Source organism: Microchirus variegatus (assembly GCF_963457635.1).
Source record: "Microchirus variegatus genome assembly, chromosome: 1".
Taxonomy (NCBI): Eukaryota; Metazoa; Chordata; class Actinopteri; order Pleuronectiformes; family Soleidae; genus Microchirus; species Microchirus variegatus.
In genome coordinates, this window is record NC_139802.1 from 13,023,093 (window position 1) to 13,095,181 (window position 72,089).

Genomic DNA, 72,089 nt, shown 5'->3' on the forward strand with positions numbered 1-72,089 from the left:
ACACTCAGGGAAAAATGTGACCGTGTGTGAGTTTAAAAGCGACGTAATGTAGGATTTAAACCCTCAAATAATGTCTCCAAGATTATTTTGATGCTACATCAACTTTTAACAGGGTGAGTGTCACCTCTGTCGAACCCTGAGTAGGTCTGCATCACCTGCATTGGCACTATGTAACTTCTGGTTGCGGGTCCATGCCACAAAAAGAAGGACAAACTAAGCAAAAGGTGGTGAAACTATTCATTGAGTGGATATCACGGCAGAGGCAGCACAAAAACCGAAGAGGGTTAAGTGGAGGGATAGAATAAGACAGAGGGAGAATGTTTGATTATCACTCCACTGACAGAGGGATACTTGTGCGAGGGCAACCTTGTCCTGTCACTATTGGACTGGTAAGTGTAAACAGATTGCTTGTCAGGCCATGTTATTGCAGTCATCTCCTCCATCTCATTCATGAATCAAGTGATTCAAAAAATGTGCCGACAATGAGCAGCAGGTTAAATAAGCCAGGTTCAAAATCCAAGCTATGTAAACCAAAGCATTATCGTTTTTTTGTAATTTATTTCCAGGGGGTTAGTTTTCAGATGACAGTACAAGTTATTTTTTCATTTTCCAATTTCAAATAATTTGTGGCTGGACCATCTGGTTTTGGCTAAGACTGTTAAACATCACTCAAGATAATGTGACCGCGTCTTACTGTTTTATCGTACAGTATCAAGGGACGTATATATATGTTTCACCCGTTACAGTGCTTTGGCACATAATGATAAACTCTGAAGTTTTGAATGGGAAGAAAGAGCGGTTATAATGGTATTTAATTAAAAGTTTGAGTACAATTCATGCGTTTGGTTCCTGTCCTGGTGTTGTTCTTCATCTGTAGGATAATCTCTGATGTCTGTTTGCAGCTTGGTGTTCCATGTTTTTGACTTTTGCCTTGCTACTTACTTTTTGTCTGCACCCTCCTGTCTGAACCTGTCTAACTTAGAGTCTGTTATGCTTGAGTATATGGTATATTTGTGATTAAGGCAAAGGTCCTGCCTCATCAACTTTAGATTATATTGCTCCATTTGAAAAATTGACACAATGGTACATTTGTGCCATTTGCAAGGTATGTGGATTGATCCAACACAGAATATGTTGTACAATATGCTGTGAAGCAATAATGCAGGCATATATATATATATATATATATATATATGGGGCAATGCGAGCACATTTTCACAGCTCATTTCAAGAAAACACCAAAACAAGACAGCAGCGCACAATGACTTTGTTTAACCTCTTTCACTTTGCCTAACTTTTTGCTGTACTGCCACTTTAAAGTCCATCAAGATCCTTAGAGAACTGTATAAGAGGGATGACTAAAATCATCCTGATGTGATTATAGCCCCTTCAGTGTTGCCTATGCCACATAAACATTTGCTTTCAAATGAGAACAAAAAAACATTTGTTGAAGCCTAATGAGTCATGAAATCAAAAACTTTGTTTGACCCGAGGGTAGTTTAACAGGGAAGGCAATTGGCTCATTAAACCTGAAGGGTTTTATCCTCTTTGGAGCATATATGCATGCTCCAAAATATATAAATATAAAAATAAAAGTGATTTATCTTATGGGGCACATTATTATGCTGAGTAAATTATATGATAAGCTGCCCTTTAGAGGGATGCCTTCCGTTTGAAAGAACAGGAGGGAGGCGGAAGATCCAGCTTTTCTGGCACAGGTCTCAGACTACTTGTCTCAACTGAGGGGAGTGAGATAGTACCCTAACATCCCTTTTCAGAGGTTGTTGCTGAAATCAGTAACCCAATTTCCACTGGAAAAAAATGCCATCACCAGGAGATGATGGCATCCTGGCATCCAACAATAGCAGTATCGTCTGCATGTTTCGTCCCCATGGATTCAACAAGAACCCATAAACCTTAACTACAAACAATTAAGGCAGATTACCTGGGTTAATTAAGTAAATTAATCAATAATTATCTTGTATATTTTCTTATATGCTCACCCACTTAATTGTTTCCTCTATTATTGTCTGTCAGCTGGGAAGTCATATTGCCGAACAAGCATTTGTTCACATCGGGAGATTGGATGAGCCGACACCCTTCAGATATTCCAGTCAGAGATTGGTCTAATTACCAAAACATGTACGATTGTTAGAATGTTCGACACATTCGCTCAGGTTGGTCCCTAAATAGCCTTTTCCCTTTCTTTTCCTTTCAGCAGCAAATTGTGATGTGCGAAACTGTGAAGGTTCCTTTAAACCCTCCCTTAAATGTATTCTAGATCTTATGCAATGCATGTTTAATTTCAAATATAGAGTTAATCTTGAGCTAATGGCATGAAATATTCCGATACTAAATACTAAATATCAGAGCTTGAAGAGCTTTCCATCTGACAATGCATAGTCAATGTAATTCTGTACAACATGACTGTGAATTGATCTTAAATCCTTGTGGCCAATCCATTGGACATGCATCTTACAATCTGTGAGATTTGACCATGAGTAAGATCATAATCCTAGCAGTATGTAATGTCATGTAAAGACGCGTGTAAAGGCAAACTTGCCACACTGGCGAGTCCGTTTCATTTGCAGTGACATATGTTAATGTGACTTTGACATGCCACAGTGACGTAGGATCCAATCAGTGTTCTCTTCTGATGACCGAAGGTCTGTAGCAAAGAATCCAGTCATACACGTGCCCACATGCTGTGAAATCCATGACACATCAGCAAGCACAGACATGCACACACACCCAAGATCTCTGACACACACACACAAAGAGATTTCGGAACCTTTTTCTGGTAAAAATGACTATTTCAGGCCCCAATGGCTAAAGTGAATTAAGCTCCATTAACTCTATCCTTCTCCTTCTCTCTACACTGCTCTCCATTTTTTTCTCACCTTCTCTGTTTATTTCATTTCTTGGTTCGTTCTTTCTTCCACTCTCCCTCTTTTCTTTTTTGCCCCTGCCTTCTATCCATCTAACCCTCTCTCTCTCTCTCTCTCTCTCTCTCTCTCTCTCTCTAATATCTCCCCTGCAGCCATTTTCAGGATTCTACAGGGAGGGAAGCAATCTTAGATTTATTTTGCCTCCAATTTCCAATTTGAGAGACCCCTGCTGCTGGAGGCGAATCTTCAGTGGGCTTGATGTGAGTCGTCCTGTTAAATTAAAGTCCGTAAAAAAAAAAAAAGGCAAAATATTTCAGTGGCTGCCCATGTTTGCAGGAACAAGACTAGAACACCATACCATCATGTTCTGTACACAGAGTAATATGCATCACTTATGGTTCAGGGCTCTACAACTCTCTACAATAAATAGGGTCTATGGCTGTTGGCTTCCAGAAATGTGTTACCTTTTGTGTAACATTATTTGTTGCACATGTGTGAGACATAATACTGTGCGTCTTCAGTCACTACCCAGAAAAATAGACAGTTACAGTGGTTCACTGTACAATAAAAGCTCTTGATCTTTGGGTTCCAACTAATCTGACCTTGTGCAAAATAACTCATCCTCTACCCAAAATGTCCTTTGATTCCCTGTTACCAATGAAAGAATACAGTCTGCCTCGTGGTCTCCATATGTCCATTCTTAAATCCTTGTACAAAAGAGCCATGCACACACAGTTTCTTTATTTTTTTTTTCCTTGAGAAAACAAACCCACTCCATCCCAGAAAAAAAAAAAAAAAAAAAACTCCCACCCATACACTCACTCTCTCATTCAAACACTGTGGTCATGCATTCACACTCGCACAGCACACAGTCTTCTATTCCCAGTATAAAGCCTGAAGACAGGTGTTGGATTAGCTTTCTGGAAGAAAAGAGCTCAGCTTCTTTGATAGGAGTTGAGCTGGCCTAGAGAGCAGGGAGGCAGGTGCACCACAAGGAGAGGAGTCCAGTGTGTGTGTGTGTGTGTGTGTGTGTGTGTGTGTGTGTGTGTGTGTGAGGACGCAGCTCATTCCTAGTCATTCCATCTATTGAGAGGAAAAAAGGGGAGGCTTTTGGCAGAGCTGCCTCCTGTATTTGGAGAGCTTGGCACGACCAATAGAAAAGCGTGGTTGGCTGTTGCCACGTGGTGACAATTGCTCACCAGCCGGCCTGGCGTTGCACATGTATACACACACACACACACACACACACACACACACACACACAAATGCAGTTTTATGTGCCCAGAAGCAAAAATACTAAATCAATCAGGTATTACAGTTATTAATTACCACGCAGTGACTAATCCATTCCTCACTATTATTTATCTAAACTATGAAAAACCTCATCTCAGCAATTAAAGGAAACTTTTCATCTGGAAATTTAAGACCAGGCCATTTTTCAATCAGGATAATCAAAAAGCCTACATTAACATTACAGCCCCACATACTATACAAACAGCACAAGCTGCCAGTCTGTAACCACAGTAACAGAGAGTGCAAAGGAGGCCTCCTCCAGATGCTTTTGTTCTTAAGGACATCCCCTGGAGGTTGTCTGCCATATTGGCATGGGACTCACGCACACTCACACACATACAGACGGGCACCTCTAATCCTACTATTTGAGACTTTTTTTCATTTAAATGGACAATTACAGAGACACGGGGAGAGAGCAGAAAGGAGAGAAGAAGAGGGGTTCGAGGAGGAGGGCGACCCGAATGGCAGATGGAAATGCAAATGACAAAAAGAGCAGTACTGTAAATGGAGAGGTACCGTTGTGTGCTTCATCTATCGCTCCAGCTGGACTAAAGCTGGACCAAACTTCACCGTTTCCACTGTGAGGGGCAGGTGCAATGTGACATGGAGCAGCTTACAATCAAGGTCAAAGTTTACACACTCTTCTAGAAAAACTTCATCCAGCTTCTATATTGAGAAACGACAATGTATTCATGAAGCTTTGACACTGGGCTGTTTACACTGGTGGGTCTACATTTTCCATGGTGAAGGCAAAATAAGCCTAGAGGCCATAAAAAGTGAAAATTGGGAACGAAAGATATTGAGAAAATACTGCCTATATGTTATGGATCTTCTCAGTCTCCAACTCCTTCCAAATCCCAGCCAAACTGAACAAACATAACCAACTCTTTTCCCACTTACAGTATCTGTCAATGCTCAGCTAAAATCATAGAAAACACACAATAGGAGGACGTGTGTGTGTGTGTGTGTGAGAGAGAGAGAAAGCAAGTCTGTGGGGTATGATCGAGAATGATTAATTGTCGCTAAGTGTGTCTCTCATAAGTGATGTTGTGCCTGGAGAGCAGAGCAGAGACTATTACAGCTCAGACCCATACATCAAGCCCCATAGACCAGTGACTGATGACCACTCCACACAAATGTTTGAAATCATACAATTAAAATATGGGGGTAGCAGAGGATCACTGAAAAACAGCAGGCTGTGTGTGTGCGTGTGTGTTAAACAAATTACTCTCCGCATCTGATGTATGATTAATAAATGTACAATCACACTAACTTTCTACTGGGGCCACCATGTGATTGAAGTTAGAGGTATAAAAAATGTCCCTCATTACGGCCAAACAATACGTTTATAAGTGAATATATTCATGAATTCCTTAAACATTTTCTTAACATGATTTCTAAATTATGCCCTGCCTCCACTTTAATATCCTTTCTTAGGGGGGGAGAAATCTATTTTATTATAAAACTAACCTGAGAGAAAAGGCATAAGTTTAATTTGTATTGGAAGTGTATAATGCTGTTATTCCTTCATAATGAAGAAAAATAACAAAAATTACATTTTGCCCATACTGGCCCTACCCCTATCTTCGATTATTTACATGACTGATCTGTTTGGGAATCCACAACTGTGGCTTTGCCATCCAAACCTGGTTTGTTGTGTCGCCCTGAAGCTCCCCAGTTTGTTAATAAATGATTCCAGGAAACATAAGTGATGTCTCCTCATAAGTAGATTTGCTATGGACCAAGTTAAACAGATGGCCTTTGGCCACAGTCTTATTATATTGATATGATTAGTGGTAGGGGGAACATGTGTTAGGGTTACAATGTGATTTGCATAACAGTTATCTGTTTTCTCCTTAACACCCCCCATGTAACACATAAACATCTGGCTTCCGCACGTTCACTTCAAGTGCTCAGTATTATGAAAAAAAAGAGATCTGCCCCCTAGATTAGTCCCTGGAAAGCGCTGTGTTATAATTGTGCCATGTCAGTGCTCTCTGACATGATGTCTCCATTATTGTAAAACAGGGCACCTACCAAAAAAGAGCAATTTAAACAAATCAGACCCTCTAAGGTCATTATTATGTATCCTCATAGGAACCACAATTCTTTGAGATTGTTGATCCAGTTAAAGGGCCATACAGCGATAACTCGGACAGCTTTGTCCCACAAAGAAAGATCTTTGTGGGACAAACGGCCCTTCCAGTCAGTGGTTTATGAAATACAGCATAGCCCAACTGGAAAGTCCGAGCTTCCAGCTCTGGTGTGGCAGGATGACAGAGGAATCAATAACATGAGGAATCGACATAAACACCAAGGCTAAGGTTCCTGAGATGGATGGATCTGCTGTCCCTCCCTCTCATCCATCATACAGTATAACAGCTTGGGGGTGGGCTACAGCAACGAGACAGCCAGAATCATGTCTGGAAGTACAACATTTCTGGAACACTTTGTAACTTGGGAATAGAGTTATCAATCACTGCTCGTGATAATTATTTTTTCTTTAGTGAAGCTACTTCAGAAGCCTTTACATTTGGCATTTGGTGACTTGATTTACGTGCATATAATTCTTGACAACTTGAGGTTTGAAAGAAATGTTCTGTGGATTGACACTACGGTCTTAATTAAAACTACTGGCAAACAGTGCAGATGAAAATTTGCGAGTTACACAGGGCTGAGTGATGAATATGAGGCATAGATAACACATTGACTAATTTTGTAAAAAAAAAAAGAAATTTAAAAATGGTACAGCTTGTGTTCACTGTTGATGTAGAACCAAATATGTCCAGTAGATGTCAGACTTGTTAGCAGGAAGTCATTACTGACTCCAGGGCTGCTGTTTAAAGTGGTACACAAATAATGTGCTGTGCTGAGCTACTCAAGTGTTTTATTTACTGCATCTTATTTAGAGCTGTATCTCTGCCAGCATAATACTGTGCCTGTGTAAGATATACTGTATTATTAGATAACAATATAGGTTTAAGAGAATAAGAAGTAACCAATTTTACAAATAGATCAGGACATGTATGTTTCTGTGATGCAAAGATATCACAATAAATGATTGCACTTTAGTTTACACTGTTCACTGGGTTGCATTTTAGGTTTCATAGCCAATATAGGAGCTGGGGTACTGTGTGAAATGAAATATCTTCACAATGTGCCTGTACAGACAGATTGGTGGTTACCTTTACGCTACAACAATGTTTTGGCATGAATGCAACACACACACACTGGTGAGAAACACGTTTTCTCAGTCACTTAAAATCACAGCCAGTTGCATATCCCTGCTCGCTCACAAGTAAAAATATCTCTCTGGCAGAAAAGAAAATAGAAGAATGCCAACCATCAAAAACTGAGTGGACCCCAAGTATAGTATGTAGCAACTACAGCTGTGCAGCCAAACCCAAATGAAGGAATCTAACAAAAACTTTGAGACAGACAGGTTTTATTTTATCTCTACACCTGATTAAAATATTGAAATTTTACCTTAAAGGTCTGTTACTCTGTTTCCGTTTGTTGAATGGTCATTATTGACATGTTTTCAGTCTGATGATATTGGTTGTGCATGGTGTCCCCACCATTTACCCTATGTCAGCTGGGATTGGCACCAGTGCCCCCCGTGCAACCCCCATGTGGAGGATGAACCAGTAGAAGATGAATGAATGAATGAATGCATAGCTTGCAAGGGTATTAGATTAAAAAAAAAAACTGCATGAACAGTACACACTTACTTTCGGTAATCCAAGTTAATGGCAAACACTAAAACAAAAAGAACGACAAGCCTGGATCGAACATAAACACAGTATTTAACATGTATCCATGATTTAGCTACCAGGTTAGCTGCCTGCCTACACCACTTAAATCAGAGGGATGGTACGACTCGCATCGTAAGATATAGTCGCGTCTACGTGGCTGCTTTACTACCTCTGTTATCTACACTATATCACTTCATATAGGAATAAAGTGAGAGCCAGTCACACAGACACAACGTGTTAGTGTGGCACACCATTGGTATAAATGCTCTATTGTTTCTTTGCTCTATGACTAATAACCCCTCCCTCCCTCCCTCCCTCAACCACCCACCCACCCGCCGCAAACTCCCTCATTCTCTCTAATGAGCTGTGGTCTGTTATCAGTCATTACAGGAAGCCTGATTATCCAACTGGCATTCTGCACACGCTCACTGAGAACTTCCTGAAGGTGACCTTTTCATGTTGCCATAGAAACCACCTCTCTCCTCAGAGATGCTCTGCCCATATACACAGAGAGAGAGAGAGAGAGAGAGAGAGAGAGAGAGAGAGAGAGAGAAAGAGAGAGACAGAGAGAGAGAGACAGAGATAACTGAACATTTTCTTCCAAACAACAGTGCATTAGTATGCTGCAATGTGAAAGTGAAAGCACACTCACAAATCACTGTGTGACGCGAAACTACAGATTATTCTGTTAACAAATAATAAATAGACATGAATTTGCCTATTATTAAGCACAAGGCATCTACACGCCTCCCCTTCTAACGGCACCTAATTCATCTTAAAAAAGAGAAGAGGGCAGTAAAAGAGCATCACTTCTCTTCTGGTCTGAAGGCAGCTCTCACACGTCACTATACTGTCTGAGGTCATTCAAACACACAAGCACAAACTAATGCATCACATACATTTAGTGATTGCTTCTTAACAAACAAATAATTCTGACTACAGGCCGTAAACACATTCTCTGCAGCATATGCACAGGCACTTCTTTCCAGATTCCAGACGACACAGGAACGGATGCAACACAGTACGTGTGACGCAATCCTCAGGTAACTGAAAGCCAGTGGGTTATTCTTGGTCTAAAATAAATCCATGAAAGATACAATAACACACAAGAGGACGGCTGACAGACTAAAGACAGTAGAGGCTCTTGTCTTTAATAGGCTTATGCCGACTCACCACTCGTACAAAATTAATTTAAATTTAATGACATTTAAATCTCATGTCCGTGACATCTTCCTATTCATACAGTCCATAGCTCCAGACAGTCAGGGATACACTCCGGATGGATGGTCCTTAAAACATTCACCAGTGACCCAGTTTTGGGTGCAACATATCAGTCTTTTCAATATAGACATGATACACCTTGTTAGTAAAAAAAAAAAAAAAAGAGAGACTATTTTCAATCACCTCAGCACAAAACAGCTCAAACAATACGGCCCAAACTGCAGTTGTGTGTCATAAAAACAAAGACAATGTCTACAAGCCCAAATCTGTGAACAACAACCATTTTCACTTCAACAACTGGAGCTATAGCAAATACATGTGCTGACCCAAATTTCGGGGGCCACAACCCAGATTGTAGTATTTACCAAAATCATAGAAACATAAATAATTAATTGAAAACCTATATAGAAAAAATTGTAATATGTTGTCTTTTGTTATTCATATCTTAAATGGTATAAGCACATGGTACTGAAACTGTACTACGTCCTGTACCACCAACTTCCTCTGTTGGAAATACTGTACTCCTGTAAATACCAGGGTATCTGATCAGAGTGTGTAGAAAAATTCAACAAATAATAATGAAATAAATGACAATAAATAGAGTCTCTCTCTCCACCCTCACCTATTTCCACTATACCAGTGTGAACTATTCTGTGAGGAAGAGGAGGAGGATGATGAGAGAACAGATTCTCAAGTGGTATATAACAGTTTGAGAACCACTGGTGTAGGCTATGTCTATTTGTAAACAATGACAATCTATTGGAGGGAGTGGATGTTTGTTGTCAATGTTTGCAGATGTTGTAGAAGCCTTTAAACCTCTTAAGTTTGGAAACACGTGTAAGACCAGAGTGGTGTTGTGTACAAAGCTCACTGAACCGTCAGACCATCACACAGCCATAAACACAAAAATCGCGACTCACCTTTGCTTTTTGCGTCTGACTTAAACGTGCATCTTTATCCATCTCCGCACATCTCCTGCCGTTGATGTAATTCACTTCTCAAACGCTTCCGGACTGCTTCCGGACTATTTCCGCGCGCTTTCCGCAGGTTCCGAGGTTTAAGAGTTTCCATGGATTCAATTGGCTACAACGGTTTGGAGGAGGAGCCAATGTTCAAATTGACACACACACACACACACACAGCCTTATTGGGGGAGACTTGCAGTGTGATTTGAGTTGTTTATATCATATATAAGTGACTTTAATTCAGTAAAAGAAAATGTGTAGGTTTGTGTATAGGGCTGTTTTTGTTCTTATTGTTTTGTTTGTTTGCTTGCTTTATCCGGATTAATATTATCATTATTATTATTAGTAGTAGTACTATCATTATTATTATTATTATTATTGTTGTTGTTGTAGTTGTTATTAATAATAATAACAATGATATACGTATGTCTATATATACACATATATATACAAACACGTATGTATATAATTACGTCACGGTGTGTTTCTTTGGGTCACATGTTGGTGGTGTCTTACACTTTCTTCAGGACTGTGTGCGTCACTTTTCTAAAAATAGACTGCCTTGGAATGTGACTGGAATTCTCGAAAATGGCGCGTGCATGTGTTTGCACTGTAGTGTACCAACCTGTCGTGGATTTGGACTCAGATGACTCACGCGACGTTCTTCCACTGGAGCTTTGTTCACTGCAGCTGTTCATGTTACACACTGATCTATCTATCTATCTATCTATCTATCTATCTATCTATCTATCTATCTATCTATCTATCTATCTATCTATCTATCTATCTATCTATCTATCTATCTATCTATCTATCTATCTATCTATCCAGGCCTCTTTCTATGAATGTTGACTGATCTGATGAATGAGTGTGTGCTGTGCAGATGCATAATCCTACCAGCCCTCGTGGTTATTTATATTCGCTTCTGAAAGCATATCATATTGTAAAGGATATGACGGTTGCGCAGTAGAGAGCGTGAAAATCTGAATCATCAGAGAACACAGAGAGAGAGGCAGAGAGAGAGAGAGAGAGAGAGAGAGAGAGAGAGAGAGAGAGAGAGGTGACTGTAGAGTGATGGGACCCGGCTGAAGGAACAGCAGCGAGTGATCACTCTCTCCGCGCTGGTAATGTCAGGTAAATAATGACCTTGATGATTTTTAATCACATTTCCGACGCTGTGACTACTACAGATGATTGCTGCTTTCGTAAATAACAAAAAAAAAAACGGGACATAATATCTCATGCAAGTGTTCTTTCATCGGTGTCATCGCTGCACACGACGTCCGCTCGCATGCACATCTGGAAGTAGCTTCCATGAGGAGAAGAACAAAATGTTTCTTTTTACGTAGCGTTGCCAAATTCTGCCTTATACGATTTTTATTTGTTTCTGAGCATGCACTGTATGTTAATGACATGGAATGAAACTTAGTGCGGGGGGGGGGAATCCTCTAATACGTTCGATTGTAGATGTTTCTTAATTTCCAGGATATTTGCATGTGGTCAGGACCTCAGAAGACCTGATTTGATGCTTTATTTTGAACTCTACTGCTCTAGATTCGCCTGGAAACTATTACCTGTTTCGATTCGTGTCTCATGGGGGTTGTGGGGGACAAATAGATGCGATCTGTTTTCAGACTCGCGTCACATGTTACGTCTGTGTGTTTTCCTGCTTGGCTCAGAGCTGGAAGGGAATAATGGCGTTCAGCACCACGGCCAGCTCCCGGTTCAGCTGTTGAAAGGACACATTTACTGCTCTCTATCGGCTATGACGTCTTTTGCTCATTTGCGTGTCTATTTTCTATCTTTCAGTCACCTATTCTTATTTTATTCAGTTTGACATAGGTCGAGACAAGGTCGAGGTCTGTGTAGTGGATGTGATTCGGCAGATTCCGCGTTATTTCATTTGTTTTACCTCGAAATGAGTGGACAACAAGTGTTTGCGGGTTTCTTAAGGTCAAGGTCAGTCACATCAATTCAAAACCTGAGCTAAATTTATTATATTGGGAATGAAAACATGGAAATAAATTAGCAATTGCTAAGAAACAACACCTTTATGAACACAATTGTCGACAGGGACAAATGTTAAGGGATTAAATGCCCAATCTTAATGCAACATTTCACATATTCATATTATGTAAGCTGACTAAAAAAAAAGAAGCTAATTTTCTTTAGTGCAGTGTGTGAATCCATGTTTAGTAATTCACAATAGTGAGTCACTCTCCATCTGCTCATCTCATCATCTTTATGGAAATCCAGGGCAGCAAAGACCAAGGCTGCAGATAACCATGGCAGCATACTGTATTAAAGTCGGGCTGACCTTCAGCATGTTTTTATACTTTGTACACAATTATGCACAAAAAACAACTTTACATTTGTGTTAATTGACATGTTCAGTCCAGTGTAGTAGATTGACTGTGAGTGTTGTGGACACTGAACCTTTAACTTGCAATTCGGGGCTTTATAAACAAACCTCATGTATATATATTCGAAAGATAAATGAGACTGTAGCTCTCAGTGATAAACAAAAATAGACACGACACTGGCGATGTTGTTTGCGTAACGGATTCCCTGATTTGTTTACCGCATTGTTCCATATACAAGCCAGATAGAGTCAGATAGAGTTTAACCACTGCTTCTTTATTTAACACCAGGTCACCCTGTAGAGTAGTTCTAGTTGATTTACATACAGCACCTACCCTGACAAACTACAAAACTAATCACCTGCATGGTTTTCTTTCAACAGTAGATTTATTTTTGTAGATTTATCACCTGAGACAGGAGAGCACAGAATTGCTGCTGTGGAACCATAATATATTTTACCAGACTGCATGTCCAGGTTTTTATACTCGTGAGACATATTAACAGTGTGAAGACATATTGGCAACACTGGGATCAATGTTTTGTTTTGATCCCCAGTTCCCAGTTTTGTTGTGGTTCAACAGAAACTGCAGGCAAGATTTAGGGCTCGCTGCTATAAACTTTTACCCGGTGTTTGTTTAGAGGCCCTGCGCTGTGGAACAGAGATGGATGCTGAGGGAAATACATGTGTGTGTGTATAACATTTCCTCAAGCAATTGTTTGTTTCTATTGCAGATCGTTGGTCCATTTCAACTTGAAATTACAGAATGTAGAAATTCCAATAGTTGTTGATGTTGCTGTATTTGTTTAAAGCTCTCACTTAATCTTTTCCTTGTGCATCTTCTGCTACAACGTTTATTTCTGTGGTGCATGTGAGCATTGTATATTGTGCACAACACAAAATCGAATCTGAAGTCGTCGACTAATGTCATGTTTCATGGCTTATTTCATAATAGCGGACGAGGAGAATGCATCATTAATCTCAATGAATTGCTTTCATGAAGTGTTACATAACTCTCCAGCACAGTGTGTGTGAGTTTAGCGCCTTTGTGTGTCAATGTCTGAATGAACAAAATATGTGTGTGTGTGTGCAGCATTCACAAACTGTGTGGGTGGTTTCCTCAGAGCAAGTGACTAATAGTGTATTCATGCGTGTGTGTTTGTGTGTGTGTGTGTCCTCAAGCAGGTACACAGATGTGAAGGATGACTTCTTGCCCAGAAATCTGTGGGTCGGAGTATGGTGAAGCTCAAGCCAGCGGGAACTATCAGCAGTATGGAGTCCGCTCCTACCTTCACCAGGTATACAACACATACACAGACAAAACAAAAAAAACTAATAAAGAGCATTGCGCTTAAAAATACCCAGCATCGTTCTCTGCTTCCATCCCTTATCTTCACCCTCTCATTGGGGGTCTTAGTGTTTGTTTTTCTCTAATAGGTTTTTATTTTCTGTATTTGAAATATGAGATATCTCTCTGATCTCTCACCCCGATGCAGTTTTACGAGGAGTGCACAGCTTCAATCTGGGAACGTGATGAAGATTTTCAGATTCAGAGATCGCCGAGCAGGTGGAGCTCTTTACTCTGGAAGGTGAGCATGACCTTTCCCATGGCTTAGACCACACCATAGGTCACACTGCGAATGCAAGAGACTGCAAACAGTGATTTGTTATCAGACCAAGATTCGACCCTTGTGCTACACTGAGCCCCCCAAAAAAATCTCTATTAATCTTTAACTTATTTTTTTCCTGCAGGTCTGTCTTGCGTTCGGAACACTGATCTTGTTGTCAGGCCTTGTTGTTGTTTTGGTAGGTTACAGCACTCCAACCAGGATTGAGGCATTTGGCGAGGATGATCTTCTTTTTGTTGACAGGTACAAAAACAATGCAGTCATATATATATATATATATATATCTTTATAGTTACTATTCTTACATGTCTTTATTGTTAAGATTTAAGAACAGCTGTTCATGTGGTTCAATTGCATTTGTTGCCACAATACTTTTCATAGTAAAGAATATTGTGTTCACTGAGACATTGAAAAAAGAAAAATGCTTTGCAAAACATTTTTCTGTAGATGACATTAAGTTCTCAGCCCCTTGACTTCTAATTAACATTCTGAACTAACTGTATTTTTTTTTATTTAATTTTTACAGCCATGCTGTAAGTTTCAATCGTGCCCTGGATGTCTGTAAGCTGACTGGTGCTGTGCTGTTCTGTGTGGGAGGCACCTCCATGGCTGTGGGCCTCCTGCTGTCTGCCTTTGCCAAGAGCTACTCCAAAGAAGAGCTGTATCTGCAACAGAAGTTTAAGGAAAGGTTGGCAGATCTGCACGCAACAGTCGGTAAGGAGTAAAAATGTTCAAAATACATTCCTAAAGAGTTCATGATAAAAAATGGATATTCTACAAAGCGAAAATTGCTTTTGTCGCAGGTTCTCCCATAATGAGAGCACCCACTCCTGGAGAGGGTAAGGTGCCAGTCACACTTTCCAAAGTCCAGAACATCCAGCCAACGAATACAAAGTCGGAAACCTGACAGAAGCCTAAATAAAGGCTTAACGTCAAGAAGTGTGTTTGAGTAATGACTGAAGTGCAGACTGTGTGCGAGTGTATTTTCTCCTTTGAAAGGTCAGCTTATGTGTCACTTCAAATTGGTGAGCTTCAAATTTTGGTTCTTCATCATTGTTGTGTTTGACATTAAAGTTTGGTTTTGATGTTTCATAGGCGCAGAGTTAATTTAGATGAGCAAAGTCTATTAGCTTTTATTTTGAAACATCAGTTGTAGGAAATATGTAGTTATCTAACCAAGCACACGCAGGTCTGGAGCCTTACCAAGAAAACAAATCAATAGGACACAGCCAATGAACAATATAATTATAGTTTCCATAGAGCATTTTGTTTTAACTTCTGGAGAGGGAAGAGCAGCAGTTGCTGTGTTGTTGGAAGTTATTAATGATTGGGCCATATTTTTTATTTCTACTGTTACACCACTGCAACAACAGGCCAAGTGGAGTTTTCTGCTGGAAGCCACAAGAGCATATTACAAACAGATCAGAACAACCCTTGTGGGTAAATGTTACACTGGCATTTCCTTGTGTCTTGTTATGCATCTGATTTTTTTTCTTCTTCAGTAAATCCTCTGGCAGGATCAATAGACAAGAGCAGACAGACTGATGAAAGGTACATTGAACCAGACAGAACATGCAGTGCGGCAAAGTCTGCCACTTAATCAAACAACTTATTTTTATTATAAACAAGGTAAATTAAGAATTCATCATGCCTTCTATTACTGATATAAAAAAAAAAATCACCTTCACTCATCTTTTCTGTGTCTCCTCCTGTGCTGGTAAAACAAAAAAAATAAAATAATTAATGTTAAAATAAAGATGCTGCAAGGGTGTGTGAAGGCAAACAACACGATAGCAGTGTTATGTAACTGGGATGCAGAGAACACACACACACACACACTTACACAGCTCTCAAGTGAGCTTCCATTAGCTTGTTTGGAAGCGGTCGCAGTTTCAAGTCTGTGATGTGATCATACACACACATACGCAACAAACACACGCCTCATCAAAGATTTGCATAATTCATTTGCCAACTATATAAAAACTCGCTGATTCGCTTAAGCGTGTATACTGTAAACCTCTATAACGTACAAGCACAATAAGCTGTGAACATGTCATCTTTTGCATCTTTAGCCGCGGGTCTCAGTTCAGGGGGCATCTCCTACAGAGGGTGTATTCAAAGCTTGTCTGTGTCAAGGTTTGTGCCAATTCAAACACTACTTGAAATGCAGCTAACAAACAAAACAAACCTTTCATCCCGAAACCAACGAAGGATCAAACAGGTGGATCCTCCCCCTGTCAGGCTGATTCCAGAATTCAATGTGCACTGGAGACGGAGAAGGATTTAAATCAAGATAATGACGATGATGTTCAAAATATAAATAGCCTTCCAGTCTGTTTAAAAAAAAACAAAAAAACCTAGAGGTTCACATCTTGAAATCTCAAGATGGCCATGTTGATCACCAAGTCAAACTGTAGCTCTGTTGCTAGGTGACAGTGGCAATGCAATAGTGAAGTCCATCTATGGACCAGACCATTTGATTTTGGTTCAGCCTCCATGTTCTGTTCTGCCTTTGAAGACGGATGTCCATGAATTGACACAAGGCTTTTGTCTGTATGGTTCATATGTTTTTTTTTTTTCTATCATTTTTTTAATCTAAAAAAATTACACAGAGAAACAGAGCATTGTTAATGTGGTAGTAAAGTGTGTCATCAAATGTGCAAATGATGTATTCTCCATGTGGCAACAACCACTGCATTGCTGTTCTGTACAAATCAATGAGTGGCTGTGCCGGGTATGTCTGTGTAACTTGACCTTTTAATATCATTCTCACAGCCTTCCGTCTCATCTGTGTTGTTTTTCCTCTGTCGCGCAGTGTCATTTCAACACTTCCTCGCGAACAGTTCAGGCTCATATTCAGAAACATAATGAGCAACCTTAACGATAATCAAAGAAACTTGAGCGCAGCAGAGCTACACAGTACAAGAAGAAAGAGCAAGCTGATATAACCAGACATTCCAGTGTGCTCAGTGTTTTAGTGAGTGGTGAATAAATGTGCTGATTTATTGTTACGTGCCGATGTGAATTTTGTTTTTTTCATGTTCACCAAATTTTGGGTTTTTCCCATTACAGTTCATTATTTTCCTAATTTGTCTCTGAACACTGCTCTAATTTCCTCTGATTCTGTCATTAATTATTTTGTGATGTAACTGCAGATTCTCCCAGTCATTACAAAAACAAACACTGAAGGCTGGAGTGGTTTACACAGACAGGTGACTGTTGCCAAAATAGCATCAGCGAGGCCTCGACACCGACTCTGCAAGTCTCTGAGCATCAATCACAACATTGCCATATTTGGGGTGTTGATGATGGGGACGAAGATACTGTCTAAAAGTGCTCACATCCTAGATTTGATATAATTTCCATACCTTTCTTCAAATAACTCAGTTGCACCCGTATTTGACTCAAAACAGTTCAGATAGACTTGCTCACTGCAGGTGTGCGTTTCGCGACCATATCACCATGTCCATGTAACCTCATCTGCAAGGGGTTTATGCACCGCTGCCCGGCACTTATATCCCTCTCTATGTAATTGCCTGATGACTGTTCTCACTGATGAAGTCTCATCATGTCCAGCAACGACACACTCAGTCACCCGAGGAGGAGAGGAGGTGCTCTTCTATTTTTACCCATTTACAAATGTATCGTCAAAAAAACACAAATTATGTCCCATTTTTTTACCGTCATCAAAGTCATTTTAGCCACTCATGACACACACAGGCCCTGTTTTAGAGTCGCTGAATATTTACCACCTCGATATACTGTAAATGTCACAGAGCACAGAGTGGTCCATGTGTGGAGGCATCTGCTACTATGATATTTTGCCAACAGTCACCTGTGTGTACAGAAGTGTCTATACAGTTGTCTATTTTTAAAAGAACACAATAAAATTGCTATATATCGAGAGTTAAAAAAAACGTGTGGAAATTTCTCTTTATATCAAAAACAATCGGTTTATTATATTATATATATATGATTCAGTTTTTTGTTGTTTTTTCATTTATAACACACACAGACACATAGACATAGACATGTACACTGACAGGGACCAGTGGAGGAAATGATATAGAATTCTTAATAAATCCAGAAATAGAAGGGATCATCGCCTCAACCAGCCAGGCTTTATGACTCACACACACATACACACACACACACACACAGCAGCCCCCACGTCTCCTGTCTTTCTCTGTCATTTGCTCTTCCTCACTCTCTACCCTCACACATGTTCTCCGTCTCCTGTGGGTTGGTGACTCACAATGACACACAGACGATGCATGGAGTCACTGTTACTTCCTAATCTTTGCATCAAAGCTTCTTCTTATATTATGGCTGCAGGTTTAAAAGCCTGAACGCAATTATGATACCAACTCAAAACACCAAAAGCTTTTTCCCACAATTAGTGTTTGCTCACAGATCTGTTGCACGGGGTCAAAAAGTGCTGACGAGTTCAGCTTTGTCATGTTGCCAATCAGGGTCTTCCAAATTTACGAAGAATAACTTAAAAAGTATCTTCTTGCCGACCACTGGATCATGTGACGCACCCTTCCTGTTCGGTGTGTCGACTAGTGTGTGTGTGTGTAAAGATTGACCAATTATTATATTTATTTGACCAGAAGCATTCTATGATCCACACGAATCGAGTTACAGTTTTTTTAAATTTATTTATTGTATTTATCGTTTGGTAGAAGAAGAAAAATATATACAACGACTAAATAAATTAAGGACAATTACAATAATATGGGATGGCTACACAAAAATAGAGTTCCAACTAAAATCCTTACCATCATTTAATGTGGCATTCAGACACAGTTGCAGTTACACGCGGAGCTTATTGCAGTCAACAACATGTTTTTTCTTATCACTTGCTTTGGGAAATAGACAAAAACACCATGCATACAAAAACATCTTTGCCAACAAGCACTACTGGAGTCATACCTATAATATATATATATATATATATATATATATATGTATATACACACATATATATACAGTATATATATGTATATGTGTATGTATAAAATACATTTAATTAATTTTCTCATCCACTACAGTGCTCACCTTATAATCTGAATTAATAAAAAGGTAATATCATGTCCTAATGTGAAATAAAAAAATAAGCATCACTTGTACTCTGTCTTTAAGGTGTGGATAACAATTATTTTAAAGAATAGCTTCTGAAATAAAGTATACCTGAAAAGTTTTGTATATTATTTTACGATCACTGTGAAATCCTTTTCTTATCAGGACAAATGTCCAAAGGCCATATAGTGAATATATCTGACAAAATGTGCCTTACTACCTGCTTTTAAATTATAATGTAAAAACTTTCTATAAAATATCTTCCAATTTTCAGCACTGCTCATCCGATCACCATTTCTCCCTGTTTTTTTCCTCTAATCTTTCATTTTCCTGCTATCTCCATTCTCACCACCCTCATTTTTTTCTCCATTTGTTGCCGTATCTTTGAGTTCTGTTGATTTTCTCCCCTTCACGTCAGGCTCTGCTTCACTTTCCACCTCATCATCTTCTCCACCAACCTCTCCATTCTCCTTTCGCACCTCTTCCCCTGACTCTTTGGTAGCTCCCTCCTTTGTTTTCCTCCCATCTTCCTCCTGGTTACTGTTGCTACTGTTACTTCTGTCATTATCGTCGTCTTTTGTCTCGTTATCTGGCTGAGTCTTGCCTGGGTCATTGCCGTTTTCTGTCTTGGTCTGTTCCTCCCCTGTGTCTACATCATTATTTTGGTCCTCATGACTTTTCTCCCCCTTTTCACTGTCTTTATCTTGCTTCTCTTCGTCTGAGTTTGTACCCTGCTCGTCCTTTTCACCCTCAGAAGATGTATGACTTCCATCCTCTTTCTCTATACTGTCCTGGTTCTTATCATCGCTGCTACTGCTGGACCCTTGCTCCTCACTCTTAACCCCTTCCTTATTCTCTCCCATGACCTCCTTTACTTCTTTTATCTCCTCATCTTTCTCCTCTGGTCCTGCCGTTTCTTCACCCTCTTTATCTGTATTTGCCTCTTTCTCTTCCTTCTTCTCCATTACTTCAGCCTCTTTTTCATTGTCTTGCTCTTTATTTCCCTTATTCTCTGTTACATCACTCTCTTTTTCCCCATTTGGTGTCTCACTTAGATTTTTCTCTTGCCCATCCTCTTTGTCCTGGTCTTCCTCCTCATCTGCTTTGCTGGTGGACTCTTCTTCCTCTTGCTCGCCTGCTTTTTCATCTTTCTCTTCTTCGGTTTTTACACTTTCCTCTGCAGGTTCCTGTCACAGAAAAACACCAAAGAAGCAATTTATAGGCATATAACATATATATATATATATATTATTATTATTATATGTAAAAGGCATATATAAAGTACAACTGGTTTAGAAAAGCAAAGTTGGCAGCACGAGGGAATCATGAAACCTTTTAAATCAAGTGGAGAATTATTGGAAACACCATGAGCAACAGGTTGAAAAGAAATGCGCTTTAAGAGCCTCTTAATGCTCCAGAACGGGTATTAATTTCAACGTGAAATTAAAGGACAATTATAACACCATTATGTAACAAATGATCACACATAATGTGCATCTGCTGACAGTATATCTTAATGAAGACGACAACACTGGGTCCTGCGATAGCCTACACCGTTGTCTGTTTATCGCTGGTTTACAGCTCACTTACAGTTGAATGGTCTTGAGGGGTTTTGTCATCTGTGTTTCCATCATCGCCCTTTAAATCCTGGTCATCTGAGAACAGGGAGTAAAGATAAGAGTCTTTGAGCATAACAAATAGCCGAAGTGGTTATAAAAAAAAAAAATATTCAAAACTCCCAGAAAGACAATAACTCAAAGTGTTTCAGTGCAAAGTTATAACATGTGTTTCATTCAGGCTTGTTAGGGGCAATATATAACTTGTAAGTGAGTGATAGTATCATCCTGGTTACTCTAGCCTTTAAGCTCCTTCTTATTATACCCTGTGTTGTGTTTTATTTGCATTTTTAGTTTATTTTTAAGTTGAAACAGAGTTGTAACCGCTTGACTTTCCTATTTTATTCCACCCTGTGTTGTATTTCACTGTTTTATTTGCGTCTTTTGTTTTGTTTCAAAGTTAAAACAGGTTTTTTTTTACTATTTTACTTTAGACTGTTCCTCTTCATTCCACCCTGTGTTGTTGTATTTGCTTCTCTTTTCGGTTAACTGTGAAGCGCGTTGAGCTCCCATCCTTGTATGAAAGGTGCTATACAAGTAAAGTTTATTATTTTTATATTATCAATGAACAAATCTCCCTCCAGTATACTGTATGTACATGCCGTCATTGAATAAGCAATACATTAAGGCCAGAATTGATCACATGTGAAAAAAGAGGCCAAATCAAATGTATTGGTAGAAATCTAACGAGACTGCAGCAAATAAATACTAATATTCAGATATGCTGGGCACAATTTACAGTTTTAAAGAGACTCAGGAAGACTAAATGAAGCAGAATAAGAGGCAATTCTGCAAACTGCAACGCTGAGTAAAAGAAAATGTGGGAAAACACCACAAATTGGCAATGCGCCTATCATTTCTGATTCATTTAATGTTGCCCTTCATGTGTAACAAATAAATCCTAGTGGGTTCATTTTATGTGCTGACTGGTGCTCATCACCCTAAAACCTGAATACCTCAATAACAGCACATTACATCATTTCAGAAATCTGTAAAATATCTCCTATAAATAAGGAAGTTTTTATTCACCACCCAGTAAGTGGGTGGTTGTTGAGATTATACAGCTTTCATTCAGCAGCTGTGTTTTTTTTTTTTTGTGGCTCTGGCAAGTGCAGCACAATAGTGACACCTGGTGGTAAAGGAGGAAAAGGACTCATCAAGTCTTCAGGGCAAGTAAACAACTTCACCAGACAAAGGAAGTGTCTGGAGTAAGTCACATGGTAAATGTTGCTCTTACTGCACAGTGGATTATGGATTATGTCATAATCCAAACACAAACCAGAAACAGAAACAGTGCTGGTGTTTATTTTTTAAATAATGAATGACTAAAAAACAATTTAAAGAGAAAAATTAGTCATACTGTTTTTTGTCTTCGTTCCGTTTCCTTTGGTTGAGCCTTTTTCAGTGTCCATGCCTGAGACAACATTTAGGTTTGTTTGTTTGGTTCTTAGTCCTTTCACTCACTTACTACACATGCCATGCTTATTCTGGGTTATTTTCCTTAACAAACAATTTGTAAATTGGCTTATTTGTGTGCGTCTCCCTCTTCTGTCATGGCCATGCGGCCCGGTTTGTGACAAGTATGGTCTAGGGTTAAGAAATAAAGTGACTTAAAACGTGTGTCTCAGGAAGACAAAAAAGAAAAAAAAGAAATGAGACCAACTTTTATAATTGCCCAGACAATCACTTTCAGCTATGGATAATATTTTCCAGTGATACTGTGGATTCTGGTGTTTAAATGGAGACATCACATCACGCCACAATTCGAAAACCGGTCACATGCACATTTCCATTGAAGCTATCAGCTCAAGGCAGGTTTGTTGGAGTGCAAAATTAACAAGGGGATTTTCAGTTTCCATGAGAGCATCTGCATCAAATGCCTTAGAATAATTAACCCTAAATATCATAAGAGGAATACAACTACATGCTCTGATAAACAACATAATTACACACTTGTTTCGAAACACTGGATGAGACTGAAATTTCCAATCAGAAATGAGCGGCATAAGAGTCGCTGGGAAAAAAAAAAAAGGGGACAGTGTAATTAATGTCTTTAATATTAGTTTCTCTTCATACATACTAGTTAAAGAAGAAAAATGACTCAGGTAGAGATTAGAAGAGTTTATGGAGACATTTAATGCATTTCAAATGCAAAACTGATTGAAGTTTAGCTATGGTGGGAGATGAAACGTTATGGTAATAATAACGGACCTCTTAAAGAATATTTTATGGAAATCGCCCGCATTCATTAACGGCGATGGCTGAACGACTGAGTGTAAGCAGTAGCAGTGGATGAGCTGCTGTTGCTGCTGCTGCTGCTGCTGTTGCTGCAAATCTAAACATCTTAACGTGATTTGAGGATGAGGCACAGGCTCATGCAAATGCTAAATCAAATTAAACACAACATTTAGAACATCCCCTTACTCTTCATTAAATATAGTGGATTTACGTCGTAGCTTTGCGGTCGGTTGGGCAGTTTGTGTTTGAAATGTGTCCGTGTCCAGAAATTACACACACACACACAGACACAGACACACACACAGACACACACACACACACACACACACACACACACACACACACACACACACACACACACACACACACACACACACACACACACACACACACACACACACACACACACACACACACACACACACACACACACACACACACACGGAGTATATTCCTTCTATCACAATACAAGCTCACAAACAGCAGCAAAGCACACATACCCGCATTTTAGAGGCAATGCTACGTCTCATCCATCAGCGAGAGGTAAAATAAGGATGCAACTGTAAGCAGGTGTAATTAGTCACATAAATGGCTCTCACTGCCACTCTTATGAAAGGTAAAGTTATAAATGACTGGTGTGCCACAGAAATGTAATAAAACACCGCTGAAGATTAAGTGATAGCAGGTAGTACATTACAACCTCAGAATACAACAAACAGAATATTGCTCTTTAAACACAAACACCCCTCTCTCTCTCTCACACGCACGCACGCACGCACGCACACACACACACACACACACACACACACACACACACACACACACATACACTGGTTTCCATGACTTCAGAGGACATTAGATCGACTTATATTCCTTTCCTGGAGACTAACTCTAACCTAACCCAAACCCTAACACTAACACTAATCATAATTACCACTGACCCAATCCTAACCTTACACCTAACCTAACACTGACCTCAGCCTAACTTTAAAAACATGAACTCACCTTACAATGTAGCATTTTATGTTATGGGGACTTGCTTTTTGTCCTTGTAAGGAAGCCCAGTACCCCTAATGTGACTGTGTAAACAGATTTACTGTAATTTCATCTTAAACTTTTGTTAAAGTTGTAACTCTGATGTTGAATTTAAAAGTGAGTTGGCTCATGCTTTGTGTGGATACATCTTTCCGTTTCAGGAACAAAGTCAATCACCCACGTTGTTTACTCGATAATATATCTTTCTTTCTTTTATGCAAAAAAAACAAAACAAACAAACAAACAAAAAAAATATGTTTGGTTTAGAGTTGGGTGTGTGTGTGAAGTCTGATGTCATGTTTAAAAGCCTCTCTGCGCCTCCAGGAAGCGTTTAATGTGAAAAAGCCATACAGTGCAATCACATTCTTAACTCAACGGGAAATCTGTAGCACAGAAGTTCAAGATTATATATTTTTTTTCTCATGGCAATTGAGCAGGAGCAATTTGAGCCATGCAGGGTGTCACTGGAGATGTATTGCGCTTTTAATAGCAGTGAAGTCACTGTGCTGGAGAAACCTGTTTTTTATCCTGACATTCCTGTGTGTGTGTGTGTCTTGTATTTGTTGTCTTTTGAGGACCTTTTCTTGTGTAAACACTGACCTTGTCAGGACCAAGCGCTCTCATGGCGATCTAAACCTGGTCCCTAATGACAAAGAACCTAATTTCTGAGGAACTGGTTAAGTTTAGTGTTTAGATTGTCAGATTGTTGTTAGGTTGAGATTGGGATTAGGCATTAACTGGTTAGTCAGGTTAGGGGAAATGTGTCCAAATTAATGGATGTCAATGCAATGAAGGATAACTACACAAAGCTGTGTGCGTGTGTTCCAGGTATTACTTATGTTGTGGGGACCTAAATATGTTAATAATGTTAATTATTGTGTTTTAAAGCTATATTATGTAATAAATCTAAAGCAACTGGCTATACAATCCTCCTAATATGTCACAGAGACTCTGAAATAATGTTCATATAACAAACTAACTCACCAACAACAACAGTACAGAAAAATATTTGCATCAAAAAAATATTTTGCAGACTGCAAATCATGTTTATGTTTTGAAATCATGTTTATGCATGTGGCGCCACCTACCGGCATCTACCAATCATTGTAGTCAGTAGAGTCTCAGCTACCTGGCAACCACGGGTTGCCAGTTATGTTAGAAAGCGAAACCTAAAAGACCTCGGTATTTTGAATTTGAATGTAGTTACTGTTTTTGGCCACATTCTTACATATGGCACCTTTAAGGTGAAGACATGTTGAATGGTTAAGGTTAGGGTTAGGATTAGGGACGGATTAGTAGTTTTAATAGTTACGGTTCAGGTTGGAGGAGGTCTCCGGGAAATGAATGAATGAATGTCATGTCCTTTGAAGTCATGGAAAACAGACAAAGACAATGTAATTGAAAAGCAAAGCCTACTGTTTGCCTACAGCTGAGACACAAGTTCCCACAATGGTGAGGAGATTATCGTACTAGAATTATACAAGAATTGCCCTGTACAACTACATCTGTAGGCATTCAAGTCTTGATCACTGAACACAGTGGGTTAATCATACATTAGTAGGTTGTTTTGCCATTGTATTGAAGAAAATCAAGCCTCTATCACCAAAGCCTAAACTATATACGAAGACATCCCTTTTGTAGTCAGTGTCTATCATGAGACACTCGGGCATTAAAACCTCTGGCAGGCTGACGTCTGCAGTACAAACACTGGAAAGCCAAGTTCCTAGAAATGCTTTGGATCTCATTGGTCAATGTGTGTTTTCTGCACAAGAGCAGAATCTTAATTCTCTCAGAACCAGAGATGATGCAGTCCTACAGAAACACAAATCACCGCTTTAATAAACAGAGTATTTATGCCGATAGAGCAAAGCGCGAGTGACACGGCCACCGCACGGCAAATTGACTTCCAGCGGAATAGTGCCGTAGTGTTAAATAAACACTAAATCCTTGACACACTACTTAATGTATCTAAATCACTCTACACAACACTCACTGCATATCACCATAAAGTATGGTATATTGCTTAGGTATAAAGACTCTGATTTACCCCAGTCAGCACATGCCTGAGTTATGGTAGAGTGTAAAACAACATGGGCAGTAATCCTGAATGGTAATTATGAAATGTTGCCACTCAGCAATCATGCTTCAGTCTCTGACCAGGGTCCTGTTAAAAACATTTAATGACTGTATGGTCAGCTAGCATGAGAGGCACATGTGGCATTTAGTTTATTAAGTTTATGGCAATGTTGCACAGAGAAGCCAGTCGTGCTGGTTAAAATCTGCTGACTGGACAGTTTGTCTGTTCATCTGTTCACACGTAGACACACACACAGTATACGCTCACGTAATCCAGGTTTATAAATGAGGGTATAAAAAGAACCAGACCCATCTGTAAGAGCAAATAAACACGTGCTTACTTGCTTTTCATGTCCTGGAGAGTCCCTCAAATACCATAGAATGACAAACACTAAAAAGCAGACACATTTGTCTTCCAAATGCAGGCATCTGCTTTAAATTCATTAAATTCTAGTGTGTTTTTTCAAATTAAGGTTTGTTTTAACAATGTATCTGTGCAAAACTACCTCCCATAAAGTGGATAGCTACTTTATAAAAGGCCTGTTATGTGCAGTGATGAGCTAAAGTAACTTTGATATGGTATCGCAGGAAAGTTCTGCTGAACGCTGTTACAGTCGGACAGGATGCGATGCTCGTTATTAGAAAGGTCAGGGATTTCGTTTCAGTGTTTTAACAACATAAAAACGTTGTTCTTATCACTTGTCTCGCTGTTGCGATTCCTGATTTAACTTTAATATCACAGATACTTAAAGGCTCAATTTTTGCTCCTGTAAGCTCAGCTCCGACACATGATGTAAACATTTACTCTTGCCGTGTCACATGTTTTGGTGTCTTATAGGCTGATGTAAACCCTGCAGTTGCCTCCGCTCCCATCACTCTTTCAGCCGCACATCTAAAAAGCTCAACCTCAACCCCCCCCCCAAAAAAACAAAAAACTATGCAAAGTAGACGAGATGAGAAGTGACAGACGTTGAGAAATTTCTTTTTTTTTGTCACACTTAACCTGAACATTATATTTTATATGACATGGCGTGCTTTGCTGCGTGTCACAGCCGAAACACTCGTTAACAGATTAACGTGACAGATTAGCACAGCCACCCTGCTCTTTAATCCGGTAAATCCTGCATCAAAGGGTCATGGAGAACCTGCCGTGGTCAAAATGGGAAGATGAAAGAAGAGGAAGAGTGAAAGAAGGATAGCGAAAAGAAGGTCATGTTGCCTCAAATGTTGCACACACACACACACACATACAGGCACAGACCATCCGTAACCACAAACCACACTTTCTAAGAACTTGGCAAGGAGGCAAAAAAAAAAAAAAAAAAACTTCCTTTAAATACGCTATTTCTCATCCTTTGCTGCTTAGGCTCTTTTTTTTGACAGAGTCACACAATTTAAGACACACAGTCCTTTTGTGTGCATGTCTCCTGTCTCCCATGGCTGTTTGAACCCAGTTTCATGCTGACAGGCATTATAGAAACATATGCTAACAAGGCTAATTCCCCAAGGCAGTATCAAAACTTATGACACCAGAGGCAGAGGGTTGATCTGCCTCTGCAAGTGTAAAGACGTACACACACGCACGAGAGTGAGATAAACACTAAACACACGTACAATAATGTTTCATTTCGACATTTAATATTACTAAATGTGATTCCATTTAAAATGTTGTTCTTAAAAAAACAAAACCAAAAAAAAAAAACCTCAGCTTGAAGCTGCAGTGCAAATTTTTGGGTGATTTCTGGTTTTGTTCATGTTATTATTGTGCCTCTTGATAGTCCTCACATTATATTTATGCACTGTCCTTCATGCTCTCTTAAGCAATCAAGGCAACTGCAACATGACGTCACCCACAAGAATCAGAAACCGCTCCCTGAAGGCTCCAGAATTGCGACTTGGCCGGGAACCAAGTTGAGGTTTTTTTTCGACCGGAAATTCACAGACGTCAGCTGCAACCAGACGCTTATTGGACTATACCACCTGTTAATCACACAGATGTCCACTCATATGTACTATGCTCTATCGTTTATTCACCACTAAATCTAAACTTGTTTCAGCTCATTTCCCATAGATATTTAGATGCCCTCTGCAGGCTATTCAATATATCGCTTCTGCATTGTTGTCCTTGGGAGAACCAGACGACTACATGCACTTTTTAAGTATGTTCTTTCTAAGAAAAACTATCAAACCTCATTGACTTTTTTGGTAGTAGAATTCGGAACTGAAACTTTTGTCATACTCTAACCAGTTGACAAACATCTTGCTTTACTATCGCAATATTGCTGTGGCCTCCATCTGTCTTATAATGCAAATCTGTTGAGGTTTAATCAGCAATGTGTGATCTCATTTGACAGTGGTTTTTATGTTGAATGCATTTTAAAGTTACAAGCTACAGTTACAATACAACCCCATAAACACATACACAAGTGTGTCTTTAACAGCAGCTCCTTTATGTTATATTGTCAATACTAAAGCTATGGGTGGAATTCTTATCATGACAAGAAAACATGCTTATCTTGAGGAAAGGACACACAAAGCCTGTGATATTGTGCCTCTACATTGATGCAAGTTCAGATACATACAAGACATGTAAGGACCAATATAATCAGCCGTCGCCCCCAACCCCCTCTTATTACTTCCCTCTCTCTGCTCTTATCCATACCTTTCTTTCTGTCTGTCTGTCCATCCTTGATGTATGAGGCACTTTTGTTGATTTTCAGAGCAGCAATTTGGCCCCAGCAAGGGGCAGAGGCAAGTAAAATTCTGCTTTGATTACTCTAAATGGTGAGATTATCCAAATGAAAGGCAATTATCCAAACCCCATCCATCTCTCCCTCTACAATATAGCTCTGTGCCTTTCTTTATACCTAACATCCATGATTCACCAAGTCAAGCTTATTCATTATAGTCACCTTTTGATTCCACCTGTGCTCTTTTCCCCCTCCTCTGCTGCTCCTTCATCATGTTCTTCTCCCTTCATCGCCTCAACCTTTCATTCCCTCTTCTTTAACCTTCTCTTTTATCATTACTTCTCTTTGCTTTATCTCTGCCCAAACCCTCATCTGTCATTTCTTCCTTTCCCTGTCTTTTCCTCTTCTCTTCTCCCATTCCCATTGCTTAAGGGCTGCATTAAACTAAACTGAAACAGAGAGGCCCCTGAAGAAAAAGAGTGCTATAATAAACATCTTGTTTATATTTTGAGGTAAGCAACACAAACTGAACATTGATTTTTTTTTTTTTTCAAAGGAAAACATTGGTAAGAGTCAAGAGTCAACCAATGTTCTGAGGTAAGGTCAGGACAAATGTATTTATTGTAGGAAATTCAAATTTATCTCATGCCCTTTGCTGCATGACCTGTCACACTGCGTAGCCCCGTCTTTGCTGTCAGTAACCACTGTGTTCACTCTAATGAAGTGGAAAAGTCAGAGACTTTACAATACACCAGGCAGAAACTGCTGTAGTCATCCCAGCAGCTGATAGACAGTGAATAATAGGGATTGGCATGGCGACACACACGCACAGACATGCACAAAAAAAAAAAAAATCTAACCTCCCTGTCACAACAGAGTCAGCACAGAACAGAGTGTGAATCTCAAGTTACACGGTCACTCTGTTTCATTCGTCTGTCTCATTTTTTTATCTCTCTCGCTCCTTCTCTCACCCTCTCATATCTCTTTAAACATCTTTTTATTTTTATTTTTTTTTTTACCCTTCCTCCCTCCCATCTCACTCTCTTACAAATACATTTACAAAGACACGGCGCCTTTTGAATAATCTTTGTTTTCATTTAAATTCCCCAGCAGAGAAGTATGGGTTTCATAGTGTGTGTTTTTCCACAGACTCTGCCAGTCGGCCAACTTTTCTGGCCGCGTTCCTGTTGGCAGCAGAACGAGATGTGTTTACCTCACACCCAGACAGGGCAGGGTTTCCCCAAGGAGACAATAATACCGCAAACACTGTTGCACTGCTGCGAATTGCTAAAAAGAGGCAATGCAAAACGCTGACTTCTCACTGAAAAGCTAAACTGGACAAACAGGACACACTGAACTACCTGTTCCCTGAACACTAATGGGTATATCATGAATTTGTTTGTGGTAAAACAATCAAACGCTGTTTGCTAATATGTACAAAAACCTACAGTCTTACAGTTACAGCCTGTTCAGTACCATGGACAGAGACAAACCAGCTCAGCATGCCTCGAGACAAAGTATAACAAACGACCAGAATACTCTTGTTAACATGATGGCATTCATACAAAATACTTTATAGGTCACACAGTGGAGGGTGCATGAGAATGTGATATGCTCTCTAAGCCTTCCAAACAATTGTGTCTAAACGCCTGATCTTGTTTCCCATGCTGTCTGTCTGTTTAATTTAATCTTTGGTCAATGTCACCCAAGGGGACCAATAATGCAGTGTTTTTTTTTTCTGTGCCCATAATATGATATGCCAGAGTCTAATGCACATACGATTTTGAGGGTGACATTACGGATTTCAAATGCTGATTTTTAAATGCACACACACAGAGAAATAGGCAAATAATGAAATTATTCTCCTTTTGACGCAAAACGCCAGCTCGTCTGAACCACAGACACAAATTCTCCACACTCCTTTAGGCTTCTGTCAACTCTCCTGCCAGAAGAGAAAACAGGCTCCATCTATCATGAGCCACACAATGACGTAATGTGGCTGAAACGGCGGCAGCAGCAGCAGCAGGAGTTACTATAAGGTCAGCGAGAGTCTGCAAAAGATCTAAATCCATTCTCCTTTGTCAGCTTTAGAAGTTTCTTTCTCTCTCATTTCCATTGCAATAGGAGACAACACATTTGTTGTTTATGTAAAATAATGTGCCAGGCCCAAGAGCGACAAAATACCACACAAATGGATGGGAGGAGTGCCAGTCACAAATAAGCACAAAAGTCTATAGCTGCGTTTTAAAGTTTTCTGCAGGAAACAACAAAAGCGTGAGCAGAAGCCCAGAGGATGACGTAATGCATTTCTTGTAATAGTGGGTAATGTCATCATACTAGACCTACTTTCAATATGTCTTGCTATAACGTGGGTAGAGCAACAGTGCCACTGTGTGGGCACTTAAGAGTGCAACTTGGTTACATAAATTTTCATAGACCGTGCATTATGTCATACCCATGCATTGCCTGTCTCTGTTTTTTTGTTTTTTTTATACTATTGTAGCTAATATAGTCGCAATTGTGTCACATGCCTGAGTAATTATTTATGAGAGAAGACAGTTCAGACATGTAGATACATGTCCTAAAACCAGGTAGCAATTAATACTGTATTTGTCATTGTCATGATCATCATGTATTATGGGAAATATCTTTTTTTAAGCCATGCGCTCATCTTCTGAATTGCATTAGAACATGCAATAACTCATGTATGCCCACGTGCACACACACACACACACACACACACACACACACACACACACACACACACACACACACACACACACACACACACACACACACACACACACACACAGACACACAGATCCGTGCAGTTATCCTTTCAAGGACTCTCACTGACTTCCACATGCATTAACCAGTTAATGTCTAACCTTAAATCTGAGCACAATTAAAATGATTTAGCCCTAAATTTAAATTCTCAGAAATTAGGTTCTGCCTCACTAGGTTTCTTTAGTCTCTTTTTGCCCCACACACACACACACACACATGTACACACACACATCATAATAGTATTATTAATATACTGCATACTTCTGAAAATCTCGCAGAAATACTATTAATATTCAACCAAAAACCTTTTTTTCTTTTTTTTTATAATCATTATCTATGTTACCATTGTCTGAGATGGTGAGTGTCATGCTTTGTCCGCTCCTCTTCTTCCTGAGAGTGATCAGCCGGGCCTGAGAGATTTCTCTGACGATGGAGGACAGGTGTTCCTTGTTGTTCCTGCTGTGACCTTGAAGCGAGGCCTTAGAGTCACCACCTCCACTATCACTGGATGGCACTGTGGACTTACCCTGGAACAAGCATAATGCCAGTCAGTTGACAGAAAAAACCTCATGCATTCTGCAGTTTTTTGGGTGAGCGTTTCCAACATTTATGTTTTTATTTGATTTTACAGTGGTGGAGAAATGACACCGACAAATGGTTATTTCCTAGCTGAGACTTGGGAAACTGTCTTTGCTTCATTATATACAAATTAATTCATTTTAAACTTTTTTTTTCCCTTTCAGCAGTGTTCTATAAACAAGCCATTGCTTACTATTTACTCAGCAGAAGTGCCATATCATGACAAAATGCTACTGCTGAGGGTACAATTCTTTTTCCCCCCCTCTACTGATATGAACCAAAGTGCAGTATATAGAGAGGAAAGGTATGTTTCCACTTTCTTTTTTCTAACACCCATTACTGCACCTGGCCAGGACATCTTTGAGATTATGAATCTCAACAGATATTTCCTGGATAAATAAAGGTTAAATCTAGAGCCACTCAGAGCTAGTAAACACAGTTAACAAGTCAAACATGACGAGGTTAAGGTGGTTATATTCCTCCATAAATGATATTGTTGTGATATGTACTACTGAAAAAAATCTTCATAGGAAACAACACTTTGTGCGGTTCTTACATTTCCATTTTGCTTGGAGAATCTGTAGATTGGTGGGAGAGAGTTTGCTTTAATTCTATAGAAAAAACATACAAAAATAGCGTTTGCATAAAGATGCATTAACACATGCACTTGAGATCAGCCTCGTAATTAACCCCGGTAGAACTTCACAGTTAATCTGAAAAAATACGATGTGGTTGAATGAACTTGAGAGGTTTGAACCCTGCACAGTGTATCATTAATGAGCAATACCTTGAATATTTGTCTTCAATATGCACCTGATAAACCGTAAGCACTGACATCCTTTCTTTCTTTTTTTTTTGTCTGCTATTATTGTAAAATAAATAAATAAAATGTATGCACTTTCATTCATGTGCAAATCATTCCTCATTAGAATAATATTGGAGCTAAGGGATGCAGCTTTCAGGAGATTTGAAAGAAGGAAGTAGCCCTGGAGGAGTAATTAGTTGTCACAGTGAAACACATAAACACAAACTAAACTGTCTCCAAGAACCAACTCTCCCTTGTATTCCCTTTTTAAATTTCCACAGCTCCTCCTGAAGACTCTTCATACAAACAACGTGCTATTTTGGTCACATTAGATGCCTTGCATATTAACATTACGTATAGAATTATAAAGTACACGCTAATCAGAGATAAATATATCAATGCACAGCTTATTATTGCATTATTTGTAATTGGTATATTTTTTTTTTTAAAGATAGCATAATTATAATTATTAAATCACCAATTAGTTTGTATATTCTTATCGAGATGTCAGTGTTTTGACGTGCTATTGTCTGTGGTGCAGTGTTTACCCATTGGCCCTCCGTGTGCCTCTTGGTTTGGGGAAGAGGAGATCACTGTAGGACAGTTTCTTAAACTTTTCTCTGCCCACAGCCACGTAAAGCTGACCACTCTCCAGCTGATGCCCATCAGTCACCTGCTGGCCTTCATAGGTGTACAGACTAAAACACACAATTAAATTAGTGCTTCACAAGTATATATGCATACACGCTGAGTATTTATAGCACAAATGGCTTGCAGCAGTTCGAAGAAAACGTATGCAGCAAAGTGCTATAGAACCAAAGTGAGATCATCTGGATTTCTGCATTTGTGAAGAAATACGGACAGAAAGAACTAAAGAGAGCACAAATCAACAGGTACCTCCGAACACCCCCCAGGACTTTGAGACCCATCCTCTCTGTGATCATTTCCAATATTCTGTCAAACTGGCCCAGCATCCTCTGGTGGATCAACTGCCTCACTGCTGGGTTCAACACGTCGCCATTTGCTACCACGCTACAAGAAGAAAGTAACAAGAGATAATGTTAAATGCTTTCCATCTCTCTTTTTCCTCAGGAAAAACAACAAAAACCACAATCTTGGATAGATGGGGGCACTTTAATGTGTATGCACAGTGTATATATAAGTGACCCTGGACTAACCTTCAGGAAATAAATGTGGGAAAAAGGTATAAAATGGAGGAACATGTACTCACAATATTGTACATGGCTCCTTGATGGGTTTTAGGAATCGAGCCGACACAATTATTCTATTCTGTGGTAGTGGCTTGGCCTGGAGAAGAGGGAGGAGATTAATAAAAAATGTCATTGGCATATGAATGTTGGCAGGGAGGTCCACAGGACTGATACTGAATATCCTCTAGAGGCAGCAGTGCTTGGATACACATAGACAAGAAGGGTGTCAGTAGCTCACCGAAGCATTACTTGTTTATTGTGGTTAATGTCAGGCAAATGATAGGGAATTGTGTTGTTGGAGTTTGGCTTGACAAATCTCACGTTCAAGAAACACAAGGGAACATTGAAATGTGACCTCAAAACTACAGCCACAAAGAAAAAAGGACATTGCACACACAAAATAACGCCCAAAAAACAATCCTGATACAATTTGAGATTTGAGAGTGAGCTCTGCAGGTCCTGTCCAATAAGACCCGGTAACCCACTGTGACTCTAAGACTTTCTGAGAATTGGATCCTGTGAGGGAAAGAGATAAGAGAGGAGTCCTGTGGGATCTGTGAGTGCACCCTGGTAACAGAGCTTTAAGCTTAGAAGTACATTTAAAAAAAAAAAAAAGGTAGGGTGGTGCATACAAAATTGCTCTATTTCCTGAGTTTGTTTTGAGCTGAACACTATATAAATAACATATTCTTAAACATTATTATATGATTTGGTAGTGTAACAGTCACAGATGGTAGCCGGTATCAAATATAGAGAGAAAGATGTGAACTGGGCTCTCAAGAAACTACTAAATGTACCATGCATTTTTTTTAATTTTATATTTAAATACACTAATCTGAAGCCAGAGAATCACACTCTGATGAATGGCAATCATAAATTATAAATCATAAATACACAATATTCAGAAAAGATATGGCTTTTAATTGCTTTCAATAATTGTCCCGTTTATTCGGAAGAACAAAGCCCACTCAGCTCATTTTAGTGTCCATCCCATATGATATAAAAATATAATACCTATACATTTCAGTATACTGAAAGTTAGTTTTTAAACTTTGTGCATCTTACACCTGCTGGGTTTGGGTAATGGGATTGTGTCAGATTGAGCAACACTGTATTTCTGACTAAATTTGTGTGCTTTGTATACAATTTTATTTTGACGTTATTCATGTTTTAATTGTATCTCTACTATATGTTAAACATGCACAGCACTTTGAGATATGGTAGTTTTAATTGCACCATATAAATAATTGTCTTAACCTTGAATAGATTTGCCTTTTTTGACCTTTGACTAAACAATTTTTCAATAATATGCACTCAAACATATTTTCAAATGGCTTGTTTGCATATTAATGATAATAATAACAAGTGTTACAGAATTTTTGGGGGAGTAAAATTACATTTTCCACAAACTGGTCATGATAATTAGTATTTTTTTACAAAGTGGGCCCACATGTACAGAGTGTGCTGAAAAAAACAATTGCTAATTTCAAGGAAAAGGGGGGATTTAAAAATGATTGAAGGTCTACTTTGTGCAAAAAATGGAACCTGTGTTAGAAGGGTCACCAATTTGTGGCCAAAGTGCATATAGAACAATGACTGTGGGAGCCTTAAGATTTTGTTAGTACATCCCATAATTGCACCAAAATTCAATAATGACCAGGGCAAAAAAAAAAAAAAAAAAGTTAAGAGTTTTCATCATTAATTGCCACAATCAGCCAGATGAAGTAGGGATTATAGCGAGGAGGTCCTTGTAAACTAAATTGGTTCTTTCAGTGCTCGACAATCACAGAACGACAAGTCTGGTCAGATTATCTGAAGTCAAACACAATTTCTTATCAAGAAAAAACAGGGACCTTGTGCGACTGCAATGAACGTCACAACAGAAATGTGTTATTGGGCGTTATTAGAGTCTGCTCGTCACAGTGCACACAATCGCAGCGTGTCCACAGAATGACATTAACTCTCACAAACACCTTTGACAGTTGACAAATAGGCCAGTGTAACTTTCAGCTGCTCCTGCTCAGCCTGTGACTTCATAGCGTGGTGATTAAAATTGCATCCAAAAGAGGGATGATTATGATCCATAAATTAATAATTCATAGCCACTGAGACAGCGACACAGTGATTCTTTACAGGGGGACAATAGGGCGAAAAGCTAAACATTACACCTCGCTTAAATGATCTTTAAAACCCTTTTCACTGCAGGTGGAGGCAAGCGTGTAGAGGCCATGTTCGCAAATCCTCATGTATCAGGCATCTAGTTGCAGTGTCAAATGTTCAAAACTTGGATTGAGCAAAGATATCGTAACTGAAACCCCATCTTTAATAACACAGCCAGTAGGTTGGATTAATCTACAAAACATTATTGAAATGAAGGTAACACAATAAACCCAATTTAAATAATTTGATATTTTTTCCAACTACAGTTTGTTCAACTTTTGTGGCATAGGAGGATCCCAGGAGGGGATCTGGATGACTGACAAGACGATGTAAATGGCTCCATTTCTGCATAATTGTTTAAATAATACCAAAGATTAACCCTATAGACTCTATAGGGTTAATCTATGGTATTAACCCTATAACCTGTTTGTTCTCTATAGTATAGAGAACAAACAGGATGTGTTGAGCTCAGGCATTCGATTGCATCCAAAAAGGTAAGTTACCTTGTCTGACTACCATGAAATAACTCTCTGTGAAGAAAGTGAAAGTGAAAACTTTGCACTTGCCTGCATTGGTAGAGTCTGCAGCAACCGTCTCTTTCTGGAGCCAATCTGTAGGTAACTGCAAATAAAACATAATAGTGAGTGGAGTCAGCAGCACAGCAGTAACAGCACAAGACAGCTAAAATATGCAGAACAGTGGTCTAAAGAAATATTCTAAAGCAATTGTTCATCTTGTATCTTAGAATTAAATAATTTTTCTTAGTATTTAGAAAACTTTTTTTTTTTAAATAAAACATGATGGTGAAAGTACATGAAACATCACCAATACTTACCTGCTTACATGCTTTACCACACCACTCTATAAATAAATGGCTTCACAAAATCCCTTTACCTGCTGCTGCTGCACAACCATAAGCCCACCTTTTTAAAGCCTGTGACCACAGTGCTCATCTCATATAGTGAACCCATTACTGCAATCACCAGTAAGAGCTGTTGAGTCATAAAGTTCAAGGCCACAGTGTGCTGGTCAAAAGGTCAAGTAGACACTAGCTGGTTTGACAGTGAATCAGAATGAACTGTAATTACAGGGGGAACTATATCTGCATCTGCATTTTTTTAAAACTTAATGGGCTCGTTTGGCTGCGAGAAAGTACATTTATTATTAGACCAAAAGGAAATGAAAGTCTTACTCCAGCCTTTTGAACCTCTCTCTCCCGGCAGCGACATACTGCTCCCCGCTCCGCAGGCTCTCCAAACAGTCCACCTTGTGTCCGCCTCTCGGTGTGTAAATGTTCCTCACCGCTCCAAACGGCGGTTGTATCCCGCCGGTCACCTCTCTCAGCAAAGTCTCAAAGTTGGACACCCTCTTTTGGTTTATCACGATGCGACGAGCCTCGTAGTAAGGGTCGCCGTTACGGTACATGAAAACGTTCTTCACCACCGGCTGCGACAGAAAGTTTGGCTTCTCCGAGCCCATCTTTTCGTGCGTAAAAAGCGAGCTGGCGCGCGTCGATGAGAGCTATATCTTTAGTATGAACTTGCAACAGGTTGATCCCAGCTGCGCGACAAAAGGTTACAGGCCATTATTATTATGACACTGAGGCCGGCCCATGCTGGCCAAACCGTTATAAAGTGGAGCTGAGCGCGCAGGTGAAGGATGGACAAAAATAGGACCACATGTGATCCGGGTTAGAAATATAGCCAACTATCCATGCACGCTGCACAATCCCAGTCTGCTGCTGCTGCTGCTGCAAGAGTCATCCGCGTCCTTTACTTCGCCACACAGCAGGTGATGGCAAGGCACCAAACGAGTTTGTTTCCCCACGAGTGTCATGAGAGCTCATCTGTTGGGATGTATCTATGGGAACACGCCGCTGTTCTCCCAACGATTACCAAGGAACTCACTCACATTTAATCAGCAGGTAGCTTATATATGGCAAGTCATCATTTCAAGAAGGGTAAAAAAAAAAAGGAGAAAAAAAAGACATTATTTAATTCAAATCACAACGACATTGTGCAGGAAACATACCCCCCCCCCCCCACCCCGAAATGCACACGGAGCTGTGTGAGCGCAGAGAGGGAGAAAACCCAAGCACATAAACGGCGTTAAACACTGCAACAGCAACGCTACAAAGTTAATTGGGCATCAAGAGACCAACTGCGAACCCGAGCTGCTGGTGAAAGTAGGACAAAAAACATGTTTGTTTTGAGGAGGTGTTGCGCCACAACGGGGAAATCTGCACTCTTCGTCCTTTCCAAATAATAGTCACGGCATGAGGCAATTTCTGTTGAGCCAATTAGGCCAATATGTTATGGAATTAATAATGACACTTTAACATGCACTGTTTAACAAAAATTTCAAGACAAATGAATCGTTTAAAGTTATAATATTCTCGATTTCTGTGAATGGCTTGTGTAAAAAGGGCTAAATCTCATATATATATATGCATAATTGTAGGCTGTAAGTTCTGCAGCATGTACTGCGTAAAGCAGTTTAACGTACTCGTAACAGCTGAATATGTACTTGGATGCAATTCGCTCGTGCAGCCACCTGATGGTGCTACATCCCATGTTGCAGTCACACCTGTTTGCTTTTGCTTCTGGCCAAAAATGTCGGCTGGGATTGGCTCCAGTACCCACAGCTAATGCATACATTTAAGGTGTTATGGCATTTTAGGGAGACATACTGGTGGCACAGGTTACAATCATCACAGTGGGTTATTCTGAGGGAGCCACATGAAACATATAGGATATTAATTATATGGTCAATCTTAATACCCCTCTTGTTTTCTATTTTCTCCTCTCAGTGGATGTGAGGTGTATTTCCTGGACCAGTGATCTGAAGTGACTTCAATCAGCTGGTGACTGTATTTGAGTGGGTTAAGGTGTTAGTTTGCTTCATTAAAAGGGTGTGAATTGGGTGTGTTCTCCAGTGTCTTGTGTCTGATTTAAGGTGGCGATCATTTGAAAATTGAAAGCTGTAGCATTTAAAAGAAGCACAGTTAGTTTGGAGTTGTTTTTCCAATTGTCTCCATGTTTTTCATTAACATGAAGTCTGTGTTGTAACACTTTTTTTTTTTAGGGGAGCTGGGTGTTAACTGCATTAATGATGTGATCTTGATACCATGGGGCTACGTACATGGACTCGTTTACAGTGCTCTCAAATCACCAGTAGGAGGCAGTGCATACCAAAAAACATTTCACCAGGAATATTAGGTCTTGTGTTTCTGTACAGCACTTTGTTTTTACGCTGTTGTTTTTAAAGTGCTTTATAAATAAAGTTGGATTGGAATCACTGCTTTCTTCACTTTTTCCAAATGGACTTACACATTTCTGAGACACTGACACTTTTTGCATGACACTGTCTTATCACTTACAAGCAAAGATACTACGCTACTTTTAAGCTCTAAGGGAGTCTCCAAAAGCAATAATATGTATGATATTAAATAGCTTATTGTGTTATTTTTTTTTGAACAATGCCATGTCTTGGCTTGGGTAATGTTATCGTCATGCACAAACAATAAAATCAAATGAAATACATAAGATAATGAAATGCTCCAGGTGTTGTTTGTTTGTGTCTATGTTGGCATTGCAATGGACTGGTGACCTAAAGCCCTAGAGAATGGATGGATAATTGGATGGATACATTGAACTGTTTTTCAATTTGGTCAGTGTTGCATTTTCAGCTAATCTTAGAGATTTGCTTTAGGGTAATTAGTATGGAATACAGATATGGCGAGGAACAACTTGCAGCCAGGTGCTTTCTGTATGGAAAGCACGCTTTGCCATGCTTGGTTTCACAAAGACAGATCTTGCGGGAGGTTATGTGCTTGGTCAGGGATGAAATAGGGGGAAATGACGACGTGCAGATTTTGCACACAAAGTATTTCTGTCTTTCCTTGTGATAAATACCCCATAAAAACAGCGACTGAACAAGCTTATAAATACAAAACATTACTCACGCAGACTGCGCCGTCTTCAATAACTATTGCACTATAGTGTAAAAACCTCATAAAATATCTAACTCAAGTGTCAGACCAGTCAGTGATTAGAACATATGTCAATATATCCCAAAGCCTTTCAGACAGTAATCACTGTGAAACGTTGTTCTCTTTTCCGCCTGTGTGGATTGTTGACTCTCTGGTTACTTTAATGAACACAGCTGATTCAGGGTCATGTTGACCAGTCTTGAAAGAGCACACGATAATTATAGTTCGTCTACTCCTCATTGTGTTCGGATTGACTCTGCTCCTTTATCTGTGCTTTCTCTTTGCAGATAAAAGACTTGCACATAGATCTGTTTAGAGGCTATTTGACAAAATGTCTAATACATATCCAATGTTGTGCTGGGTCATAGACAATTTTGTTTCTAATGATGTTTAGATCAATGTACAGTTTTCTACACCTGCCAAAGAAAACCTACTGAAATATAGTGCTTTTACTTATTTCTGTTTTAATAATGGAGAACTGTATAAAGCGCACGTGTCAAGGCCCGGGTTCCAGATGTGGCCCACCACATCATTTTATGTGGCCCCGCGAGGTCTATGCCACTTTAAGGCGTGTGTTGACCATCAACTACATTTCCCACAATGCATGGTGATAGTGTTACCTGTGAAGGGACGGCATCCCACCACTAGTTTGCAGTGTATCATTGTATATGCATCATGTGACGAATGAAATTGAGATCAAAATTATCCACAAATGACCCCAAAATAACCAGGAAGAGAAAGATCGATGCAGATGGAAGGTAGTTTCAAGAAAGACGGGAAGGCGAATGCAGGCATGTGCTTCAAGGAGAAAAACCGGTATGTCTATTGTGTTATGAGGCGGTGTCGGTCGTCAATCGGAGTACAATCTACGTTGGCATCGCCATAATCAAATAAAAAGCCATAATCGAAAAACGATGTAGTGGCAGTGAAAGCTAGCTTTATTGTGGCTGAAGAAATCACCCGTGCTTCAAAGTCTTTTTCTGAGGGTGCATTTACAGTTGCATCTGGCCCTTTGAGGGCAACCATTATGCTCATGTGGCCCTCAGTGAAAATGAGTTTGGCACCCCTGGTGTAAAGTGACTCAGCAAAATACAAATGACAGTCATAAAATACAGAATGCCAATATGTCAGAAGAGTCAGTGTTTTTTTTTGTAAAATATAAAGGCATTAAAAAGAGGGACATTTGAACAAGAACTAATTAAATTAATTAGACTTTATTTGACAGTACAAAACAAAGTCATACAGTCAGAACCACATCAAGGCACAGTACAGCAGCACAGGCATACACAGTTTTGGACAAAATGAACCCTTTAATGTGTCACATGTACCACAAGATGAGAACAAGTCACTGTTGACTCGTTTTGGAAAGGGTTTGACGGAATGATGATCATCGAGTTCTCATTGAGGTCCTTAAGGTTAATATCAACTCCACGGTAACGATGCAATAATGTTATTATATATCATTTACAAAAGTCGGAGAAAACATTCCCAACCATGTGTATGGAAGAGTTGTCTCAGTTACGTATAATCTTAGATTATATACTATATATGTAGGATTATAATTTATATACTGTTGGTTTTCTCATTTAATATCATACAATACAATAGGATACAGGCCCCTTTACGTAAACATTTACTTACATAGATATACTGTAAATGACTTCATATTTTACATTACACAATATTTATTTGCAGCTCAGTAAGAGGCAGCATTTTTTTTAAACAGTCTTGAAATAGTGAATATGATTCTGTAAACAGTTAAATTAAAGCTTTATGCTTAGTGGAGGAAAAGGGGAGGGGGGGACAAATAACAATGTGACATAATATCTTTTTGTTTTGTGGAAACTATTAGACTTATTTGGGCTGTTAGTCTGGGGCAGCATTTCAAACCTATTTAACACTTGTTATTTATACGCTTCCAACATTTAACATGGAATTTTGAACTGTTGCAGTGACGTACAGGTTCAGTTCTCTGATTTTACAGTGCTACACTAATGGACCAGTGTCCCATTGTTGTTCTCGTGTTCCGTCTGACAAAACTAAAAGGAGGAACACAGCGAAAGGACATGGCTCCAATTTTCAGGCAATCTATTTAGTTGGTAGGTTTGTGTGTTGGTGTTTATGAGAACCAATGGCAGCTCCCTGATAAAGCTCAAGTTATCAGTTCAGGTTATTCAAACGATGTAGTTTTGGTCGTCTGTTGATGGAATGAATATGTTACGTAACGTAATAACAGTCTTTTTAAAAGAGCTAGTCGGTAAATAATTACATGTCAAGGACTAGAATGAGATTCAGTAAAACTGGTGGCTTTCATCACACACATGCCTCACTATATCCTTGAGGTTTTTAAGCAAAAAATCAGTGTAATGATGAAAATATGCTGAAAAAACATCTTATTTCCAGTCAATTATATGACTTTAGAAAATAAAAACAATTTTGTATGTGGCATATCAAACTCCACATACTTTGAACTACATTTTTACCTCAAAGAAATGGAGAGGAAGTGTCAGTTTTATTCTGCGTCACTTAGCACCTCACACAATGTAAAGTAAACCTGTGGCCTTCAGTGATTTTTAATGAATTCTGCACTGCAACAAAAACTGAGAGTGTTTCTCACTCTTTTACAGGCGCGTAGTGAAGGTGACCACCAGGCTAAACGTTTTTTCTTTGTGGAAAGGGCAGGCTGAAATACTGCGTTACCTGTTTGACTGAATCTCATTCAGAATCAACACAACGGTGGTCAATGCACGGCTTCACACAACCACTGTTGAAATGAAAGAACAGTAAACTTTTAAACTGCATCACCACTGCGGTCATCACGGAGTTACATGGCTATTTCTCTTGTTTTTTCAGCTCCTTAGGTCTTTGCTGTGCATTCATCTATCCATCCAACCATCAAGCTCCTATCTCACCCCGTATTTCTGTCTCAACCACTCAGACCACCAACCAGTGACGCAGCTGTGGGAAGAATTGAAATAAACTTGTGATAAACTTACATTTGACATTTGTGTGCGTGATTATATTAACTCATAACCAAGTCAACACTTACAGTGAACTGGCGAACCTCCCCGTTGTCCACCAAATGGTGCTCCGTCTCTGGGGTGATGGCATAAGCCAGTCTCTGTCACATCAGAAAGGGAGAAGGACAATTAGAGCCTCTGCTCTCGTAGAACACTGCACTCGGTCTTTACCGAGTGGGATTCATCATGACAAAGACCAGTAATAACGAAACGTTAGCATTTAAGCCACAGCTCAGACTTACGTTGCAAAACTTTCCAGGCAGCCTGCAGAGTTTGTAGATGGCATACAGAGGCACCATGGCCATTGAGGACATGGCCAGACACCACCCCACTGTGTTAGCCCACGGAGGAAACGTGTAGGTGCCGTATTTCGGGGGGTTGAACCTGACAAAGCTCACCACCACCATATACTATTGAAGAAGATGTTGTCAAGGCATTAAAACTATCCGCATGTCATAAGGGGTGAGTGTCCTGGATGACAAGTTCTGCATTCATTAGCTCAGTAAGACATTTTCTCTCTCCTACTCAAATGTGCTTCTTCTTTCTTATAAGACTTTTAAAGGGGACATATTATGCATAATCAACTTTTTAATCATTTAAATCCTTATATCTGGGACTCTGGAGGCCCAGATATAAGGATTTAAATGATGTGTGAAAAAAGATGACTCACTCATGTTTTTGTGGTCCTCTGTCTAAGTACAGGAGATAAAACATGCGATGTTCCGCACTTATTGGGACGCCACAATGCGCTAAATTCCTGAAATTGTTGTCTCACGAAGCTCTGCTTTGTCCGTAAAACATACAACAGGGCGGTCGAGGTCAACGGTATCCGAAATCCGTGTTCTATTCTATAAGTTCTATTCTTGGCTCCACAGTGCAGCACAGAGTCCTACACAAACTTCCAGCCTCAGAGGATTTATCTGTCCAGTGGATACATGTTAGATATGACGACAATGTGCCTGCTAGAACCTGCAAATGATCACTTTTCCAAATGCTAACTGCTGTTAGCTCCCAGTAGCCTCTGTGACTGATGTAATTTCCCGTTCCTTTAGTTCGTTTTACTTTTTTTTAAGGTGGACCTTTTAGGTGGACCTAGAGAGATACTACTAAACAGAGCGTTGTGAGCAGGGCTATTTTGGCAGGGTGATTGAACTGCTGTGGTGCTTCATCCTTATGGTATTTTGACCAAAGCATGTCACAGACATGTTCATTAGGACACCAGGGAACTAGGTTAACTTGAAGAAATGGGGTATAATATGTCCCCTTTAAGTAAATAAAGTTTTTTTTAATGTATCTTTGGAGCTGTAAATCAGAGTAGATGAGAGTACAACTCACCAGGAGGAAGCAGGGGCTGACAAACTTCCAGCAGAGTCTCCAGTACCTGCCTGGTCGGTGGCCAATCATCTCCTCGATGTCATCACTGAAACGATCCACTCCTGAAACGCATGCAAATATATACCAGTATGGTTAGTGCATGCATATATATGTAGAGAATATAGAGTATACATCAGCAGTGCCGATTATTCAAATAGAAGCCATAATTCAACACTTTCATATACTGTAGTGCACATTTTTAACCATATCTTAATTTTTCCATCTCTCATTAAACTGGCTCTAGCGTTTTCTTGTTACCTTTCTGCCTAGAAGGCATGTATCACTGCAGAGAAATATATCCAGACTGACAAAGAGGTATTCAAGCAAGCACAGCTGAGTGTACTTATTTAGTGGACCAGGAAATGGAAAGACCACCATGAGCCAGGGGTTAAGGATCCCCGTCAGCAGTTAAGGGGAAGAGAAAAGGGCCTGGTTAAGCTTTGGGCTTGATTTATCTGGCTTGCCAAGGTCATGACCCACCACAGCGGTCCAATGTGCTGACCCATACTGCCCGGGGCCTGGTTTGTATGTAGCCCTTTATGGATCTCTTCACAGTCATGTGACAACGGACTCAATACAGAAGTTCAGGTGAACTGTTTCGACCTTTTTTGTTTTGCTCCTGTTAATGTCTCGAGAGCTTTTCACACATGTTTTTTTTTTTCTGCTGGTAGTGCAAAATGAGAACATAGATAAATAAATAAATAGTCATTAGTGAAACCTCTGGTTTTTACAAAACCTCACAGAAACAAAAGTGTATATCCAGAAAAATCTTGAATTATTCACAAAGTTCACCTACAAACACCTTTCTTATCTTATGAGTAGAGGATTTGTTCTGTGTGCAGCTGCACAACGGAACTCCCCCCAAAAAGTATATCGAAACTAAATATTAGCTGCAGAATATGATCTTATTTCATGTAGAAATAAACATACATACATAGATCCATCTGTCTCTCTACCTATATATCCATCATGCTGAGTGGTTTCTCTTCATAAGACTATCTATCAAACGGATGCAAACTGCAGTGTCAACGTTCTGGACATCTGGAGAGACACTGATTTCGAGGTCACCCGTCAATTTTCCACCCACATTATTCTGCAATCTAGCTATTAGACAGCTGACTCCCATCCAGGATATGTGGGAAGCGGCTGATCCTCAGCTGCAATCTCTTTATTTGGTACCTAATCACAGCTGAATGCATGTACATGTAACACTGGCAGGGGTCAGTTAACTTCACTGAGCTTTTACCATGACTTCTATGTATCCCTGCACCAAAGCAAGCACATAAATCTAGCCAGTGACTGAAGAGGCCAAAACCATTAGCGGAAATGGACGTTGTCACAGAGGAACCCTGATGTCTAATAGAAATATGTTGTATGGAGGCACAGAAAACCTATAACAGTAGATTTCTCATCACACCCCTAATTTATCATTAGCTCCACTGGCCATGAAAACATCAGTTTTTTTTTCTCTCCTTCTTTTCACTTGTCCCTCTTTCTCACCGTAGAACCAAGCGATGCCGATGGCTTCAATAAGCACTCCAAAAAGAATTGATGTTCCTGCGGCAAAGTGGTCAAGCAGAGTAAACACATACATCCCTCCCTGTAAAGAGAGTGAGAGAGCGAGGGGAGAAATAACATATGAGGCTTTATTGTACACAGCAAAGTGAACTAAATTCTGATTCAGATTTTTAGAGTCATCAGATATCGCTTTCACCCCTATTGAAAGCGTCAATTTTGATGAAACTTCTTACCAAACAGGGAGTCGACCATGTTGGATTTCGTGCAGTATTTTTTTCTATCTATGACCTTTAAAAGTAATACTTTTGTTTGATAAATGAACAAAAACAACTATGACTTCAGTCCGTTAGACTAGTGGTTGCCCTAACAACTGCAAAGTGGACATATAAAGATTAAATAGCTGCAACTCTGTCTAAGTACATGTTTAAGGCCTTTAGGAAAGTCAGATACTCACAAAACATGACACAAATTTGAAATAACAAGTCCTTTAATTTGACACCCCCACTTAGGATTGAGGTTAGCACATCGGCTCTATAGCGCAACCGTTTTGTGGAAATGTACCCATTAATAATGTACTAGTAGAATACTTACGTTTGTGACACAGAAGAGGGACATGAGAAAGGTGAAAAGCACAGTAAAAAAGGTGAACAGCTCTCTGTGCTTGTGGAGGCATTTGAATTCATCAATCAGCCCCGTAATAACCGACTCCATTCCGCCCATCTAAAGCAAAAGACACAGAAGGCGACACAATGGAAGTGAGAAATCAGCTAAGTCACGGTAAACTTGTCTGGGTGTGGGTGTGGGTGTGGGCACATACTCACAGCACTGTCAATGCCCAGCGTCAACAGCATAATGAAGAAGATAACTGCCCATACTGATGACCCAGGTAAAGTTGCTATGGCTTCTGGGTAAATGACAAATACTAACCCGGCACCTAAACAAACAAACAAATTCAAGGAGGTGTTTGACACAATTTAACATGAAAACAGACTGTAAAGCCACATTATATATATACATATATACACATATACACATATATACACATATATATACATATATATACATATACATATATATATATATACACACACATATATATATATATATATATGTATGTACACTTTAATAATAATACAATACCATCTCTGGCAACTTTGTCCAAGGCCACGTTGTGTTTTTGGGCCATGTAACCGAGGAAAGAGAAAACCACAAAACCGGAGAAGAAACTGGTTAGGGAGTTGATGGAGGTGGTGATGATGGCGTCTCTGGATTGATACAAAAAAAATATATATATATGTTGGGAGGTTGATCAGAATAAGCACAGACAAAGTTGTTTAGTCATCTGCTAACAAGTGTGAATGCCGATCCTTTTTGGCTTCTACAGAAAAGTTCATAGAACCTAAATAGGTTTATGGCAGTGTGTGTTGGTCAGTGTCTGTTTTGGACAGCCTTTTCATGAGACAGAGACAAAACTCTAGCTACGGTAAAACCAATTGGCTAAATACAGACGATAAACAAAAAAATTAGCTGACTGTAGGTGACCGACTTAAAATGGTTTTCAGGAATCCTCAAGGTTGACGGTGTCATACGTCAGTTACCAGAAATATAAAAAAAAAAATAATAAATAAAAAAAAGGCAAAAGAGGAGACAGAAGCCTCATGTGGGATGCTGATGATTTTCAAAGAGTGCAACAGTTTTGATAGGTGTTACAGCCATTTATTGCACAGCATGATGTCAAAGACATGGCGGGTTTCATGAAGCTTCAAAGGTTATTGTAATTCACCTGCTTATGCCGCGCGCGCGCGCGTGTGTGTGTGTGTGTGTGTGTGTGTGTGTGTGTGTGTGTAGAAGCCACTCCCCGCCCTCTGTCCTGCCTCTATCCGTGTGTCTTTACCTGTAACAGTTGTTGCTGAATTTGTTGTAGCTGGAAAAGGCAATTAGCACACCAAACCCCACTCCCAGAGAGAAACAGATCTGTGTCGCTGCCTCAATCCAGACCTGGGGAGCGACAGAACAAGCACACTTGTGTGAAGCGGCAAACAAAAGGCACAGAGAGGAAAAAGCCATTATTAGGGATAATTGCAGGAAACTCATTCAACGGTAGTAGATGAAAGACGCTTGTGAATACGGGGGGTAATTTTGCAAATTACTGCTCCATGCATCCATCTAATCTAATTCTTCAATTGTTGCCATGTATCTCTCTATATCTCTCCTTGCTTTGTCTCTTTTTTCTCCATAACTGCATCCTTTAGTCTTGCATGATTTCCTATTAAGCTCCTTAGTGGCTGCTGTTAATGGAACGTAAGATATTGTTGTGGTGAAATGGGTGTCACAGATGAGGAAAATGATCCCATTTTTCACCAATATTTTTTTCTTGTTGTTGTTTTTGTTACCCTTCAGGGAATCCCTCTTTATTTGTGTTTAGGTTAATACAATCAAATGGGGGAAAAAAAGATATCGTGGCTATACCTCAACATGTATTTTAGTCACTGCCCATACCCCAAATATAACATCTTCTTCTCTTGAACCACCACTCTCACCTTACACATGGCAACCCACACTCCCCACTCACCTGGGCTTCGCACAGTCTCAGGAAATCCACAGAGAGGTAAGCCTTAATGCCATCAATGGCTCCAGGCAGTGTGACTCCTCGGATCAACAGCACAGTCAAGACCACGTAGGGCATGGTGGCTGTGATCCACACAACCTGAAAGGGTTACACATGTTTTATGCACAAAAACACACATACACACACACACACAAATGCATTGCAATACATTGTGTTAAACATTACAGTAGATTAACACCAGACTTCAAAATCAAATCGACTGAAGACTAATGTCTTCTTTCCCTGGGTTTCGCATTAGGAGAGCATGGCCACCTGCCTACCTTGCCAGAGGTCTTAACTCCCTTCCAGAGGCTGAAGTAGAGTAGAACAATCACCACACCCAGACAGGAAGTCAACTGCCACCGTGGGCGACCCAGGTCATCAATGCCATTACTGTCCTGGATGTGGAGAACTGCTCGTCTATTGAAAGGTAATATTCAACAATATTCAGACAACAATAACAACAATAACAACTCTAACATTCTAACAACATTGTACCCAAATACCAAACCCGAGCTAATAACTTGTTAGTATGATGTAACATTGCCTCTTGCTTCATGTTATATGGTGGCTGTTAGACTCAAATGTGCATGAGAATAGGACAGGTAATAAATGCTGGGACGAGGCAGAAAACCATGACATTATGACCAAGTGAGAAATGAACTAACTGATTTTAAATTCATGAAGAATTGATTTATCTTCAAATAATAATGACTATGTAGCCAACCCTAAAGTAGTTTTTTTAGTTTATCCAGTGTATTGTGGCAACAGTAAAGTTATACACCTAGATTTGGATTTTATCATCTATTCACAATCAATATCTCATCCTGGTGGAAGCTTGTAGAATATCTTGTGTTTGTGAGCGACAAGCAATAATACTGAAGTGGAAACACATTTGAAAGCTCACTTTTATATCTTGCATGCCACCTGAGAGATTACGAAACTCACTGAACATTGTTGATGCCTGAATTCACATCATTTTCTGAGACCAGCTAATGTTCATCCGTTTGAGGTCGAATCGTTTGCAGGTGGTTCGGCGCAAACAGCACGCTGCCGTTGCCATTTTTTTTCGACGAAATGCCTCGAATGTCACAACAGAAAAACTCCTTACTTGTTGGAAAAGGAGACACCTGTTCACGGGGAGGCAGATATTTTCAGCTGAATTCAGCAAAAACGAAAAAAAACCTGCATTCAATTTCATCTTCAACCTAACTAAAGCACGTCCAGTTGCACAAAGCGAACCCCTGAAGACCCTTTAAGGAGATAACTGAAACTGTTATTATTTCTTTAAGTCCTAAAGATAATGGAAAAAAGTGGCAACATCATTTCAGCTATTCTGCAGACAGAGAGCAGAGAGCCAACTCTGCATATAGGGCATAAAAGCAGTAGCACTTACTTGTGCTCTTCTTTAAAGCTCCAGTGTGTAGGTTATGTGAGCAAAACACTGCTACTGTTGCTACCACCCCAGACTTATACCTCAGGTGAGCCTCTCACTACCTCAATCAGATCTTTCAGACAACAGCTTTTAATTCCTTAACCTAAACTCATGTTTTGGAGAACCAGAGATAATTCCTCAGCCTATATAAGTATAGAAAACGACAGTATTAATGTTCTGAAGTGCAGGCCAACTTACTCAAAAAACTCCTGTGCAGGTGTGGCCTTGTAGATGTCACTGACTGAAGTGTTGTCAGCCCAATCGGAGCAGTTAGGACTATTCCACGTGTTGTTGCAGTGGACCCACGGTAGCTCGTGGGTGAAGGAGGAGAAAAGGTAAAAGAGTGCCCAGGAGATGATGACGTTGTAGAAGAAACCCACGTAGAGGGAAATGAGGATCACCGTGAAGCCGACACCTGTGAAGGAAACCGCAAATGATCAAAAGTGACACTGAAGACAAGGAAACAGAGAAGAGGCAATTATCCGTTATCCTGCATTATGTCTACATTGTATTGTCATTATATTGTATAATATTGTATTTGTGCTGCATTGCATTATAAGGTAAACACAGCATGTGGGAGACTATGAAATAAAGACCAAATGTCTTCACAATAAAGATATCTGAATAACATTAGTCTCAAAAACAGATGTAAGCATGTCCCTGCTGGACTGTGATTACCTGATCGTGCATCTGAAGACACAGCAGAGAGCATAGCCGCTGCTGTGTGATGTTACAGCAGCAGAACTTCTCCAGATTGCCTTTTCATGCTTTAATTATCAGCACATTTACCCTTACTGTTAATCTGAAACAGTGGCCAATCTTCTAAGGCTGAATTTAATTGTTAACCTTTGCTAACAGGCCTGACCGAAACTGTGCCATATTGATTCCTTTGTAATGTGGATTTGATATTTGTCCAGGGAATGATGCCTCTTATTAGCGCCACATGCGGCCATGCCATCTCTCCTCCATCTATCTCCGTCTCTCCTTCTCAGTCCTCCTCCCCCCCCTCCTCCCCCCACACATGCATTGATCCTGAGAGGAAACCAGCCTGTTGATCAGAATAATTACTGTCAATATGGGCATGTGTATGTGTGTGTTTGAATAATTACTGTTATTCCTCCCGCTGAGAGGCAGAGAAAGTGCGAAGTGTGTGATTAGAACGCCAACCTACTCAGTGTGGTCCCTGACAGACAACACATGTTCACACGCGGGAGGCTGAGACACACGGAACCACCTTCGGACCAGCAAGGACATAATCAATCAATGGGAGTGGTATGGCTTCATGCTGAGAAGCAACAGATGGTCCGCTGGTGACACCAGTATATGATTGAGCAGTTAAAACTGATTCTGCAGTATAATTATATATGCATATGCAGTAAAACAAAACAGATGACAAGAGGTTTCCTTCATATTTTCACTTGACTTTGTTCAAAAATGTTGATTTGTCCTTCCTGTGGATGCCGTTCTCCTAAAACGGTGCGCATCGATGTGATGAAGCGTACCCAGACAGAGTGTCAGCGTCTGCTCCCTGCCACTGTTTGACAGATACATTTGGACAATCTGGACCAAGACTCTAAAAGCCCAATTTGAATTTGCTTTCCGACTGAGTGCCGACCGAAACCTGTTGTTCTGGCGAAGATAAACAATGCTTGTCACTGCTCAACGTAGAGACAAGCAGACAAAAGACACTGGCATGTGGATGGGTAGGCATGTGGGCAGAGCAGCAGACTGAAAGACAGGGATATTAAAGGAAGTACATTATCAGACAGATGGGGCTTACAGAGAGACTGCGATGTATGGCACAAAGGACAGATTTAATGCACATGAGCATTCCTGTAAGAACATGCAGGTGTTGAGAGACTGCATTTGGATGTGCATATCCTCCACTGGTCACGAGTGTGTGGGCATGTGCCTGTCTCAGTCTGATTATATGATTATGTCTCCTGTTGATGAAGGTTCATTTCCTACCTTTAAATATAGGGCAGATCTTCCACACCCCTGCTGCGCCCTCTCGGTTGTACTGTCCCAGAGCCAGCTCCATGTAGAAGAGAGGCATCCCTGCTATCACCATGAAGAACATGTATGGCACCAGGAAAGCACCTGCGAACACACACACACATGCACACACACTCTCCATTTGGAAGGCTATACTTATCTTATTTCAAATAAAAGTGAATTTGTTCATGAACAGCTAAATGACATATTGCAAGGAATACTTGATCAATCATTTATAACCTACTGCACAAAACGATTTTGTGCTTGTGAAATTTGAGTATTTCTATGAAGGTACAGTATCAGGAATATTGTCTTCCTATCACACTTATGATAGAATGTAGGATCTGGGAACATACAGTGTCCCCAGATCAGGATGTCAGCCTCGACTACAGCTCCTGTATCATTTAGAGCTTTTAAACCTAATGAGAGTTTTATGTTAAACAGCTATAATTAGTGGCAGTGACTGTTGGGGCTAATCTATTCAGAGCAGCTGTGGTGGTTTTCCCCCATTTTGATCTCTGCAAAGGGTTGGGAAAAAAAAAAAATAATAAATAAAAAATCACACATGGCGAACGAGGGAACACAAGGAGCGGACACACGTGCAAACATTCACACCTGTGCGTATGTAACATATGTTTCACCTCCAATTCCCCCCCCCCCCTCGTCTCTACTTTTGTATTGCTCTTTATGTAACAAGTGGTTTATCAGTAAAAACACACACACAGCACAGACAACTTCTGCCCCTCGCCTCTTTTCATCCGTCTCACCTCCTCCATTCTTGTAGCAGAGGTAAGGGAATCTCCAGACATTGGCGAGGTCCACCGCAAATCCGATGACCGACAGGAGGAAGTCAATTTTCTTTCCCCAGGTCTCCCTCTCCTCCTCGCTGGGGTTGATTTGAGTCGGAGTTGGAGCCACTAATGTGGTTGAGGTGAATTGGACCCCGTTCTGTTCCTTTACAAGGATCAGCTCCAACTGAGGGGGGTTATAAAATGAGTGATTATAGCATGCAACGTATAAATAATCAGACTTTTTTGTTTTGCTGAGGCTCAGAACAACTTTAAAAACAACAGCATTTGGGTTTTATAATTTCAAGACAGGGACAAGGGATGAATTGGCCTCTTTTATCCATCCAAGTAATTTCACTATCAGACAGACAGTGACGACAACCTTCTTTTCTGTCCATCTCCTCAATACAGTACATTTCAGGCAGCTTAACACCACATACATTTATAATGATGAACTTTTAAACCCCCAACGCTTTTGCGAGGAAATTAATCCATGACCAATATCAGATCTGCACTGACCTCCTTGGGACCCATGGAGGGTTTCTCTGGGGCGACAACTGAGGACATGAGGCCGACAGCGACTCTCTCTGTCAGAATGAAGAGAAGCACAGTCTTCAGGAGTGAAATGCCGCTAAAGTGGAGGGAAGGAAGCCGAGTGCAGTGAGGCAAAAGGAATTATTATATTTAACTTCAGGGGGAAATCATTCATTTATCACCCACACATTTTTTTTATTTTTTTTTTAAATCAAAAGTGCCAATGCATTTTTCAACATTTTTGCAAACACCTTAACGATGTGGGATACTTCATTGTGAACATTCCTTTGCAGCTTTATCAATTTAAGAGAAGAAGGGAGTATAGATGCATAGTAACGGGATCTGGGTAAAAAAATAGAAGGTGGGGAGCATCTTCACAAGGCCACCATTGCGCTCATTTCATTTTACACTTGTTGATCGCCATTTTGCTCACAGGTTTGCCCCGGTGTCTTCAAAGTGTGTGTTATCACAACATGCTGTGCGTCAAATGAAGAGCTGATGACTCTTATAACAATTATATGCAAACATTATCTGTAAGAGCGTTTAAATGTACAAATGTAATTAGTATTAAGACATTTAAATCATTGCTGCAATATGTGATCTAATAGATCGTGTGCATTATTTGATTTTGTTTATTTTGCTTCTGTATTTGCAATGCATTTTGTGTTCCTTTTTAATGTTTCTATTCTGACACTGAAACATGAATCTCTGGTATCAGATGATCATAGAACATTTTCAGCATTCAGCAATTGAAAAAAAAGGCCAATTTCTCAAGCGTACACATCGCAATTTCAATCTTTCCTTACTCCACTCAATCATTTCAAGCGTTGTGATCCTTGTCAATTATTCATGCAGCAAATATATTGCTACCACAAGACAATAAATAACACTATGCTGCGGCCACATTCTGTGTTTTTTTCTGTTTAACAAAACTGCTAAAAGAATGGAAAGTAAACACTCACCTTTTGGACTGACAGGTGAAAGCTCCTCAAGCTGGCACACAGAGTGATTGAATTCTAGCTGTGCTGATGTTCGTCCGTGTGCTGCAAACTGAAGCTGACCATTTTTACACTGACAGCCCTTGAGAAGTTCCTCTTTTACCCAGATTAGCAAATTAGCAAAATAAATCAAATGATAGAAATAAGAGATAGGTTAGACAAGGAGGTTGGGAAGAAAAAAGAAAAGAAAAAAAATCAGTGAGAGATTGACTGATGTTAAAAAAGGAAAAAAAGGAGAGGAAGATGGAGATCCTACAAAATGAGAGGAACAGGTATATCTATGAGTTGCAGAAATCTCTCCCACTCTTTTTTTTTTGGCTCCAGTGACAGACACACAGAGACCAGAGTACTCTGTGGACTGGTATGGAGATCTGTCTGTGGGACCACTCTTCAAATATGAGAAACAATCAACTACACCCCCACCCCCTCTCTCCACATCACCGTCACTCTCCTCCCTCCCTCCCTCCTTCCTCACCCAGGCTTCATGTGCTCCTGCGTCTGTCTCCTATCCGTTTTCTTGATTTGAGCATTTCTTTCTCGGTAATAACAAAACACACACAAATAAACGGTCAAACGAATACTGCATTATGAAATTAAATATCACACGTATAGATACACTGCTAATTCTATGCAATTGTAAACTTCAGACGTAAGAAAACTAAGAAAAAAACACAGTACTTGGTACAAACAGTGGTTCGTGTGGCAGACAGTCAGTCTAACATTAACTCCAGTATAGAATAAGACAAGTGGAAGCTTGTTAATGTTAATGTTAAGTGCAACATATGCTGCGTTTCTATACATGCCTTTAGTGTCTAGGTTTTTTCTGTCATTTTACATTACTGTGCAAAAAAAAAGTCTTTGGCCACCATTGGATTTGTTGTTTTAGTAACGCCTAAATGATCATACAGCATAATAAGTTCTCATATTGGAACATTATCGGCGCTGGCTCTCTTAAATCTGGAGTGGAACCCTAATTAATGCTTGAGCATTACATACACATGCTATAGGAGTTAAACTCACTGACAATAAGACCAACGTTCAGTCACATCTTTCCAATTTAAATGACGATGATCATAACTTTTTTGAGATATATATATATAAAAAAAAAAACTGCTCTCAGACTTTTGCATAGTAATGCAAGTCTCTGGAAATAAACTGAACATTGCAACCGTTAAGTATTAACGGTTAGGGAAAATCATTACACTGGTCAACACAAAATTTATTGTTTAAGTTTTTTGTGCTGAATTCAAAAATCACATTCGTTTCGCTCGATCAGGTCAACTTTCTGAAGAACGCTAGATATTTGTTTTTTTTAACGTTTTTGTTTACATGTACGGGTATTTTCACGTCATATGATGCACAATTATTTTATATTTCTTGCAATAAACTAATTCTGAAGATTTTCATGACTAATAGTTTTTTTTTTAATATATATTACAAGTGAATGAAATTGCTTCGAAATAAGAGTAATAAAAATAAGCCTGACATATTCGGCTACATCTGCGGTGAATGCACCATTGTTCCCGACAGGACTCTGTTAGAAAACACATTTTTTTCTCTCCTAAAACCTTTTCTGGATGAGAAATATTAAAGAAAATCAACTGATAATGTCACAAAAATGTAATCAATTTAGTCAGAAGATCTGATTTTTAAAAAAATCATATTAGCATAAAAACCTGACCTGATTGAGAAAAATAGATGTCATTTTTGGATTCTGCTTTGCAAAATGGTCCCAATTCAGTTGAAAAGACATAGACAACTTACAATTTTTTGTAACCCAATGTTATGAGGACTGTGTAGGTGGATGTGTTGGTGTGAAAAAAAAAAATCCTGATGGGTTCAGTGTAAGTTAAAGCAACTTATTTTAACAAATTGTCAACCACCACAAATCCACCATTTCATAATTCTGTTAAAAATCCACTTGTTAGGGACCTCGTACACAAAAGTGACGAGGAACCTATTGAAATTCTACTGATTCTTATTCTTATTCATATTGTTCTTGAAAAAAAAAAAAAAGTTGCCCCTTTTCTGTTTCTTCTTGATCTTGCTCAATAGAACCCAATGACCCACCAAACATCATTAACTGTAATTGTCCAACAGGTCTAAACACAATCAAATCCGACACCTAAACTCAACCAAAACAGCACCATGGCATCAAATAACACAATCAGCCTGCTCCCCACGGACAAATTTATGACCCTCATGCTCCAGAATGACAACTTATTGTTTGCAAGCCAATCATTATGATCAATTGGCCACTCATGCCCAACACCACCACCACCACCACAGCAGCAGCACACACACACACACACACACACTTATAAAGTGCAATCATCCATCAAGCCTCAGGTTTCATAACAGAAATCGTTGGGTCAGTGTAAGCTGTGCTGGATGTATGAGGTTCCCATAATCGAGTGCCTTGTTTCCATAAACGCAACAGCTGAGACCCAGAGAAAAGAGTAGATGGAAGAGGAGGGAGCGAGGGGCAAGAGTGGTGGGAAACAGGTGAGGCATGGTGTGAGTGGAAATGAAAGTATAGTGTGGGGGGGGGGGGGGGGGAATAGTTAAGTAATGTTTATATCAAAAGCTTTCGCTCCAGCTTACTCGCCCAATAAATCTCCTGTTCTGCACCATCTTGTGAAGAAAGAACACGTAACACTCACAGTACCAGTCTGGAAATCTCAGGTCCGTTTAAATTGTAATAATTCTGTTCTTCTCTGTTCAAGGTGTGACCGAGATACTGCAACAGAATAAGGTAGAAAAAAAAAGTGCAACAAAAGAGGAAATGAGGACAAATTCTCTGCATTTAGAATCATGACGAAAAACCCACATCCTGTTTTAAACTTTGAGTGGCCAATGGCTGAGGACTGTGTTCAACAGCATGTCGATATGCAGGTATTTTAATGATCAATGGGAGTGGTACGGCTTCATGCTGAGAAGCAACAAAAAGACACTCCAAGTCACAATTCTGCCCAAGAATGAACTAACGCCTGCATCAAATTTCATCACAAACCATCCAAACTGATGCCAGGATTCATCCTCGAGCCACAAATGTTGGGTACAGAAGGTGATAGACTGTAGAGTGCCTGACCAACATAAGTGAGGCGGTCAGTCAAACCTGCAGGGAAAGAAACAAGGAAGAGTATTTTAAACATAAGGTCGTCAGGAAAGCAAAGAATGATAAACGCACTTCAAATAAAATGGGCCTACTTTGTTGCAAGAAACCCTCACTACCGAGCACAATGGCTTTTCCTTGATGGACAGAATGTTAAAAGAAATCACAATGTAATCAGTGAATGTGAAAAAGGCAGAGTCAACATACCTATTAAGAGATACTAACTTCCATGTCAGGTTACCTCAACACTAGTACTGAAAAAAGGAGAGACATTTGATTACATGCTGAATCCATGTATGAGAAAAGCAGGTCTGTGGTTGAATTCAATTAACACGTGCAACAAAAATGAGTGACACGTCAGCGCGTTAAACTTCAGATTTTTTTTTTTTTTAATTCAATCCAAGAGTCACATCGACAAGTTATATCATAGCAGTCCTGAACAGACACATTCAAAGTAGCTTGCAGTAATGACTCTTCATCATCAAAATGCATTAATAAAATAAAACCTGTAGAGTATAGAAAAAAAAAAGACAGGAAGTGAAGCTACGAAGAAAACAGGTTTCCTGGTCCACATACGAGGAGCCATCAGAAAGACAATATCGCTCGGTCAGAGTACACAAATCTTTCGTCTTAGGCTCACAGCTGGACAGACAGTGGTAAGCAGGCAGCAGTAGCATAAATACAAGGTCATCTCAAACTCTTGCAGGAGTACATGTTCTCAGACTGATGGCAAATAAAACTCATAATCCTCTAATGAGGTACTTGAAATAAAGTTTTTTTTAAAACACGTGAAAATAACTCGACTGGAATATTCTTATGTAACCCCTGTGCAGAATTGTTTGAATGGAAACCTGAATGTAATCGACTTGCAGGCGATGTATGATATAGATGGAATGGAATTACGAGTAAAAACAAAACAAAACAAAACAAAACATAAGGAGTTACTCTGGCTCAGAATACTTGGAAAAATATCATGTTAAGATCATATAATAACGCATCAGTTGTACTTCCACAATCAGATTCCCCATCTACGTACAAAAACGGCAGAATTTGTCTATAACATACAGCCTGAATTTTACAGCATGTAAAATTCACATTCATTAAATACTTTCCATTCCACGGTGCAAATCCTTTTCTCGTCACTTACATCCAATCAACGTTCCAAGGTTGTACAATGTTCACAAAGTCATTTTAAAGCTACAGACTTTCCACAATCCTGAGACAAAGTATAACAGTTGGTCAAGAAGGTGTTTTAAATGTTTAACTTGACCTGTTTTATAGAGTTAAAAACGGAGCATTGGATTGATGTCGTTATTTATAATCCCTAATTTTCTCTACGGTCCAATTTACAAAAAAAACAAACAAAAAAAACCCCCTTAATAAACGGTATTGAGTTACAATACCATAACCCAAGAAAATTACAAGGTTTAGAGCAATGCGACATTTAAAAAAAAAAAAAAAAAAAAAAAAAAAAAGAGCACAAGCAAAGTAGAGCAAGGGGCAACACTAAAAGATTGTGAGGAAACATATTAATCTATTAGTTTATATGTGCGTACAGTCTGGAGTTTGTAGAATTTGTGAGATATAGCCCGTCATGTGGTGGCAGACGTCACCTCAAGGCCCGAAACACTTGACACATTCTCACTTTCTCAAACATGCATAACAAGACAAACGGAATAAAAAGTGTACATTTAAAAACCATGACTTTGTTAGGAAAATGTCCACTGGAGATCAGCGCTTTGAAGCAGCTTCTTGATTGTGACAGGATTGTCTATACATTCTGTTTTTATAGCATAAAAATTCAATAGATTCAAGGCTATCGGTTTCCATATGAAATCTGCATTTTTGTTTCCAAGCAGTCAACTCAGCAATAATAGTAACGATATAACAATACTTTACACTGTGTAGGAGGAATACAGCACAAAAAAAACAACAACTGCAGTATTGTACAAAGGAAAATGAAAAAAAAAAAAAAAAAAACGTGGCTCAAGTTTCACCATCGATACATACTGCAGAGGAGAGAACAAAGATCTCTATCATGGCAGTGAAAATAAAAACCATTCATATATGTATATAAAAAAATTCACAAAATGTCCTGCATTCGGAATATTCAAAATACATATAAGAACTCTTTAAAAGTAATACATCGCTAGAAGGCTTGAGAAATATCGTGAAATATTGCTTCACCGAAAGCCATAACGGGGACACACGTGTACATAATATGCATGGTCATGGATGTGAGGCTCACCAACACGACACACGTGGGTTAAAAAGAAGAAAAGCAGTGCATCATTTCTGTTCAATTAACAAAAAAAAAGTCAACAAGCACAACTGCTCAGAACAGGTTTCCCTTTGACAAATCATTTTCCTATAAAAAAGACATTATATAAAGCTAGTTTTCTAGTTAGGTGGCTGCACAATCTACCGTTAAATGTGTGTATATTTTTAAAGTTTTGGGGTAAAGACTAAATATAAATACTCTTAAAGTTTTTATCTCTTGATTCAAATGACGGATTAGGTTTCTTTAATTAAAATCAATAACTTTAACACCAGCAAACATTGATAAATGTGTCTATAATTTGCCTGATTGTTAGATAAATCTTATCATCTTCTATATCATCATCAGATCTATGAATATAAATACATTTTGTGGCCAGACCATGCAAGCACATTTAGTGAGAAGTCAAACAAATCTGGAGAATGCGGACATAAATATTGTAACTTGTAAATATTATTCGTCTCTAGACTTAAAAAAAGTGATAATGCTCAAACTGTATTCGTAAATGAGAAATATGCACAAATGAAATACAGCATATAGGCCAAATTCACATGTGAAACGGGGGAATATTTCATGATCACAACATACTGGAAGAGTAAGAATTTCAGTCACACTGATGAGTCGTGCGGTGGAAAATGGATGAAATATTACAGGTGTACAGTAGTGTAATGCAAAAAAAAAAAGGGAAGAGTATGACCTTACCTTTGGAAAAACCCAACTTAGCCACTAACCTAATGTGCTTTCAATGGTCATACGTTGTGATTTTTTGTTTTTCCTTGAAAGCCATAACACCACTAAGCAGTAAAAGGACAGTACAAACATGACAGTTGAAATTATATCACCAGATCAGTTTTTGGTCCACATTTTGTAATTAGATTTTAAAAATGAAATTAAATAGAAAAGACACAATAATCTGCCAGCCTGAGAGGGAAAACGTAATGGAAATTAATGCGATTGAGAAATGACTAGGCAGACGTTACTCCGAAATAATAATAAAAAAAATGCACATAACCCAGTGAGCATCAAAAATGATGACATCATACAAGTTAAATTTTTCATTTTTGTCACTGGACCCTGAGCTAAATCAAATATATCATTGTAGATATACATGTATATATATATATCTATACATATATATCTAGATATGGTTGTATATAGAACAGGCTCATACCAATTGTGATCATCAATTCACAGAGACCCCAGTTCACCTCAAATGTGTCGACAAAAGCTGAGCGCTTGTAGTGGTCTAACAATTGTCACTGGTAACCACAGAGCTCCCTTCTTAAGATAAATAATCCTCAATACTGCTCAAAATAACATGAGGCCATGCATTCTGCCCTTTTAAAGGGCAGCTACCATTAAAAAATAAGAAAGAAACAACAAATAAAAAATAAGCAACACTAAATTTCACTAAAAATTTGTTCACTTTAGGGCTTTTTTTCTTGTTTCCCTCGTGTTACAACATGCACAGTCCACACTGTGTTGGAGGGAAAAGAAAAAAAAATGTTAACAATTTCCCCCGGCAATTATTTTTTATAAGTGCTTGCCCTTCAAGTATTCAAGCATTATATCTGAAACAACCAGTGTTTGGCATTTTGATATTTGATCCTTGCTATAAAGTAAAATAAAATAAAAGGACAAAGGAATATATAACAAAATAGACTGTTACCAGGCTGAAAATGACCTCAGAAGATTTCATGAATACACTATGAATAAAAAAAAGGGCAAGGTAAACTTTCTAATGTTTTGTCAGCTGTGGTTTGCTAAATGTAAGTTACTCACACAGCGTCCTCTCACCAGGAGAGGAGTTACTTTTCTCCCACTACATTTTGAACCATTTCAGTTGTGTTTCTTGAGGATTTCATATATTGTACCATCGCGGTCGTTGGTGCTAAAGTCAGGGCAGATACCGTTAACAGTTTTCATGGTGGCAGAGCCTAGCGCGGCCAGGGAAGACAGGCTGGGCTTCTTTTGGTGACCGCGGCAAGGACCGCTGCGGAGGCCTGCGTTTTCTGAGTGCAGGTATTCAGCAAATTCCGGCTGCTGCTCCACGAAGCTTCTGAACTTGCCTGTAGAAAGACCACCAGAGGGCAGCAGAGACACATACAATTACTCCGATTGGATTTTAAAACATGTCCAGAGATAGACTGCAATGAAATGGCCTAGTTTTGTATCACCTGAAACTCATGGAGGACAGAAAAGATGACGACTATTTTTATGAAGAAGCAAAGTTTTGAAACAAAGATTAAACTAAAAAAAATAAAAATACATATACAGTATACATTTTCGTCAATCAATGACTCGTGATGGTTCATTTCATTTGGTCTCTTACCAAATGTAATTTTTCCAGTGTTTTCAGAATCGATGGCAGTAAACAGACACGTCACGCCAAGGTGAGTCACTCCTAAAGCAGTCTTCAGTATAACCGCCAACTGCGTCTCTGTGATGGAACCATCAACTTCTGCTGCAAACATCTGGAAGAGATAAAACGGAAGAAATGCACGTTATCTCTGCAACTTGTGTTTTATTAATAAATGGAAGTTCCAAAACTTCCAAAACTTTGTATTTTAGCAGAGACTTTTACAAAACACAAAACTTTATTCTGCCTTGCAATTTGGCGAAAAGATTGAAACTGAACATACCTTGAAGGCTAGTTTCATTGTTTCCAGAGTTTTGGCAGGTCTGCACACGACAGACAAGGCTATCACATACTCTCTGACATCTATGCAGTTATTTTCATGCTGGGAAAAGCAAGACAAAACAAGGTTATGAACAATAAAGAAAGGAGATATGCGCAAGTGGCAAACGGTGACAGCTAGATAACAATTGACACAATGCTGAATTAGAACATTGATTGCAAATGTATTCCCAAATGAAAAGTAAGGCGTGGTAAAATATAACATCCGCATTCCAGGCTTATCTGTGTTTTCGCACATGTTCAAATGAGAAATCAACAGAGACAATAAAGCATAGTCCTCCTATCCATTAAGGAAGCCATCAAGGTTACATTGAAGAAAAAAAATTAAAGCTTTACCTCGTCAAAAAGAGCAAACATGTCTCGCAGCATGTCTGACACTGGCACATCAAGGAATTGAGCAAATTCGTTCAAGCCCAGCTTCTGTCCCCCCAGTGTGCTGGTTCTGTTCCCATACTCCCACAGAACCTTCTCCGCATTCTGTGGTTTGAGCCTGGAAGAGTTGCAGGAATTAGTATTTTTTTGTTGATTAGCAAGAGAGAACTTGCTAAAGAAGTAGAAAAAAAATACAATATGCAATACGGAAGAATTACACAGCTAAAATAATTGTATTTCGCAAGGCTGCAATATTTTCAAATACTTTATTTATTCACATTTTTGCAACCCTGTTTTCTATCGAGAACCCCCCACCCCCCTCTTCTATCAGTGGCTCTTGTCACCGACACTGCCACAGTCAGTTCAGGGAGGGAGTAGAATGAGCAGACAATTGAACGCCTCATATGATACACATGTTGGATCACAGGATCCTCATCCAGATCACGTTCCACGCAGACGGCCAGCTGGAATCACCAACGTAGGTGACAAGGACAACAATACCCAAATGCCTTTCCACCCACACAACCACACCACAGATCCCACTGCCAAAATGTTTTATTTGGATGCCCCTCACTTAGTCATCATTGATGGGTACATATCATTGGAAGGTTTGAGTGACTCACCCCAGCCTCCTGACGAGTTTGGCAAACTCCAGCAGACAGGTGTCGACTGGCAGTTTGAGCTGGCCTTCTGCCATGGCCAGCTGGCAGTCTTCAAATGAATAGTCAGTGATGGGTACACCCAGGGCTCTGGGCACAGCAGAGGAAACAATAAATAATTACACTTTGTGCAGCCTAAAACACAGTCTGCTGAAGGCTTGTAGGTAGCCAGTACAACTACATGTTCAGAACAATATGTACATTTCTTTTTTCTCCTGCTGTGCAAGTTTCTCATCCCAGGCTTACATCAGGGATGCACAGAACGTGGTGTATATGAGAACAAAGGCGATCAATGTAGCCTGTACAGGAGCACTGCAGAATAGGAGTTCACAAGGTTCACAAGTGAGGCAGGGTGGCTCAGTAGTGTTTTACTAACACTACAGTATGTGCGAATTAAGGGAAACAGCAATTTGTGCATAGCTTTATTTTTAAAAGGCTACCTACTGTGACTTTCTTTGGTAACACAACTCTTCCTCAATCCAAACTCAACTTTGTTAATTAAGTCTCACCATCTGGCTTCCTGTTCAGGTGAAAGCCTGTGGATGCCGAGCCATGTTGCATAATACACAACCCACAAAATTCTTTAAAAAATGTAATCTTGTTAATTGAAGTGCCTAATACTCACTTTTGTTATAGTAAGGTTTTACTTTATATGTTCAACATAGTTAAACTAATCTGTTTGTTTAAAAAAAAATGAGTGTGACTAATTTTTTATTTTTCACTGGTGAGGTCAAAACTGACCATCGCAAACTGACTGCCTTTTCTGACTGCCTTCACTTTCACACACCCATTTGGGGATTAATAATTTAGCTTTTGGGATATTTATAGAGGTTTATACCTTTTGGACTAATACTGTATTCACTGCTTTGTTGTTAATTAAATAAAATAGGCATCAATTTATGACCTAACAGAATGTACTCAAAGGTTTACTATAACATTATCAATACATTCAACTTACTTAGCCATGATGTGCCTCACATTGATAGCAAACAGAGCAGGATTCTTTTTTTCTTCCTCTGATGGTGTGTAAATGGGAAGGAACTGAGGAGTGAGAACATATAACGGTATTAATAATATGGAATCAAGTGCACTTTGCATGTGTATTGATATTTTCTAAGCATTTACAACAATATATCAGCATGGCATCATCAATACACCACAAATACTTGTATGCATACAATTTGGAGAGACAAACTTAAATGCTTACTTCGATCACAAACTCGTTATGCAGCTGGCAAAGTGTCAGCCAAAGGATTTTAAACCTGGATATGAAAATGATATAATGAACAACAATTATAGAATAATAGAAATACAAAGCGCATTCAATATGCTTCATGTCTAAAGAGACAGATTGTTTGAATATTAGACATCTACTTTTTCATTAACACAACACTCTTGAAATTTGGATTCAACGGCTGCCACTAGCAACCTTTGCATTCTCAAATGTTCTAGGACATGCAAGTGATTTAAATGTTTTAAGGTTCAGCTTTCAACAGGGCCAACATTTAAAAAATGACTCTAAACTAATTTTACAAAAATTGCACAATGTTTTATGTAAATGCATTCATAAACATCTACTCTCTCAACCAGTACGACTACAACCCAAGGAAGGACATTGAAAAAATAAACAAACATATTTGAGCTTGTGTAGTGGGGTATAATATATTACCCACCGACTTTCTATTGTATCAATTTAAAATAAAAGAATATCAGATGACGGACACATAGTGTAAATGACAAATATGACATGAAGAACTTGTTAACTTACGCTCCAGGTCCTTGCCATGTCCATGTGATTGTGTCCTGGAAAAAAAATACATGGTATATTTTTAGATTATTCATTTATTTTTCTTTTAACTTTGACTGCATATTTACTTGCAATTACAAGTAAGCTTAAAAAAAATGGCACCAATGATCGGATTACTATGCAATTAATACAGCAAAACTTCTATGAATTCATGATGTGCTAGATTCCCAGGTTAGTGATGCCTTAAATACTTGACTGAATTATTCTATATATTTGCCAAAAAAAGATGCCAAAAATTTGAACCAGCAAATTAATGCTTTGTTAATATCAGCTTTAAATAAGCACTTACTTTCAAGACTTCCACAACTATTCCTATGGGCTAATGATTAATCTAGAATTGAATGGACAGTTAAACAGGATTATAGTGCAGTTCCATATGTTCCATAGCATGGTTGTATCTATGGGATTTAAAAGCCACATAAAATGTGCATGTGGACTGCTGCAATAGAGTGTAAACAATGTAGCCATGTTGTAATGTCTGAGGGAACTACTTGGGCATTTTAAAGTTAAATGTCTGTTTACTAAGGCATAATAAGTCTTGGTTTGATTTGCTAAACGTAGATTCAGCCGGGCCCACGGTTGGTGTAGTGGTTAGCACTCTTGCCTTTGCAGCAAGAAGACCCGGGTTCCTGGGTTCGAGCCCCGTTTGGAACAACTTTGGAACAAGGGTCTTTCTGCAAGGAGTTTGCATGTTCTCCCCGTGTGTGCGTGGGTTTTCTCCGGGTTCTCCGGCTTCCTCCCACAGTCCAAAAACATGCGATATGGGGATTAGGTGAATTGACCACTCTAAATTGACCGGAGGTGTGTGAGTGTGAGTGAATGGTTGTTTGTCTACAATGTGGCCCTGCGATGGACTGGCGAACTGTCCAGGGCGTACCCCGCCTATCGCCCAATGTCTGCTGAGATAGGCACAGCACCCCCCGTGACCCTCTGGTGGAGGAAAAAGCGGTAGATAATGGATGGATGGATGGGTAGATTCAGCCATTTTCTGACAGCAAGTGTTCGTTCCATCACCTGCCAGCTCCCAGTAAAGTCACTGTCTGCAATATGTATTTAAATTCGAAAGCAAATATAATTTTCGGCTGAAAACCGTGATATTCTCAAATGCTGCTTTATCAATGAATAATGTCCTTAGTTACCATGACTTTAAGAAACAAAATGATGACAACACCAAATGATGATTAAGGAAGGATCTCACAACATTACATGGTTTCTGCCAAGTAAATTAAATGCCTCTGCTTTACTGGGACCATTTCTTTCTCATAGATACACTGACCAACTACAATAAAAAAAAAGACTACAGAAGATTGTTCATGGGCATCAATGTACAGGTGTTTGGCTAGTAATACATGTCTAAAGACAAGCAGGATTTGGTCAATCATAGCTAACTTTACCTGTAAGTAGATAAATAGATGGAGAGTCATTCACATTTGCTTGATATGTCAACTGAACCATTGAGTAAAGTTACTGACATGGCATAAATTAATCTTACCAGTTTATTAGGGTAACGAATCACCACAGGCTGCACTGGTACAGCTGGGATGAAGGCTCCTAGAAGGGTTAAAAGAGTAATATAATACATATTTATTTCAATAAGAATTTGACCATATAAAATGACCATAGTGATTTCAAAAAAATGCTCTTAATGATTAAGCCTCACTGCAGGCTAATCTTCAAAGTCTTTTTCTTACCCATTTCTTATGCAACAACAAACTTCATCTTGAGATAAATGCCAGGTTAAACTTTAATGTATATATCACACATCAAGAACAGACAACTATAAAAGAATAAGAAAAGAAAAGAGAGCTCAGTGACAGGAGAGACGTTACCTGGTTTAAAGGTGATTAAGCAGGATCTATTGGTGCATGTGCCCTCTGGAAAGATCATTATCTGCAAGTAAAGAGAAGGCAATGGGTTAGCTGTTGAAAACGGCAAAAGAGCAAGTTAGGACAGCATGCTGTATATCCATTTTTCTATTAATTCAAGGAATGCTTCTCTGTCCGTCTGTCTATCACATAACTGTCCAACAGCTCACTTGACAGGCTTCAAACTTCGTAGGTGACGTCCTCAGGGCACTAGTGCGTGCAGTGCTGACTTTGTGTAGATACGAAATGCAAGTGAATGGGTATGTGTGGTGTTCTACGAGTTGCAATTAACTTGGTTACATTAAGTTGGACGAGCAGTTACGTCACAATACAATGTGGATTTTTATCAACAGAATGTTTGTAATAAAACTTGCAGTTACAGATGACAAAATACCTCAAGTATGGACAACATTTTCTTTTAATATAAACTAGTGGGGATTTATGTCAGTTATCTCTTTGGTAAATTTATTTTTTAGATAACTACTGTCAGCAATAAGTGTTTTTTTGGATGCATATTATTACTATACATCATTACACCGTTATGAAAGTGTTTGTGTGGCTTTCATTAACTGACCTGAGGCCATTGCCCTCCAGAATGGGCTCTACGTTTGATTTCCTCCACAGTCTTCTTTCTTGAGTCTTGGTCTGACCGTGACACAAACACTGGCCTGATGTACTTAATCAAAGCTAGAAACAAAAACCAAAGAGAACAGGGGATACATGAATAGAAATGCATTTATTTTCACAACCAAGCAATCTTATTCCTTGTGAATATAGGAGTGAATATACGGACTGTCTGAATCGCATTAAGAATTGTCTACCTGCTTTATCCTTCATGTGAGGGTTATATGAACCCATGTTATTATTTCACAAATGATAACATAAATAGTGTGTATGTTGTTCCACTTCAGATGTGTGATTATGTCACAAATGTCACATTATGACTAGAAAGTAATAAACTACAAATAAATACACTCATGAGTATCAAATGACTAGACGAGTACTTAACTGTAGTTAACTGTTAACAGCCTAGATTAAGTTCTCACACAGGAGTGAAACCCCTTGAGGCTTTCATTTCCTATTGCCCAACCACTACATTTGTACAACACTGAGTTATACTTCTCACAACAATACAATAGATACTACATTATTACATGAGAACATGAGGTTTGCATAAGTGTATAATCTGCAGGGCAACCATTGAGACAATAGCTTCACCATAGGTCATCTAAGCTTAACAAGTGTTCAATTGCCAAAGGAAAATGCTGATGGTGTTCAAATATTTTAGATTTCATTAGGAGGAGATCACAGATGTGGGAATTGAAGAATTTAATTACACATATCATCTTTAGCAATGCAATAAAAAATGAGCTAGGTCTGTTTTGCAGGCAGCCCTGTGACTCAATTAAAACGGAAAGGAACAAAAGTAAAGGAGAGTTTGAGACTATGAGAAGAAGAAATGGATTCCAACTGTGAGCTGTCTGCCTACAGGACAGGATTATGTCTCTAGTACCAAGACACACAACACACGTCACTGTGGCTGATCAGGTCTTAATGTTTATTCTGGATTCCACTTACTCGGCCAGGAATGGCATCAACTACCTCTTGCAAGAAAAGTAAAGGACCGTGGAACAAAGATAGCAAATACCAGACTCTCATTAAAACAACAATACACGCCCTGATTCTATCAAAACACCATCTTAGCTGACTGCATTCTGTTGACAACAACATTTCTTTGTCAAAGTAGAAATTTGTTCAACTGCACAACTGAACTACACATGCAAATAAAGTTGCAGTAACTTGACATTTAGTAGGTAGAGCAGGGGGACAAAAGAACAACTATAAGAACATATATATTGGCCTCACTCTCACCAGGTACACAAGAGCATTTTTTTAAACTGGCAAATAGTAAAGTTACTGAATGTGCAGGCTCCCAACATACTGTAACAATACACAGGTTAGTAAAATCTGGACACAGAACAGTGCATGCACATACTGCAGCCAAGCAATACCTAGTTGATTTAGCTTGAGTTAATCTGATTTGAATAACAATTATTTACCAAACAATTAACAATTAAATAATTACAATTATTTACCAAATTTTATTTGGTAAGTTTTGTTCTGTTGCTGTGTGTGAGTGTGATTGTTTATACAGACGAAATATTTAATTTGTCTTGTCAGAGAGTGTTAAATGAGTATAACAATAACATGTATTGGACTACGAAGTAAAAATTACTGTTAAAATAAATTATATTTATTTAAATACTTTACAGAATTAACTTCTGAGACAAAACTAACAAACCAAAAGGTTACTTTTTGAAAACTTCCATTTCTAACAATAAGGAAATTGTTTATTCTGGGTGCCTTAAGACCTGTTCTAGTTTATAATAATAATAATAATAATATATTATTATTTGTAGAAAATAATATGGCCTGATTTTTAAATAGGGATTTTTTTCATAACACACTGTGCAGTGGAACCCACATGTGGCTGTAATACCATTTTGGAGATGTATTACTGTCAAAAACATTTAATATCATGAAGAAAATTATTTTCCATATATGTAATGCTACTTACTGCCCCAAAGAGGTATATCCCTGCTCTCAGCCTTCATGACTATTGAGGCCATTGACATTGTGACTGGGATGGCATCAAAGTAAGACGAGTGGGGTGCCAGGGTGAGAATGGGTGCCTCCGCAGGTAATGCTCTTTGTCCTTTTATAGTCAGCCAGTGGAAACCTCCTGCAAACCACATGACCCGCATGATGATCTTCAGGATGATGTCCACCAGCCTGAAAACAAAGATCATAAGTCACGTGAGATTTTATTAAACGTAAGATATGGACAGACAATAGACACATAACATGCTTAAGTGTCAATAACCTCTGACATCAAATACTTGCGTAACAGATGCATATAAACAATGACAAAAACAACATCATTGACATACAACACCAAGGATAGATGAGGTGAAGTTGAGCAATTATATCAGGAAATAAATATGGACAACGTGTGGGGACAAGAGAGAAAACACCAACATTACGTAAACACCTCTCCTCAGTTTTAACAAAAGCTAAACGGTTGAATAACTGCCAGATACTGAAAGTGCAAGTTATCTTGGAAAAAGGGGCAGAAGCACTCTTTCATTCAACAAATGGCTTGTTGCAGGGAGATAGGGGGCTGTCTCGACTCCCCCTATATGCTCCGTAGAAAAGAAGCTATCAGTTTTAAAGTTACACAATAACATAAAGTGTACATCAAGTATTTAGTGTTAGCATGACCCTGGCTCTATATAAGACCAACTTTCAGTCATATCACTCCAATCCAAATTCCAATAATTACATGATTGACAGACATAAAAAAACAAAGCAGGTGTTAAGACTTTTGCATAGAATTGTACGTCTCAGCATCACTTGTGTGATAGAATTATAGTGTTTTGCTGCAAGACAAAATTCACTTTTTACAATCGGAAACACATATGCACATGGTGCACCCACCTCCTCCAGAGGCGCTGGGGTTCCATGGTAGTCTCAGAGTGCCCTACTGTGGCCAGAAAGGCAAAAGGCCAGGCCAACAGCATCATGAATGCAGCTACGAGTAGACGAATGGGGAATAGTGTGACCGTCATTAATGCAATCTGAAAGAAACGGAAAAAGGAAAAGAGTTACAGAAACAGATTCAGATTGACACAATATCTGTCACCCTTAATTACCATGGTCTAACTATAACTGATACAAGTACAGGCTGCACAATATAACACAAAGACATGGAAATTCTCAGTCAATAATGAGCATTAAATTAGGATTTTGCACACCTCCATATTTCGTGCCATCTTAAATTCTGCAAATTTTTGCAACTAAGAAATACTGAGCAACCCAATGTGTGTTTGATAACAGAACACAGTGTGGACACAATGGAAGGGTTTTTGTACCACTGAATATCTGTAGGCACTGTATAGTGTCCACACTACTTCGTCAAATATAATGGTGAGGGTTAATGAACAGTAAATTGGGGGTGAATTTGAACTCAGTCTCAGCTTTGCTTCAGACCCTGCAGCAATTCTTCTAAAATCTGTTGCGGTTGTCCAGCAACAAAAATGTTCAAGGCCCTGATAATGTCTAGTGTATAAGCGTACAGCTATTATTGCTACAGGGGAAACACCAGTTTTATTTTCTTCTTATTTTGTTGTGCTGCTGTATTTAAATGGTCCATTAAGGTGCAACCAACTCAGACTTTTATATTTACTTTTTTTGGGCTCAGGGATTGAATGAAAAAGTACAAATACTCTGATAATCTGGATACAAATGCAAAAAGTTAACAACATAATTAGATTATAGTCCAATGGATTATTTTACAATCTTTAAGATATAATTTTTAAGAAATTCAGAGAAAAAAAATGACTTCTGTAAAAGATAAAAAATAGGACATCTAAACATCCAATATGCAATAAGGCCTAACCACACTTAGAGATACTGCACATTTTCATGTAAATGTTAAATGGTGCTCATTGTTTTGTAAGCTCAAACAAAACCTGAAACATCAGTGTTTGCTTTAATGGTGGTCCTTTACTCAAGTGCTTTTTATGGCTCTCTGATAACACCACTTATCTAATCTTACGCCAATATTTGTTCTGATAACAACTAAC

General features: G+C 39.2%; 4 protein-coding genes across 4 annotated transcripts in view; 1 reads left to right on the forward strand and 3 right to left on the reverse strand.

Moving 5' to 3' along the window:
• Positions 1-13,683: 13,683 nt before the first annotated feature.
• Positions 13,684-15,016, forward strand: nrsn1 (neurensin 1; the record flags this gene model as incomplete). The annotated part of the gene is made up of 5 exons (XM_083896246.1): positions 13,684-13,779; positions 13,978-14,070; positions 14,234-14,352; positions 14,636-14,823; positions 14,913-15,016. The coding sequence occupies 5 exons, from the start codon at positions 13,684-13,686 to the stop codon at positions 15,014-15,016; spliced, it is 600 nt and encodes a 199-aa protein (XP_083752372.1).
• Positions 15,017-19,505: 4,489 nt separating this feature from the next.
• LOC310935078 (uncharacterized protein) lies at positions 19,506-37,867 on the reverse strand (the record flags this gene model as incomplete). Its single annotated transcript, XM_083898913.1, has 9 exons — positions 19,506-20,378; positions 20,782-20,846; positions 31,977-32,160; positions 32,769-32,823; positions 33,566-33,715; positions 33,915-34,049; positions 34,249-34,325; positions 36,955-37,009; positions 37,581-37,867. 9 exons carry the CDS (start codon positions 37,865-37,867, stop codon positions 19,506-19,508), a joined length of 1,881 nt encoding a protein of 626 aa, XP_083755039.1.
• A 5,446-nt stretch (positions 37,868-43,313) lies between these two features.
• slc6a3 (solute carrier family 6 member 3) lies at positions 43,314-53,687 on the reverse strand (the record flags this gene model as incomplete). The annotated part of the gene is made up of 15 exons (XM_083900717.1): positions 53,637-53,687; positions 53,097-53,304; positions 52,303-52,434; positions 50,533-50,749; positions 49,181-49,319; positions 48,864-48,998; positions 48,186-48,289; positions 47,432-47,556; positions 47,113-47,225; positions 46,883-47,011; positions 46,274-46,373; positions 44,735-44,835; positions 43,642-43,809; positions 43,429-43,500; positions 43,314-43,337 (listed from the first exon to the last, which is right to left on the reverse strand). The coding sequence occupies exons 1-15, from the start codon at positions 53,682-53,684 to the stop codon at positions 43,314-43,316; spliced, it is 1,815 nt and encodes a 604-aa protein (XP_083756843.1). The 5' UTR covers positions 53,685-53,687.
• Positions 53,688-61,479: 7,792 nt separating this feature from the next.
• The window catches only part of LOC310931311 (lysophosphatidylcholine acyltransferase 1), a gene marked incomplete at its 5' end in the record, with an annotated part of 14,403 nt that continues 3,793 nt past the window's right edge, over positions 61,480-72,089 (reverse strand). The window contains 13 exons of the mRNA XM_083894437.1: positions 61,480-62,111; positions 62,375-62,516; positions 62,685-62,783; positions 63,077-63,230; positions 63,736-63,861; positions 64,730-64,812; positions 64,979-65,033; positions 65,540-65,574; positions 67,071-67,129; positions 67,408-67,468; positions 68,018-68,130; positions 70,022-70,236; positions 70,942-71,081. Coding sequence (XP_083750563.1) covers positions 61,882-62,111; positions 62,375-62,516; positions 62,685-62,783; positions 63,077-63,230; positions 63,736-63,861; positions 64,730-64,812; positions 64,979-65,033; positions 65,540-65,574; positions 67,071-67,129; positions 67,408-67,468; positions 68,018-68,130; positions 70,022-70,236; positions 70,942-71,081 — 1,512 coding nt within the window. The 3' untranslated portion in view covers positions 61,480-61,881. The remainder of the gene's footprint in view (positions 62,112-62,374; positions 62,517-62,684; positions 62,784-63,076; positions 63,231-63,735; positions 63,862-64,729; positions 64,813-64,978; positions 65,034-65,539; positions 65,575-67,070; positions 67,130-67,407; positions 67,469-68,017; positions 68,131-70,021; positions 70,237-70,941; positions 71,082-72,089) is intronic.